This window comes from Biomphalaria glabrata, chromosome 12 (genome assembly GCF_947242115.1).
Source record: "Biomphalaria glabrata chromosome 12, xgBioGlab47.1, whole genome shotgun sequence".
In the NCBI taxonomy this organism is placed as follows: Eukaryota; Metazoa; Mollusca; class Gastropoda; family Planorbidae; genus Biomphalaria; species Biomphalaria glabrata.
The window spans coordinates 22,922,652-22,984,822 of NC_074722.1; the positions used below are offsets into that span (position 1 = coordinate 22,922,652).

The 62,171-nt window shown below is 33.9% G+C and overlaps 2 protein-coding genes across 7 annotated transcripts; one reads left to right on the plus strand and one right to left on the minus strand.

The window, feature by feature from the left end:
* Nucleotides 1-7,823: 7,823 nt before the first annotated feature.
* LOC106053555 (uncharacterized) lies at nt 7,824-39,752 on the minus strand. Of its 5 annotated transcripts, none has more exons than XM_013209129.2 (6): nt 39,588-39,752; nt 21,046-21,989; nt 13,967-14,154; nt 13,459-13,565; nt 11,600-11,833; nt 7,824-9,509 (listed from the first exon to the last, which is right to left on the minus strand). In XM_013209129.2, exons 2-6 carry the CDS (start codon nt 21,715-21,717, stop codon nt 9,361-9,363), a joined length of 1,350 nt encoding a protein of 449 aa, XP_013064583.2. In that variant the 5' UTR covers nt 21,718-21,989; nt 39,588-39,752; the 3' UTR covers nt 7,824-9,360. The 5 variants fall into 5 exon arrangements, with proteins under 5 accessions (XP_013064583.2, XP_013064585.2, XP_055862588.1 ...); XM_013209131.2 differs by having other exon boundaries at nt 39,532-39,752; XM_056006613.1 differs by lacking the exon at nt 39,588-39,752 and adding an exon at nt 22,730-22,939.
* Nucleotides 39,753-51,646: 11,894 nt separating this feature from the next.
* On the plus strand, nt 51,647-59,522 carry LOC106053558 (intraflagellar transport protein 20 homolog). 2 transcript variants are annotated; one of them, XM_056007120.1, is made up of 4 exons: nt 51,647-51,807; nt 56,620-56,705; nt 57,783-57,889; nt 59,172-59,522. In XM_056007120.1, the coding sequence occupies exons 1-4, from the start codon at nt 51,681-51,683 to the stop codon at nt 59,251-59,253; spliced, it is 402 nt and encodes a 133-aa protein (XP_055863095.1). In that variant the 5' UTR covers nt 51,647-51,680; the 3' UTR covers nt 59,254-59,522. The 2 variants fall into 2 exon arrangements, with proteins under 2 accessions (XP_055863095.1, XP_055863096.1); XM_056007121.1 differs by having other exon boundaries at nt 57,783-57,886.
* Nucleotides 59,523-62,171: the final 2,649 nt, after the last annotated feature.

Consider the following 62,171-nt stretch of genomic DNA (forward strand, 5'->3'; position numbering starts at 1 on the left):
AATTCTAGTAAATTACTTTTTTTAAAAGCCTTATGCGATTTCAAACAATCATTAGGCATACTTCATGTTTTATAAAACAATATCCGGAACATTTTTACACTTAATGAAATATAAGTCAGTATAGAGATTATGATTTAGCATTAATATGCTATTTACATAAAAAAACGGAACAACATATTATTGATAATGTGTTTTTGCAACGTTTAAGCATGGAAATTGAATGTAATATAAGTTAGAAGAGCAAACAAACATTTGTTGGCGTTGATTAGTTTTGCACAAAAAAATCCGGAACAATCAATTTTAGATACTTACAACTATTGAGATGTAATGGGAGGAAAATCAGATTTTCAATATCTTTTAGAGTTCTAGTTTTTTAAATCTAATCGTGACGGACAGACCGACCAACAGACAAAACGCACAAAAATAAGCTTCTTTTATTCGGATGGGGGCACTAAACAAAAAATAAATAAAATCTGATTTTTTAAAAAAGTTTAAGGAATTGGTTTAGCGCCTGATCATATTGCGACGTTACGCTACTGCACGAAAATCGCTGCATAAAAAGTCCATTTAAAAAAATGTGCGTGATATTTACATACAAAGTGCATTATTAGCCTTTATAAACAAACAGAAATGTTTTCTTTTAATTTTAGCAGCTAGTTGACCAGAAAAAACATCGTTAACTATTATTTTTATTTTTTGTAAACATTTCCTGTACATTTTAAAAATATATTTGACTTAGTGATACTGAAAATACACAAAAATTGTCCATCTTTGTTAGCATATTGTAACATTGCCTCCCTTACATTTACGTAATTGTTTTAGAATTGGTGTATTTTTATGAAAAAATCGCTTGCATAATTAATTTTATAAATTAAACGGTTTGCTTTTAGAAAACCAAAAGTAGCCGTTGCACCTAAACTTTTCAAGCCGGATTTAATGATGAAATAATATTTTTCATATCTCTTCTAGTTTTCGAGATCTGAGTGTGACAGACGGACAGACGGACAGACGGACAGACGGACATTTTGCACAAACCTAATAGCGGCTTTTTCCCCTTACGGGGGCCGCTAAAAATAATGCAAAAGACATATACCAAGAGCATAGCTAATGAAGATTTTGAATTTAAAAACCCCTCCGAAATTAATGATAAAACCCCTCTTCAATATAAGACTTATCATAAAACAGATTCTATGAGCGTAGACAAGACACTCTATGCAGTTCAAAGGAGAAGTAACTCAGCAGTAGTATTTGTTTAAAAACTCATGTATAGGCACACACACAAATAATATGCCATTAAGTAGCCAATGGTGCTCTTGTATTAAAAATAAAATTAGTAACTGGACTAGGAAATATAGCTACAGTTCATATACTTCTGGCTCATAAGACTGTTGAAGCCTGATCTCCACTAACATAGTATCAATATTATTTAAGTAATAACTTCCGAACTCGCTAACAAAAAGGATGGGGGGGGGGGGAGAGTTAACGTCATAATTAAAAAGTTTGAGAGTCATTGACTTAATTTGTTATGTTTCATTCGTTTGGACACTATATGATGACCAGTAATATAAGGAGTCCTTTTTCTTCTGACAGTTACATCCCTTACCAAACAACTACGACCTGGAGTGTTTGCCTAGACGATGTGTGTGACGGAGCATAACAACGGAAAACGGAAAAAGACCCCCCCCCCCCCTTTTCCCAAGTGTTTTATAACTAAAAGCATTCAATCAACAACTTTTCCTTCCATTCATGTAGAGAACTTCAGACCTACCCACACAGCTGCACCTTCCATCTTTTGAGCTGCTGACGACATCATGCAGAACCTGTTTGTAGCTCTCGTCTAGTTTTCAAATCTACATCAGTGAAAGGAACATTGATACCAGAAGTGGTTCAGTTTTGTAGACATGTGATGATCTGTTATCACTGTGAACTGGTTTTACAACTTGTAAATGTTACATGGTACACACACATGGAACAATATTGTATTGAATAGCTTATAACTAATTGACATGGAGATCTTGAACGCTTTTATTTGTTAGTGAAAAGATTTTTTTAAATGTAACATTTCATATCCGTTCTAATGTAAATATTTGGTGTCTATTTGTGATAATATTGTTACGTATTTCTGTATCTTCTGGCTAAATGTACTAGTAGGCACACAAATAAAAACACTGCAAAGAACTTGACGACTAAACTTTCAGTTTCATATAACTTTATTGACTATTAACTCTAACAATTTGTTACTGTAATATGTAGCGTAGAAGACCGTACAATATCTGTCAGTTTACAGTTAGCTATACTTCGTTGCAATACATCTCTTCACTTCGTTGCTATTCATCTCTTCTCAACTTGCGTCGAGCCGTATTCCACAGAACAGACCAACGACACACTTCCCAGTGTCGCTCCAGGTCTCCCAAAACTGAACCAAGTCGTACTCAAGTCTACCGAATCAGAGCCGCACACGTCTTACATCGACTGTATCGACTGTAACGGCTCAAGTCCACTGTAGTTCGCTGTATAGACTTTGACGACAGTAGTCCACTCCAGTTAACTCTACCCTAGTTAACTTGCATCGAGTCGTACACATTTCACTTCCACTAGAGCCGCACACGTCTTACATTGTCTGTATCGACTGTCACGACTCACTCATACGTTGACCTCTACCTATCACTGTTCATTTGTAACACTATTTTTAAAAATAAATACCAAAAATAAAATAATAATACTAGCCATGCTATTAGCTTACAATCGTTTTTTTTTTACAAACACAGACATTGTTTTCTCATGATTGTTAGTAGACACTAACATACTAGACACTGGCCTTATTTATGTTACTCAATGCTTTAAATCCTTTTATGTAATAAAAGACAAATCTCTAACACATCGATGAACTTACTACGTATTTTACTAGTTAGTATATATCGCCAAGTTGGACAATTGACTAAAGAAAAACAAATGCATAAACTGTAAGACAGAGTTTTGCACTCTGAAGTGTTTTCATATAAACACAATTATCATTTAGAACAAACAAAAAAGGGGGAGGTGAAGTGAGAGAGATTCGTTTTTTCAAGCTACTGTGTTTTGATGAAATGAAAATAAATCTTTAGTAGCAATCTGTTTGGTGTAACCGGTGTCCAGGATTGACTAAGTAAACATTTTGTTTAAACCGTCTTATTTCAACTCTGTCTATCTGGTGTGTACACGTTATTTCTCCCACAACCAATCTCGAAACAAATTGAACATTTACACAATTTCTTACTTACTAACGAAACAAAAAATCATTTTAAAAAGTAAACAATTAGTTACTTAACAAATGGTATTTAATTATTTTTTTGGTATCGAACAGGAGAAAGAAATAGTAGTTTACAGATAAGATTGTATAAGTTGAATTATTTCCATTTATACTTGTGTACAGAACTAGATAGTCTCTTAAACGTTTGAAACTAACAATAGATAAAAAAAAACACTTCTATTTTCATAAGCACTTCACTGGTACAGTGGTTAGTGTTAGTTTCAATTTAAGTCGTACAATTTTTAAAAAATAAAATGCGTTTAAAAGCTACCACGGTAACATTAACGCAGATACCCCCCTTTTCTCCATCCCATTTTCCAATTGGTTCAGAGGGTAGGATTAAAGAGCATCAAGAAAGCTAAAAGCAATAATTTATGTTACACAAAACACAGTTGGTAAATATTTGTAATCGCACAGATTTATTATTGCTAGTCTAGATCTATTACAAATCAAATGATTTGACAGTTTCAAACTAATTAAATTAAAACTGAGTTAAAGCTCTGTTCTTTTTTTTTTAAATATTTTTCTTCTTTTTAGCTCTGCAGAACCAAATGTGTAGTCAAAGAGCAGTCCTTTAGCTCTGAAGAACCAAATGTGTAGTCAAAGAGCAGTCCTTTAGCTCTGAAGAACCAAATGTGTAGTCAAAGAGCAGTCCTTTAGCATCTCGAATAGACTGAGAATGTTTTATCGGTATGTAAAAACGTGTATTGACCCCAAAAATCAACCTAAGACCAAGACTGCTTTATTAATCCTTATGGAAATTTGTTGTGATTACAAAGACTCTTTTCTCATATAAAGACAACACAACAGAAAATTACACATAAATACAACAGACGCAACATAGAAAGTTCCTTCAGTGACTACACACAGGTATCTTGGTCCTTTTCATGTTTCCTGATCAACGAGTGGCGTTGATATAGTCTGACCGAGTGAGGTACGAACGAGTTTTTGTATCACTCTGTTCTTGTTTTGATTTACAGTAGTCGCCCACTTCGCGACGACCTGACATAGTTCCGATGGAGCGGGTGGCCGTTGTCTTCCAAGATTGTTTCGATTTTCTTTAGACACTTTTGTTCAAAAAGTTCCTTTAAATGTGGTAATGTTGTGAGTGTTTTTTTTATGCCCTTTTTATGATGGTTTCTAGACGGCGCAACAGTTTTGATGAAGCGTTGCCTTGCCAACAAGTTCTTCCGTATGTTAGCAGATTTTGTATAGTCGCGCCGTAAAAAGTATTTAGGATCTTCTTATTTAGTTTAAAGCTATTGAGTTTGTATAGAAAAAAAAAAGTCGCTGGGCTGTTTTCTTTGTCAGAGTTCCAAGATGGTCTTCCCATGAGAGATTGTTATTAATGATAACGCCTAGATATTTATATGCCTTCACTTGTTCTATAGATGTAGTGTTTATTAGCAGTTAATGTATAGTTTGTTTTTTCTTTCTGAAATCTATTATAAGTTCTTTAGTTTTTGTGACATTCAGTTCTAGAAAGTTGTCAGTGAACCAGTTTGTAAAATCTTCTATCGAGCTTCGATACTGAGTTTCGTCTTCTGAAATAAGACCGCCTATGGCAGGGGTCGGCAACCTTATGAGTCGGAAGAGCCAAAAAATACAATTTACAAAATTTAAAAGTTTCTAAAGAGCCACAACAGTTTTTTCTCGCCTGCCAACTATAAATAGTACTCACACAATCTATTTATTCTTCAATAACAAACAATTGAGCAAATAAATGCAATGGGAGCGATGGCTTTGCAAGGTTTTAGAAAGTTTGGATAAATTTAGATCATAACTTGTTTTTAGTTTGAAACACGACTCTAAATTTTCATTTATTATTTGGCTTCATACTTTTCTTTTAATTATATTCCTGCAAGAGAACGTTTGCTCGCACTAATATTTCGATCCAAAGATAGTCAGCATTCCAAACGCCAACTTCTTCACCACACTTTATAGAAATCTGGAAGATTATTCCATGCACAGAATCAACTCGCGGCATTCCTTTTAAAGCTGTCCACTTTTGTTGCGTTACGTACATACATTTCTGGACCTCCAACACTTCCAACTTGCTTTTTAACTCTGCTTTTTAACTCTGCTTTTAACTCTGTAAATTTTCTACCCCACAAAGCTTTACTTTTTAAATCGAGCAATTGCATTTGATCCAGCATCAATTCCATACACCTTTGTGTAGATTTCGTGACTATTTGTGTTGAGATGCTGTACCAGGAATGCTAGAATAGTTTTGTTGGTTTTGAACTGCTCAAGTCTGTCAAGAAATTCATCTTTGATTATTTTATAACTGTGCTAAAGTAATTCGTGTCAAAAGTTGCACTGATTTTTATAGCGATACTGCTTTAGACATTGAACGTGAAGTAACTTACCGCTCTGAATATCTTCTGTAAAAAGAATACATTTTTCTTCAAAACAAACCAATTCTACTACCAAAACATAGGCTATGTTTTAGATTCAGCTTATTGAACTTCTCTGTTATATCCACCATAAAGTAAACTTTTTGCCACTATTTCCCGTTCTCTAATTTAGGGGGATTTATGTCTTTACCATTTAGTAAGGTATTTATTTCATTCAAGCACAAAGCGAAACGTTTCAACCTTTGGAAAGCCATCGCACTTTATTTTTTTTTAAAAAAAGGTCTCCATTTCATTTAAAAAGTCTTTAAACTGACGATGATAGGATGCTTTTGACAAGATGCTGTTAACAATCTTGATTACCAAATTTATGACCTTAACTATTTCGGTTGGAATTGTTTTGGGCACAAAGCGCTTCTTGGTGTATTATGTAGTGAAATGTAAGAATTCCATGGTTTAGTTTGCTTCGAAGAATCATTGTTGTCCCTTTTTTTTTTCTTGTCCTATTTCTGGCTCCATAAGTTGCTTTTGAAATGATTTTATTTAAATCGATCTTATTGTCTTCAAGGTATTCTTGCACGGCGTTCGCTCTATCTTTCCCTTTAGTTTGTCATGAGAATGGTAGTAATCCTAGAAGTAATTCTTTTGGAGCTTGGGAAGACATAATCCTGACAAAAAGGGCACCTAGCACCTTGTGTATATTCCGCAAGACTCATCCACAACAAGTGATAAGATAGAAGAAAGCTGAATATCTTCCACCTGCAAATATGATACATTTGAAAACATTTTAGCTTTTCTATCTCTCACTGTTTTAGCGAATAGTGGCAAATCTTTTTTTTTTTTTAAAGATTTATAGTTTGTTTTTAAAATCACGAAGCAGTTCTTCAGATGCATGCAGGAAGCAGTCTTGACATACCATCTGTAAATGGGTTGCCTTTTGTGCTATTTCTAGTGGTACCGCAAAGTCTACCAGATTAGCGTTACTCGTAGATTGCTTCTAACTTTGAGAAGATAATCGCTTCTAACTCATTTACTTAAACCACCACACTATACGTCACAGCCAAAGCGTGTGGTGAAAATGCCAATTTGTCTTGCGTCGAAAGAGAATTAAAACCTACATAAAAACATCCAACGACTAAGTCAGTCGAGAGCTTCCAACGGACTGACGACAGTGGCGACTCGTGTCACGGGGAAGGGGTGTGGTGAAAAGCGAGTACAAGAGGCTGAGAAATAGAATCGGTGCCTAATACTAGTTAAACATATCAGAACTATTTTTTAAAATGTTTCGTTAAAATAATTAATATTTGCGTATGGAACTAAAGAGCCGCAGCTTCACAGCCAAAGAGCCGCATGTGGCTCGCGAGCCGCAGGTTGCCGACCCCGGGCCTATGGCAGTATTATCAGCCAACTTAATGACTTGAACTGAGTCAACGAAACGAAACAAATACAGATTAAACAACTAAATAAACAAAAAAATTCGGAACTGTTCTTAGAAATCCCAAAAACGATTTAATTCAAAGATGCGTTACCTAAATAGTGGAGCTGTAGACTATAAGATCTGTTAGAATAAGCTCAGATTGTTGTACAATGAAACATTCTTAAGTAAACAAAAACATTAAACCAAAAAAATTAAACCAAGTGTTCACAGACATAATAACAAAACAAATAGAAAATTAAAAAAAAAAAAATAATAATAATTCCTTTATTTCAAAGCATTTTTATTTGTGAATAAATTTACATTTCAAAATAAAAAAAAAATGTTATAAGTATGAATATACACTTTTTAAAACAGCTCATACAGGCCAGGTGTAATACTCTGAAGAAACCAAGATATATCTTATCTTATAAATTTATAAATTACAGACGTTACATCAAAAGAGAAGATAATTACGTCCTACTGAGTCAATTACTTATGTCTCAGAGAATTGGCCACAAATAAACAAGAGAATGTTCATGTTTTCAGTTTGACAGAAACAAAGTTGTATGAGATGGTAGAGATGCTGTACTGAAGAGAATAAATGAGAATACAGTTCTGTTATTGTTTTGTTTCTCCAGTTCTAGCACTAAGCACAAGACATTAGGTATACTAACAGTAAGTATATAAATAACACATACACATGTTAAAAGACTGGCATTTCAGTGGGGAAACTAGCACCGCAGATAAAATATACATAGTTAAATGAAATCAGTACATAGGTCTGTTAGGATGTTAAATGAAATCAGTACATAGGTCTGTTAGGATGTTAAATGAAATCAGTACATAGGTCTGTTAGGATGTTAAATGAAATAAGTACATAGGTCTGTTAGGATGTTAAATGAAATAAGTACATAGGTCTGTTAGGATGTTAAATGAAATAAGTACATAGGTCTGTTAGGATGTTAAATGAAATAAGTACATAGGTCTGTTAGGATGTTAAATGAAATAAGTACATAGGTCTGTTAGGATGTTAAATGAAATAAGTACATAGGTCTGTTAGGATGTGAAATGAAATAAGTACATAGGTCTGTTAGGATGTTAAATGAAATAAGTACATAGGTCTGTTAGGATGTGAAATGAAATAAGTACATAGGTCTGTTAGGATGTTAAATGAAATAAGTACATAGGTCTGTTAGGATGTTAAATGGAACTAATATATAACGAATCTTGAGACAGTGGCGCCATCCAATAGAGAGGAAATAAACCCTGACCCTATAGGTTCTACATATATGAATCACTCATTTGTTTCTGCCTTAGCCAGTACAGTATAAAACCATTCATACAGACTTTTAGCGGCTAATTAAATAGCAAACTTTTTCTTCCACATATGACACACATTGCTAGACTCATAACCACTGCTGGAGAAAGTGCATGTTATGTGCCGCTGTTGTGACTTCATACAAATAGAAATGAAACAAAAGTTCCAGGAAAGGCCGTAGCCTCTATCCAAGAAGACAGAATTTTATAAATATTTTGTAAGACTTCTATCATATTATACACCTCTATCGTATTTTAAATCTTTGATAGTTGAGATATAAGACCTGAGAGAGAAAAGTCAAAGCAAAACTGTACACAAAAAGCCACTTTAAGGAGAACAGATGTTCAAGTTTTGTGTCTGCCAAGTGAGCAAGAGGATTGGATGAGAAAGTAACGTCTGCTATGTCTCTATATTCACTCATTCGACATTGCTACGTACTTTGTAACTTATGACTCAAAACCACAGATGTAAACCAAGGTATGCTAATTCAAACCGTCTTTAGATTATTACCTTTAAAAATATTTTGAAAATTATAACATTCTACAACTTCTCATATGTTTATATAATGAGGTTTTTTTTGTTTTTTTTTTTATATAGACAACTTCAGCAAAACGTGTGTCTTTACTTGTCTAATTAGAATCAAACATTGAAAAAAACAACTGAAAGAAATATTTGACAAGGACTGACTTTGAAGAGAAGTTTCTAGGAATCTTTGAAAATATTTGTGTAAGTTGAAGAAGGGAAATGGATGATACATTTGTATAAGCAATAATATTTCACCGGAGATAATTACTTTGAGACGATTAGGTCACATTACAGACAAACCTTTCTCAAGTCTTTACATGTAGAGTTTTGAAAATAGTCGTTTCTTAAAAAGACATTCTTACCATGTCAAATTATAAGACCAGAGACATTTTTTTGTTGTAAAGAAAGACACTGAACATTGAAATGAAGGTTTGAGTTAACTAAATTTGTTTTCTCACTACAGAATTGTTTTGGGGGAAGCGATGACGATTCTTCTTTTTTGGCTGCCTGATCTGTGGTGATAAACTTCCTCAATGGGACGATTGACTGTTGTTCTTCCGGTACTCATGGTCCTAAGCAGAGGTTTGCCATGTGGAATTTTAACAACTGAAATACGAATTCAAGGGTTTGGTTACAAACTAAATTAAGGTTTCAGAATTAGCATAAATATTGTTTGCTATGCAAATAGTGACCTAAATTTGGGCGCATGTAGAACATGAGCTCGTGTCACTATTAATGTATTCATGCTTGAATTAGGAAATATAATAGCAACGTTAAGCTCTACATGTCACACTGTGTTGAGAAGTAACAAATCGTCTCTCTATAATAAAGATTCACAATATAACAACACACAATCTTATACTCTAGATTATTTCCATTTATTATTAGTTATTTATGTAGGCTGTGTGCATCAAAGATGTTTATATTGGGTAGTACGTTTCTGAGAATGTTTCTAATTCTAATGAACTCAACATTTTATATTGGGTAGTACGTTTCTGAGAATGTTTCTAATTCTAATGAACTCAACATTTTATATTGGGTAGTACGTTTCTGAGAATGTTTCTAATTCTAATGAACTCAACATTTTATATTGGGTAGTACGTTTCTGAGAATGTTTCTAATTCTAATGAACTCAACATTTTATATTGGGTAGTACGTTTCTGAGAATGTTTCTAATTCTAATGAACTCAACATTTTATGAAAGTTCATTTGTCACCAAAGTTTCAGTTCAGCTCCTGATGTTCAGTAAAGACGAGCTAGAAAGATACAAATCTTAGGTCGGTGTAATGACCACACAATACCTTAGAATGTTTTGGCTAAGAAGATCTACTACCTAGTCTTGGCTAAGTGGTTGAACATTACATTCAAAATCTCAACTAACTGTGTAAAGAAGAATGTTAGAAGCAGGGTTTCAATCAACCAGATAGACTTGGATATCTGAATAAAGTTCAGGTAGGGAAAGTAACGACTATTACTGATTGTATTGCAAAGTAAACTATGTGTTCCCCTTTCAGACAATGTGGTCTATAGTGCAGATGATGTAAAGGTCATCAGTTTATGTGGCTTTCCGTTAACGAGGGTGGTATGTGGACAGCACAACGACCAACCGCCTTTACTTTTCCCAAACTAACGTCAGGTACCCATTAGAGCTGGGGAGACTCAGAAGCCAAGCACTTTAGCGCTCAGCCACCGCGCCTCCAAAGTAAAGTTTCTCCTTCAGACCTTGCGATCTATGAAGCAGATGATGTTTCTATGGCCAACGGTTAACGAGCAGGGTGTTATGTGGTTAGCACAACAACCAACCGCCTTTACTTTCCCCAAGTAAAGTCAGGTACCCATTAGAGTTGGGTGGACTCAACCCTACATTCAAAATCCCAGCCTTCACCGAAATTCGAACCCAGGACCGCAGGTTCAGAAGCCGAGCGCTTAACCACTTAACCACCGCGCCCCCTTTGTGTTTAGAAATTCTTTGTTAAAGTCTTTGTATACTGCTAGGGAAAGTAATGGCGGCCAGTCATTGTACTAACAAGGTTTTTCGCACACCGCAGGCTACGCACATACTTGGAGAAAAGAAATAATTTCTTTTGAGCCAAATACATTAGACCGCTGTAGATATTTGGAGAAGTTTAGATTAATCATGAACAAAGTGAATATTATAAAACACATTTTATACTTAATATAATTTATTTCATTATTTGTAAGTAATTATAGATGATGTGACTTAGCCACAAAGCCTGAGTCTCAATGTGATACGCTAGCTAGGAACAAACAACGAACACACAACTTCTCTACAACTTCTATGAAGTCTCGCTGTGCTACGCTAGCTAGGAACAAACAACGAACAACTTCTCTACAACTTCTATGAAGTCTCGCTGTGCTACGCTAGCTAGGAACAAACAACGAACACACAACTCTACAACTTCTATGAAGTCTCGCTGTGCTACGCTAGCTAGGAACAAACAACGAACACACAACTCTACAACTTCTATGAAGTCTCGCTGTGCTACGCTAGCTAGGAACAAACAACGAACACACAACTCTACAACTTCTATGAAGTCTCACTGTGCTACGCTAGCTAGGAACAAACAACGAACACACAACTCTACAACTTCTATGAAGTCTCGCTGTGCTACGCTAGCTAGGAACAAACAACGAACACACAACTCTACAACTTCTAAGAGTACAACAACGTTTACCCAGAGGTCTTGTTGCAGGGGTCAAACTTTGTCCATCTGTTGTCAACCCCGTTCCACTCTCAGAGCCCGAGGCGCCGCCTCTTTTTTTCAGGGCTGCCACTTTCTCTTTGTAGGCATTGGAAACCGATGGTGACACTGGATTTTTGGCGTAGCGATTTTTTAGTGCGATCTGACTTTTGTTGGTCTGAACACTGATACTTCTCCGGTCGTAGTCATCCGCACCAGCAAGTAGTCCTTCAATAAAATCAAACTGTGTTACTAATATATCAGTTACATTACCAACAAAATAAGTAAGTCTTCTTTAGTAGCGGCTGTAACTTTACATAGACGTACTATGCGACAAATGTCCGTTAAACCACTAAGTAATCTAGGTGACTATTTACAACAACATAAGACATACGAACGATCTAAGGCCCAGGTTCAGAGATATTAAACAAAGACATTTGGATTCAAAAATGATTATGAAAAAAAGAAAAGCTTTGCTTCATGCTTCCATCTCTCCCAATGATTTCCGAATAGATTAAATAAACATAGCCATTCATTCATACAAATAGCTCAATGGATCTCATTCAACAGACGTAAACAAACAACATAAAGGATGTCACGTGATACGTATTTTTCATTGTTTAATCAATATTATGACGTGGCTAAATGTGTTTACTAACGATTGGTGAATGAGGTCCATTGGCACTAGAAAAATCGCTGCGACGTTTTTAATTAGTAAAAAAAAAAACAACATGGGGGTGGGGGGGGGGTAGAAAAGGGTTTATGATGAAAGAAATTAAAAAGGTATTTAAAGGCTTGACAAAATTTTACTTTGCCTTTTTTTCATGACTTGTGAAGGAAGCGATGTAGGCTATGAACTGTAGATTTAAAGTTGTATTCCTTTATTCAATTCAATTGAAAGAAAATCTTTTTGTTTTTCAAGTAAACGGTAAAGTTTTTGAATTCCAATTTCTACTGATGTCTACATTGGCTAACACTGAACTCTGTTTCTACTGATGTCTACATTGGCTAACACTGAACTCTGTTTCTGCTGATGTCTACACTGACTAACACTGAACTCTGTTTCTACTGATGTCTACACTGACTAACACTGATCTCTGTTTCTACTGATGTTTACATTGGCTAACACTGAACTCTGTTTCTACTAATGTCTACACTGGCTAACACTGAACTCTGTTTCTACTGATGTCTACATTGGCTAACACTGAACTCTGTTTCTACTAATGTCTACACTGGCTAACACTGAACTCTGTTTCTACTGATGTCTACACTAGCTAACACTGAACTCTGTTTCTACTGATGTTTACATTGGCTAACACTGAACTCTGTTTCTACTGATGTCTACATTGGCTAACACTGAACTCTGTTTCTACTAATGTCTACATTGGCTAACACTGAACTCTGTTTCTACTAATGTCTACATTGGCTAACACTGAACTCTGTTTCTACTAATGTCTACATTGGCTAACACTGAACTCTGTTTCTACTAATGTCTACATTGGCTAACACTGAACTCTGTTTCTACTAATGTCTACATTGGCTAACACTGAACTCTGTTTCTACTGATGTTTACATTGGCTAACAATGAACTCTGTTTCTACTGATGTTTACATTGGCTAACACTGAACTCTGTTTCTACTGATGTCTACACTAGCTAACACTGAACTCTGTTTCTACTAATGTCTACATTGGCTAACACTGAACTCTGTTTCTACTAATGTCTACATTGGCTAACACTGAACTCTGTTTCTACTGATGTCTACATTGGCTAACACTGAACTCTGTTTAGAATCTATCAGTGTTTTATGGACAACAGATAGTGAAATTAAATGTTTAAACATTAACACAAATACCATGTGATGTGCTTGATTCGTCCACTATGGCACCACTAGCGCCGTTCTCCTGGGTTAGACTAGGATTGCGATGACCTTGAGAATTTTCTTCAAAGGCAACAATTTTTCTAAAGAAAGAGATAAGCAACTAATATCAATGAATGAGAACAAGTCTAATGAATAGGATGTTTAGAGTGTCCGTGTTATTGGAGAAGACATGTGTACGTCTTAGGGAAGAAAACTAAATAGTTAAATCGAGGTGAACATGTCCTGGAGATAATAATGATATCTAATCAATAATCATAATACAAATCAATGTTTAAAGCATTTTTTATAAGCCCGTTGAGATATTGATTTTTTAATTACTTTTTAATTTACAACCATGAGTGTTGACAAAGTAAAAATAATTACACTGCAATGTTTATAGCTAGCAGAGTTGTTTCTTATGTTTGCATTTATCATAGTGTTCCAATAATACAACTAGCAATCAAATCTTTAATCCTTTTTAAGACATCATGAAGATTCGAACCTGTTTCGAGGCTGAGGCAGATCTCCACGTCTGTAGTACTCCTCAGCACTAATGCCCGTGGTTTTCTCCAGGAGAATCTTTAAAGCTTTCATTTCTTCATTCAGAGCATTGTAATCATCTTTCAAAGTCTGCATGGAAGTCTCAGACATAATGGAAGCGGAGTCTACATCATTGTCTACTTGAATAGTCTGAAATCGTAACGAGAACACAATTTTTGTTTCATAGACACTGAACTTCTAGAAAAAAACAACTTTCATTCTATTAGTTTGGAGCCCGTTATTTTAACTGTTGTTTTTATATGCAACCGAAATGTAACAATATTGTTTTTGTTGTTTTGATTGTTTTATTTGATTTCTACAAATCTGAATACAATTTCAACAGGTAGAAAACAGATTTTAAAGCGATATTTTGCGGAAAATAAATACGCCGAGAAAAAGTAGAAAGTAATGTTGATTGTTTGTAGAGGCGAAAACAAACAAAATTACAAACACGATTGCAAAACAAAGTTTGTGTGGACCCACCCCCCAATCAAAATCGGCCCCGCAGGCAGTAAAAAGGCAGCATTCAACATGAACATAAGAAACTATGAACAAAAACAAACCAATCTCCGCCAAGACACAAAGACGTGTGAGTTTTGAAAAGGTTAACGATACCATTGTAGTGTTGAACATCTAACGATACTATTGTAGTGCTGAACATCTAACGATACTATTGTTGTGTTGAACATCTAACGATACTATTGTTGTGTTGAACATCTAACGATACTATTGTTGTGTTGAACATCTAACGATACTATTGTAGTGTTGAACATCTAACGATACTATTGTAGTGTTGAACATCTAACGATACTATTGTTGTGTTAAACATCTAACGATACTATTGTTGTGTTGAACATCTAACGATACTATTGTTGTGTTGAACATCTAACGATACTATTATAGTGTTGAACATCTAACGATTCTATTGTAATGTTGAACCGCTAACGTCAAAATACCACAGGAAAGGGAGGTTCAGATGTATTCAATGAAGTGATGGTTAGGAAGATATGGTGTAATGTGAACCTGGTCTAACTGATGTTTTTGAATAATTATCTGATTTGTGTAGCGTACATCTTCAAGCTAAATATGTCATTCAAACTATGAAGTACAGAATTATGTTACTTTTCTCAACTTTTCAATGCACCCTGTGAATTATATAATATGCTCCACTAGTAAAATATAAAAAGCTGCATATTCATTGTTTTTAATTATATATGGCTTTTACACATACTACATTTTTTTATATTGCCAGAAATTATATAAAAGAAATACTTAATTTAGTAATACATTTTGTAACATTATTTTAGAAAAAAAAATATTTTCATACATGTTTTAAGAAAAATACTGAAGAGTCACCTCCTGGTCCTTGTAGTCTCATTTGATTTTTTAAAATACTATTAATAGTGAAGTACTAGACAACTGAGCCTCACTCGGTTGATTAATTTGTCAAGTAAGAATATTTACCCAAATTCATTTCGGAAATATTTTAGTAATGACGAAAACGAACGTTCGGGTAAAGACTAAACCAATCTGAAGTGTTGCTTTTGTGTTCTGTTGGTTCTCAATGTAATTGTACATGGGAATGAAATAGAAAGTCTCTGAGGTCCCCCCCAACAGTGTAGTAAAACCACAGCTCACGTCGTGTCGTTGTACATCTTTAGCGTTGAACTATTGACCTATTATTGACTTAGAAGAAAGTCTTCACAGTTTAACTCCTCCAATTGTTTACGCTGACTCATTTCATAATGCAATTAGTATATTCATTATGGCTTTAGTACGAAACATCGAGTGATACAAAATCTCTACTATAAATGGTAAAACATGCACTTTGTAACAAAGTAGAATAGCGCATTTTTTCCTAAGAAACTGATAAACATTGCGTTAGTATCTTAAAGAAGCGTTTCCGTGGTGAATCTCCGTTACGACGACCACCTTTTAGCTCAGTAAAAAAGATTGCCTTCGGCCTATGTTTGTCCCCCATATAGAATATGTGCCCAGCGTGGTTGTAGGACTATAAGAAGTTCATACCGTCATTCGCAGGAACATCGCTGTTTGTATGCTGTCTTGCCACCATGTGGGAGCGTTCAAGACGTATTAGTTCTTGTCTGTCTCGAACCCACGTCTCAGATTCACATTGAGGAGTTGAGGGAAAAACTGCTTGGTAGACACTGATTTTTGTAGGCAGGCAGAGCGATTTATTTCGCTACACTCTCGCTTGAAGGCGTCCAAAAGTACTACTAGCCCTGATCAGACGCTTATCAACTTCCCTTAAAAACAATTTGTTTTTTAATACTATGCTTCCCATTGTTAGGCGCTTCCGCGGTGTCGAATGCAAACAAACCAAATGGAGGCAACACTTAACAAAATGTAGAATCCACTGACATCGGCGAAAGGTCGAACAATCAATACAAGTTAGTCGACGCTGATGTTGAGTATTAAACAAGTTCAATAACAATGTAGGAGAGGGGGTTTAAACTCAAAACCTCCAATTGGCTTGGCTACGCTCAAATAATTTTAGTGTGTAATTTGCTTTTTTTATATTGAAGAAGTATTTTTTAGCATCAAACCCCTCTGAAGGGGGATTAAACTCAAAACCCCTTTTGGCTACGCTCATAGCATTTTGAGTGCGTAATTTAATTCAAAACCCCCTTGGCTGTGCTGAGGCAAGTGATGGTTTAGTATTAAAATCTCACCTAAAATAAACAAAATCAAGGCAAAAAATCAGTCACTAAATTCCGATCCCGATTTTAACCCCCAACCCCCCCCCTCCCCTGGTTACGCCCATGATACAGTGTGTGATGTGTGGCTGAGTGACATGAATCGCTTGGTTACTTATCAAACAGGCTCGAGTTTTAATCCCGACTTTGCGTTTACAGCCATATCTCTCTCTCAATACTGTAAGATGAATTCCCCTTTTCAATATCAAACAAAATTATTTAATTACCATTAATTCATTAATTAATTTGTTAACTTTGTATTGATTCATATTTTGTTAGGAACATTGAAGAATTATGCAAAGTTTCAACTAGATCCGAGACAGGGTTTGTAGGAGAAAACAACGCGTAACGAAATGTGTACCAGACGGACGGAATGAGTGGATTTGTAAGAATATAGAGGTAAATGAAGCGCTAGATCTAACGTGTCTCACTACCAGGTCGCAATCAGACATTTGGGAAACATTTCTCCAGACAATTCTATTGGTGCTAGAAAGAGAATACAGTACAGGCCAATCGAAAATTGTACCTGAACGGGACAAACACTTTAATAGTCAGAATGGAACGGAACAAAAGTTGTTTTTTGTGTATATCTAGTAGATTGATTCGTAGAAGGCTTCTATTATAAAGATAAGCAGTCCTAACACACACTAGTCTAGACACAGTGATCTTGGGGTATTTATTTGCATTGCGTCAAAACTTGTCGGGGTGACAATAGGGGAGGAGTGTAAACTAAAGACACTCACACAAATAAAATTTCTCTAAATATAATTCTGTGGACTAGGCTGGAAAATATAATAGGCATTTATTTTGATACTGAAAGATACACATTTAGATCTTTAAGTAGATGATTTCATTGATTACAATCAATATTTCACAGACTATATAGAGTCAAGTATGATCTTATCGATTCTTTAAGGGATGACAGATACCAAATGGGTAATTAGACATGGAGGGAAAGTTGGCCCATGTGGTGAATAAAATATCACCTGCATTATGGACCACTAGGTCTTGAGAAGGTCAATTTCTTGAGGTCATTTAAAAAGTCTGATTTAGTTGAATATGAATAGAAGATGACGTTAAGGTCAAGGTTCTCAGGTATAAAAAAAGTGAAAGTGTAGTTCTGATTGATAGGGCTATGTGTAAAGAACAAGATTAAAGATTATCATTATTAGTAGTAGCAGAAGCATGTCAATAATGTTTGAAATAAAATTAGAGAAAGAGTGGACAAAAATGATGAACACGACAATTAAGTGGACAAGATGTATATATATATATATATATATATATATATATATATATATATATATATATATATATATATATATACATACATACTACTTGTTATATATATATATATATATATATATATATATATATATATATATATATATATATATATATATATATATATATACTAGCTTAAAAATAGGGCATATATGCATAAGCACCAAACATCTTTTATTATAAATACAAGGCGTATTAATATAAATACAAATGAAATTTTACATTATAAATGCGCTTTACATACAGAGCAACAATGAACTTTGAGTTAATAAGTTAGCATGTTAAAATGTTATATTCCTTGACTATGTCCAGACATCTGTCAAGCTGTGCGTGTATATCTCCCACACCCTTTTTTATTTGTTTTATCCATCACATTGAGTTTATTGATAGACAGGTGACCACAAGTCAAATACGATGGACGTTGGTTTAATGTCAGCATATTGACCCACTCTTGAGGTCACACCTTACCAGGGAACTGAGTTTGTTTATTTGGTAGTAAATCTTTATGGGGGCTGGACTTCAAGCCACACCTCTACACAGGTAACAAGGATGTGAACAAATCCCACCCCCTTTTATTTGTTTAGTCCATCACATTGAGCTCATTGATAGAAAGGGGACCACAAGTCAAATACAATGGACTTAGGTACTCTCTAGCGGTCACGCGAGGGAACTGAGTTCGTTTACTTGTTAGCTAATATTAATTAGGGGCTGGACTTCAAGCTAGGGTTAGGGTTAGGGTTAAACGGACAATGAGTTTGCTTATTTGGAGAAAATCTCAATCACGTGGCTGGACTACAGGCCACACCTCTTCACGAATGTCGAGTTTGTTTACTTGGATATAAATCTCAATTGGTTAACTGGATTAAAGATCACACACCTAAACGAGTGACCTTTTGCTATACAGAACACAAACCGATTTCATAGCCCAGTAAACAAGTAACTAATTATTTTGTAGAAAAAAAGTATTAGGCTCAGATTTGTTTATATAAGCCTAAAAGACACAACCAGACCTATCTTTAAAGGGATGGCTGCCTGGTCGTGCGGTTTGCGCGCTGGACTGTCGTTCGGATTTATCGACGGTCGAGGGTTCAAACCCTGCCCGCTCCCATCCCCCGTCGTCCTGCGGGAGGTTTGGACTAGGAAGTAAACTATCTTCAACTCTGAAGGAACATCCGAAAACATGTAAAACAAGGGAGAGCTAAACATCCCCTACTCCTTACTTTATTTATTTAGTCCTTGACACCCAATTTATCGATAGAGATTGACCATTTTTAAGTCAGATAGGATAAACACAACACGCTAAGATAGCATAGTACACTATGAATATATAAAACAGTTGAATTACTTTTCCTAACGTGTTAACAACAATATTGCTTCTGCGTAAAGTGCCTTGATTTGATAACGATAGTCTTAATAATTCGAGACTGTCTAGTAACTCCTCGTTATTACTGTTTGTTTTGTTTTTTTACTTATGATGCGTACTTAGCCATTGTGTATCAGGCCTGGACGACTTTTTACACTCCTGACACCCATAGGCTTAATACCATGCCGCATGCCCTTTTATAAAATGAGTAGGTCTAATAACTAAGGAAGATGTTTCTTACATACTTTGAAAATAAAATAAAACAAAGATGTGCATGTATGTGTGTGTGTATTTTTTTTTTGCCTTGTATTAAAATCTTTAGAAAGAAAGCTAATTGCATTGTTTAATTCCATTGACTTATTATATAACGGAAAAACAATAGTAAAGTTTAAAATCACATAAAAGACATTGATCCGTAGCATTAAAATTAGATCTAGAAAACAAAGAAAAAATATGCTGGAGTGTTAAGAAACACTTGACCTCTGTAACTAGTGCACTGGTATAATAGATCTATATGCTTAACTGACCATGCCAATCTGACCATTCAACACTATTGCGTCTGCCCAAAGAAAAAAAAAATGCGCGATGATCAACACCATCAACTATACACACTACACTAGGACTACATTTGTAGGCTCACAACGTCTATCTGACCAGGTTTGCTAAATCTGTCGTATGTGTAGTCTATGTATTTTTCTTTTGTGTAAGAAGGGTGTGGATGAGTTTTTTCTTCTTCTATATTAGGTTTTCCTAATGCTCTTAGATCTATAGAACTGTAGATTTAAACATAGAACTCAATAATACTACAATTTAATCTATGTTTGGCACCATCTAAGGTTCAAGCTATAAATAGGTATAATTGATGTTCCCGCTGTTAATAAAATATCGTTTACCGCAAATGAATTAATCTAAAACAATAAATATTGACCTACAACGCTTCAGATTTCAACTATTAACTAACAGTCACCCTTAAAGCCAGAACCAGACGCGGTCCTTGAAGTTAAATTACAAGCCTAGTGATCAGTTGTTGGTCTGAAATTTATGAATACATTTTTCAATACATACATCCACCCACTATACAAGCCAGATTGCACTTTATTTTTGAGAGATTTACATTTACACAAACTAGTTTAATATATATTTCCATTTATACATATATACGTTGACTATTCCACACATATCCTTTACATTTGGTGGACAGATTAGTTTGTGATAGGCCTATCTGTTTATAAATATTGTTAAGCTTTAATTAATCAATCATTAACAGCGTTTAAAGCAATAAGGTAAATAAAAGGAACAAATTATTTCGAATAAAGGTCCATGTTATTCAACAGTTTTACAAAATGCTCTGCAACACAAGCTATTTACAAAACTTGTAGGTATCGCTCCCTGACGAATATCATATTTTATGCCAGATCCGGCTAGGCCGAATATCAAAAATTACTATTCGGTGCACCCCTAATATATATATATATATATATATATATATATATATATATATATATATATATCGAGAGAGAGAGAGAGAGAGAGAGAGAGAGAGAGAAGGAGAGACAGAGAGAGGAGTAAATGAAAAAAGATGAAAAATAAAACAGACAAAGAGTGCTGAAATACGATCATTATCAATACTTCAATGCCACATATGCATCGTAAACTGCTAGTTAAACGCACATTTACCTGAATCCCAACATGATACGCTTCTGGAAGACCGTCATTATTGAGATCGATGGGTTCTCTATCCACTTTGATCTCGTCTCGTTGTACCAATAATCCTTCCTCGTTAAGAAATACATTCTCATCACCGGCGTCACTCTCGCTGTAGCTTCTGTAGGAAGATCCTTTGGCTGCAGAGGTCAGGTTAGATCGCTGTAAAAGTCTTGCACCTAGGGCGTTGTTGTGGGGCAAGGGGCTCCCGTTGGGAACGACGACCCTCTGCTGTAAAGTCCAGTTGGCGTGGCCGTCCTGCTGACGGCGGTACCTCTCTTTCAGAAAAGCCTTATGTATGGACATCATGTCCTCCGGACGTTCACTGGAGCAGGCCAGAACGCTTAGCGTGCTGTTTGGGTCAACATATATCACAAGTAAACAGGTTAGGTCCTGCTGACTGTACACAATGTCTCTGATGTTCTGAAAGCTGATCTCGTTCATTTTCCCACCTTTTTTCCCGTCTGCCGTCGGGTGAAGCTCCAGATGCAGCCCAGAGGAGGTCAGCTGGAATCTACAAGAGCGCGATGGCTTGCTGGAGTATTCTGAAAAAATTAATTTGATCCGTTTCTCTGTCACTCTCTCACCAGCACACCAAACGCCTCGAAAGTTCACATTTTTGTCCACGAGAACTTCAAACGACATTTTGTCCTCTAATTTACCTTGCACTCGTGTAGATTAAATAGATTCATTGGTTGTTGTATTTCAGGCTGTATTATTAAAACACCTGAATGAGCAAAGTTTGACCACAAATATCTTGCAACAAGAATGTCATCTGAGGCGATTAAAAATGATTCTACTTTCTTGATTTCTCTACAACTTTTAATTGATTAATCCTCATAGTAAGACTTGTATTCTTTGTCTCTGTTAAGTACAAACTGAATCAATAGACTATAAAGACGTCCTCTTAAAGAGATCTGAAAAGAAAAGATAAAATGCTATGTACTATATGTAAAAAGTTCAAGATATAATGTGTTGCTTTATTAGCTTCTCTTATTTATTTTATCTTATACGTTACAGTGTTTCTTTCAACTATTATGTTTGTGCGTAAAATAATATTCTCTTTATGTCAGGATACTTAATTGCTGAACACAAAGGTATATTTTCATTTTAACTTTAAAATAGTATAAGGTGCTGGATTATTGAATTCAAAATTTAAAAAAATATCAAAGCACTAATAACATTAACAAAAATATTTTAAAAGAGTAAAAACATAAAGGATCCAATTAGTTAAGAAATTGCGAGAAATCTAGCCACTCTCGGTACTAAGTCATGTCCTAATGTGAGCACAAAGTTTGTTACTTTCATTTACCAGAACAATCAGGTCCGTTCTGCAGAGTTGACGGGCACACGGGGCTAGATTTCTACTAAATATAAAAAGAATAACAAAGTAATAATAAATTCCATTGTTTTTATGTTGACACTGGCCCTCAGTCCTATTGGAGCTTAACTCTAAGAACAGATAATTTATGTTAGCTTCAAGCTACTTTTGAAAAGCGAAGTAAAAAAACAACTACAGGCTGATGGAAGAAACTTACGTAGACCAAAATATAAAAAAAGATATCTTAAATTACTTGCTTCTCTAAACAATCAGCCTATTACGTCATCGCGACCCATGTACAGATGTAAGCAATATTGATATCCTTTTGATACGTACATTGAAAGGCGAGTATTGCGGATACTAAGGATTAGGTCATGGATGTCTGAATTTCCCCACTTCTAATTGAAGTAAAGTCTATTTATAAATGAGCCGATTTCTAGCTCCATTAAGCAGCACAGACAAACACATATACAGCACAGGCACACTTCTCCATCCAACCAACGCTGTGAATACTCTACACGAACACACCTACATTTATTATACACTCTCTAACAGACACACTCACACTTGTATACACATACTCTAGCTCTGATGATTTAAAAACTTGTTTTTCTGGCTCTCATTCTACTAAGTAAACTGTGTGGAAGGAGTCAGTGAAGTTTGATCACTCTACCATAATAATGTTACACATACACAAGGAAAAGGGGTGGGTTGGTTAACAATGGGGAAAGGGATCTATTTCTTTATTCTCTGAACAAAGCTGAGAGGTGCCAGGAGGGGGGGGGGTGCCATTAGGATCGGCAAACAGCTATGGTTGTAATTAGAGATCTTTTGGTCAAACACAATTAGCGGCGCTTGTAATAGAGTCTAAAAGTATCAAATTTAACATTTTTTAAAAAGTAATTACCCCACCCCCTCCTGAAGAGTATTATAGAGAAATGCTTTTAGTAAATAAATTAATTAATTGACGCTCATTTTGCACTCGGAGAATTTTGTCAAGTTTTACTTCCAGATCTAGAATACAAGTTGATCTACACCTTGTCTAATAAATGTTTACTTTAAATGCTAAATTTTTCAAACTTCGAAAAAAAAAAAAAAAAAACAACAAAGCTTCTATTAAATTTAAATGTATCCATTAGCTTGAATCAGTCATGTAATTATATAATTATATGTACGATTGACCTAGACATGTGTGCGATAGCAATATCTTTACCAATTGTTTTTTTTTTAGCTTTTAGTGTTCTCAGTACGCTATGATCCTATCACTTGTCTGGAAATAGAAACAAATAGAAATAATTGTGCAAAATTTCAGCTTGATCCGAGATTGGGTGTTGTAGAAATAACGTGTAAAAACTTTTCATCAGACAGACAGATTGACAGACCGGTAGAGTGATTCGATATAAGCTTTGTAAAAAGAAAATATTAATTTTAATTAATTAATTATTTTGAAGTTTTTTCTTCTAACGCCTAAATCTCTAGCGTCAAAAGGGCGTCGCATACCGTTAGCAGAACAATCGTAAGTCAATCCGAAGATATTTCACCATTTTGACTTGAAAAACAAAAGACTTAAGAATCACACTGGCATGGAAATATCTTGTTTGAAATAGTTTTTTTAAAATGGATCTTATTGCAGATGCCTCTCACAAAATGTTTGTCAAATTTTTTACATGTTTTGGATGTTCCTTCAGAGTTAAAGATAATCTACTTCCTAGTACAAACCTCCCGCAGGACGACGGGGGATGGCAGCGGGCAGGGTAAGAACCAGGGACCAACGAGTTCCCCGAACAACAGTCCAGCGCGCATACCTCAATCCTGGCAGCCATCAATTAATTGGTAAGGCCCTACTTAGACAATAAAACGATATCACTTAATTAAATAAATGAATTTGTGAAACATGTGGTATAACATAATGTTAGTTTTACTTGACTACAATACAATTATTATTTGAAAAAAACGAGTTCCCCCCCCCCCCCATCCCTCTTTATCAGCACGTCGTTACCCCTCTGTCCGAGAAACACAATGACAAAATAATGTCTTTTATTTTTGATTTGACTACTTTGAAAACACCGTAAATGTATATAATAGGAAATGGATATCGTATTGAATGGTAACAGAATTACATCTAAATCTAAAGATAGTAAAATGTAAAGTTCCCCTTTGTGGTCTGTAGGGCAGATGATGTAAAGGTCATCTGTTTCTGTGGTCTACGGTTAACGAGGGTGCCATGTGGCCAGAACAACGACCAACCACCTTTACTTTTCCCAACTAATGTCAGGTATCCATTAGAGCTGGGTAGACTCAGAGGCACACAAAGATTCTGAAATTAAAAATCCATGTCTTCATCAGGATACGAACCCGGGATCCCCGGTTCGGAAAGCGAAGCACTTTACCGATAAAGCGCCGCGCATCTTACATCTATATCTTAGTCAATGTTTAATAGTTTTTACATACTTTCGAGAGAGTGGAAGAGAGTTTAAAAATGAAAAGAGAGGGTAAGAGAGAGTGGGAGAGAGTTTAAAAATGATAAGAAAGGGTAAGAGAGAGCGGAAGAGAGTTTAAAAATGATAAGAAAGGGTAAGAGAGAGCGGAAGAGAGTTTAAAAATGATAAGAAAGGGTAAGAGAGAGCGGAAGAGAGTTTAAAAATGATAAGAGAGGGTAAGAGAGAGTGGGAGAGAGTTTAAAAATGATAAGAAAGGGTAAGAGAGAGAGGAAGAGAGTTTAAAAATGATAAGAAAGGGTAAGAGAGAGCGGAAGAGAGTTTAAAAATGATAAGAGAGAGTAAGAGAGAGTGGAAGAGAGTTTAAAAATGATAAGAGAGGGTAAGAGAGAGCGAAAGAGAGTTTAAAAATGATGAGAGAGAGTGGAAGAGAGTTTTAAAATGATAAGAGAGGGTAAGAGAGAGCGGAAGAGAGTTTAAAAATGATGAGAGAGAGTGGAAGAGAGTTTTAAAATGATAAGAGAGGGTAAGAGAGAGTGGGAGAGAGTTTAAAAATGATAAGAGTGGGTAAGAGAGAGTGGAAGAGTTTTAAAATGATAAGAGAGGGTAAGAGAGAGCGAAAGAGAGTTTAAAAATGATGAGAGAGAGTGGAAGAGAGTTTTAAAATGATAAGAGAGGGTAAGAGAGAGCGGAAGAGAGTTTAAAAATGATGAGAGAGAGTGGAAGAGAGTTTTAAAATGATAAGAGAGGGTAAGAGAGAGCGGAAGAGAGTTTAAAAATGATAAGAGAGGGTAAGAGAGAGTGGAAGAGAGTTTTAAAATGATAAGAGAGGGTAAGAGAGAGCGGAAGAGAGTTTAAAAATGATAAGAGAGGTAAGAGAGAGAGTGGAAGAGAGTTTAAAAATGATGAGAGAGAGTAAGAGAGAGTGGAAGAGAGTTTAAAAATGATAAGAGAGAGTAAGAGAGAGTGGGAGAGAGTTTAAAAATGATAAGAGAGGGTAAGAGAGAGTGGAAGAGAGTTTAAAAATGATTAGATAGGTAAGAGAGAATGGAAGAGAGTTTAAAAATGATAAGAGAGGTAAGAGAGAGTGGAAGAGAGTTTAAAAATGATAAGAGTGGGTAAGAGAGAGTGGAAGAGAGTTTAAAAATGATGAGAGAGAGTAAAAGAGAGTGGAAGAGAGTTTTAAAATGATAAGAGAGGGTAAGAGAGAGTGGAAGAGAGTTTTAAAATGATAAGAGAGGGTAAGAGAGAGCGGAAGAGAGTTTAAAAATGATAAGAGAGGGTAAGAGAGAGTGGGAGAGAGTTTAAAAATGATAAGAAAGGGTAAGAGAGAGCGGAAGAGAGTTTAAAAATGATAAGAAAGGGTAAGAGAGAGCGGAAGTGAGTTTAAAAATGATAAGAGAGAGCAAGAGAGAGTGGAAGAGAGTTTACAAATGATAAGAAATGGTAAGAGAGAGCGGAAGAGAGTTTAAAAATGATAAGAAAGGGTAAGAGAGAGCGGAAGAGAGTTTAAAAATGATAAGAGAGGGTAAGAGAGAGTGGGAGAGAGTTTAAAAATGATAAGAAAGGGTAAGAGAGAGCGGAAGAGAGTTTAAAAATGATAAGAAAGGGTAAGAGAGAGCGGAAGAGAGTTTAAAAATGATAAGAGAGAGTAAGAGAGAGTGGAAGAGAGTTTAAAAATGATAAGAGAGGGTAAGAGAGAGCGAAAGAGAGTTTAAAAATGATGAGAGAGAGTGGAAGAGAGTTTTAAAATGATAAGAGAGGGTAAGAGAGAGCGGAAGAGAGTTTAAAAATGATGAGAGAGAGTGGAAGAGAGTTTTAAAATGATAAGAGAGGGTAAGAGAGAGTGGGAGAGAGTTTAAAAATGACAAGAAAGGGTAAGAGAGAGCGGAAGAGAGTTTAAAAATGATAAGAGAGAGTAAGAGAGAGTGGAAGAGAGTTTAAAAATGATAAGATAGGTAAGAGAGAATGGAAGAGAGTTTAAAAATGATAAGAGAGGTAAGAGAGAGTGGAAGAGAGTTTAAAAATAATAAGAGTGGGTAAGAGAGAGTGGAAGAGTTTTAAAATGATAAGAGAGGGTAAGAGAGAGCGGAAGAGAGTTTAAAAATGATGAGAGAGAGTAAGAGAGAGTGGAAGAGAGTTTAAAAATGATGAGAGTAAGAGAGAGTGGAAGAGAGTTTTAAAATGATAAGAGAGGGTAAGAGAGAGCGGAAGAGAGTTTAAAAATGATAAGAGAGGGTAAGAGAGAGTGGAAGAGAGTTTTAAAATGATAAGAGAGGATAAGAGAGAGTGGAAGAGAGTTTAAAAATGATCAGAGAGGTAAGAGAGAGTGGAAGAGAGTTTAAAAATGATGAGAGAGAGGAAGAGAGAGTGGAAGAGAGTTTAAAAATGATAAGAGAGAGTAGGAGAGAGTGGAAGAGAGTTTAAAAATGATGAGAGAGAGTAAGAGAGAGTGGAAGAGAGTTTAAAAATGATAAGAGAGGGTAAGAGAGAGTGGAAGAGAGTTTAAAAATGATAAGAGTGGGTAAGAGAGAGTGAAAGAGTTTTAAAATGATAAGAGAGGGTAAGAGAGAGTGGAAGAGAGTTTTAAAATGATAAGAGAGGGTAAGAGAGAGTGGAAGAGAGTTTAAAAATGATAAGAGAGGGTAAGAGAGGGTAAGAGAGAGTGGAAGAGAGTTTAAAAATGATAAGAGAGGGTAAGAGAGAGTGGAAGAGAGTTTAAAAATGATAAGAGATAGTAAGAGAGAGTGGAAGAGAGTTTAAAAATGATAAGAGAGAGTAAGAGAGAGTGGAAGAGAGTTTAAAAATGATAAGAGAGGGTAAGAGAGGGTAAGAGAGAGTGGAAGAGAGTTTAAAAATGATAAGAGAGGGTAAGAGAGAGTGGAAGAGAGTTTAAAAATGATAAGAGATAGTAAGAGAGAGTGGAAGAGAGTTTAAAAATGATAAGAGAGAGTAAGAGAGAGTGGAAGAGAGTTTAAAAATGATAAGAGAGGGTAAGAGAGAGAGAGAGAGTGGAAGAGAGTTTAAAAATGATAAGAGAGGGTAAGAGAGAGTGGAAGAGAGTTTAAAAATGATAAGAGAGAGTAAGAGAGAGTGGAAGAGAGTTTAAAAATGATAAGAGAGGGTAAGAGAGAGAGAGAGAGAGTGGAAGTGATTTCTTCTCGTCTGTTAGCTCTACGTGACTAAATAAAGGCGAATGTTTACAGTTTACAATTTGTTTATTCCATACAAGAAACTTCAGCGTCCACATGTTGACAACTAATGGCCCAAACACAGAAGCATTACATTGCGCAAGAGTTATCTGAATACACACCCAGTGTCCTTGCTTTAGGGATGTACTTTGAAAGAGTAGTTTCTTTCTTTGGTTCACTGCCGGTCTTTTCATAGTTTCCTATCTTGTTGGTTTAATAAGAGGACAATACTATTGTCCTGGGGTGCTGGCTTGTTCAAATTGGCGTACATGTACTAGCATATGTCAAGGTGACATCGGTAAAGGTGGGAGAACTGGATAGAAAGTATCAAACTGTGCATGGGAATAAATTAGCTTTTCAAAAGTAGCTGTAGTATATTTTGTTTAAAGACATATATATATGTAGGCTGAATAGCATAAGTTATATGCTATTACTAAATCCCAAAGAAATTATATACATTTTAATAGTTCTTACTATAACTTAAAACTGATAGATTTTTTTTTATTAAATAACGAAGTCTGATCTTCTACTTTTTAATTACCTGCAAACTAATAGATATTCATAGAATTCCATAGATTATACTTTAATAGCTATTGGGTCATAACTACTTTGAAAGTGCATAGAATGTCTTATAAAAAATTGAATGTAGCTTCTCAGTACTCTCCACTATTTCATGAAGAGATCAAGTGTAAGATTTGGGACCACAAGAGTTTGTCTTATGGGCACTCATAGCAAATCAAAGGTTCTAAATCTTTACAGCGAAACGTCCTGTACTTCATCTGCGTTAGATCTACACATTAGTTTGAGCACACAGCACTATCCCCTAGGACGTAGTATTCAGTTCTATAAATGCAGCTTTCTGCTTTTTTTTTTTTTTTTTGGTATGTTACACAGCAAACGAAATTGATCAAACCACCCACGCCATATTCTTGTATAGAAGTAGACCTAGATTATTAACCCTATACCAGGAGGCCCCAAGACTGTTTGATCCACTTTGGACAAGATAATCATTTTGTACATGTATTTTTACTCTTGGTGTGTACATAGAGCCAGTGTGCGCACATAGCGAGAGGGTGTGGTGATAACAGAGTTAGTCCAATTAGAAGGGAAACAAAAATACAGATAACGATCGCGTTGAGCTGAGAATGTTATTTGTATGTTCGACTCGTAATGGCGCAGCTTTTAAGTTATATACGAAACAGTGGATGATAGAAACATTTTAGTGGTGAAATAGAAAATATTTACTGAAGAAATACAAGATGAGAAACAGGCTAAGTTGTTACTGACCGACATTATCAATTGACTATTTTCTTAGGGAAAGTCCATTTCTTAAATCTTGGTAAGAGTTCACCTCTGTGATAGATGTGAAGTAAAAAAAAAACAGGTGAAGAAAAAAAAAACACTCTTTGATAATTCCTTCCCCCCCCCCCCCCAATTCTACTTACTTACGTTTAACTATAACTTAATATCAAATCAAACTTGACAACATAGAAACGATGGTGTCTGCACCATACCATTAACTTTATACAATAATGGATTTGTATGAGTAAAGGAAAGCAATTATCCCAGTCTCAGACACATACATCTACAGGGCAGATGATGTAAAGGTCATCAGTTTCTGTGGCCCACTGTTAACGAGGGTGTCATTTAGACAGCACAACCAACCTCTATTACTTTCTCCAACTAATGTCAGGTGCTCAAAGATCCCTAATTAAAAATACCAGTCTTCTCCAGGATTCGAAACCGGGACCTTGGTTCGGAAGCCAAGCGCTTTACCGTTCAGCCATCGCGCTTCCTTTTGCATGACTAATGGAAGAAAATAATTCTGTTTTCCATCATTTATCTCAGAAAGTATCAATAGTACATCTCAGTCAATCAGATAGTACTACTCAGTCAATGAGATTTAGTTGGAATGTTCACGGGAATGACATTGCAGGTACCAACGAATGCTTAAGACTTTATTTAAAACAAAACAATTTTCTTCATGTTGGTGTGAGAACATAACTCTGCAATACAACTAAATAACTGTAGAGGTGATGTATAGGAACAACATAGAACAAATCAATCTTAGCTCTAAGAACAACATTGAACAAATCCATTTTAGCTCTAAGAACACCATTGAACAAATCAATCTTAGGTCTAAGAACAACATTGAACAAATCAATCTTTGCTCTAAGAACAACTAAGTATAAGAACTACTGAAAGCTAGCTTTGAATATCCCCTCCCGCCCCCCTCCTGTGAGCTTAACGACTGCATCAATCCACAGGTTGAAGAGGAACAGTGAATATCTTAAAAGCTGGTTTAAGAGCTGCTATTTTTGCAAGTTTGCGGCAAAGAAAAGCTTGTTGGACAACATAAAAAATGGGCCGACATCTCTCTTAATAGCCTGCTAAGAAGAGACGCTGACTGGAAACAGTGGAGGTATTTGTTTACGCAAACTGTCACAGTACCTCTACGACAAACGTCAAGGGACAGATGATGATGATGGTATAGACCAGTGGTCGCCAAATGCGGCTTGAGTGCAGCATGCAGCTCTTTGACTTTTTGGCTGCTGTTCTTCCACGAAATGTTTAGTGCAGGCACGGAATACTAGTTATTAATTTCCCTTATTAAAGTAAACATTTTTGAAAAGCAAGCTAACTGAAAAGAGACATTTTCAGAAAGCACCAAAAGCACTGAGTGTCGTTCTCAAAGATATGTAGGACTGCGCGAAGAAATGTAGTGTGACTATTTTTGTGCATTCACAGTGGAGTGGACAGATAACTTTGAATACCACGGTAACAGAAATAAATTGTAAGCACTGTGATATTGAAATTAGGAGCTTTAAAAGGCGGAAGTTGGATTTAAAGAAACAACAAAGGATTGCAAGGCTCATTATTCAAACGTCTTTTGATAACTTCGAGATAATATGGGAAAACAAAGAAAATACGAATCAATTTCCTTTTGCATAATGAAGATTAATATTAATATTTAGATTGACATATTTATGTGAACAATCAAATTCAAGCATGAACATCACCAGGAGGAAATGAAGAAATCAATTTTTCTATGAGAACTTGTAATCGTGCCTTAAATAAAACGACAATATACACACTTTACACATCTATAAAACAGATGACCTGTACATTATATGCCAAACAGATCGCAAGGTCTGAAACGGAAACTTTACTTCTTTTGTTACGAACCCCTAAAGGCAATCCGAGGCTATTGTTGTTAGTAGAGTACTTGTATTTTGTTTCAAGAATACCTTTTACATTGTTAGACTTCTTATATTTTTTAAATCAATATTATGTTTACATGAGTGTGATACTATATTTTATTTAATGTTCCATTAAATTTACATATTAATGTTTTATTAAATTTACATATTAATGTTTTATTAAATGTAGCAGTATTGGAGATCAGCGCCCATCCTCCATAAAGGAGCGACTTGAATAAAGGTTTTGTAAAAATAAAATTCAACGAATAAAACACTTTCTCAATCTAACAAGATTTTATAATTTAAATGTAATTGACTGAAACTTTTTTCATGGAACCTGGGTGGGCGGACAGCTGATCTCAAACAGGGCTCTAACGATTTTCCTGGAAATTAAAAAATTGATGTATATCGCTGAGAAAAGAATTACTAGCTCGTTAGCCACACGGGGAAAAATCTAGTTTAACCGTTATAATTTCTCAAAGTAAAAAATAAATACATGTAAATTTGGATGGAGACTATATCTAGCTCTAGAGCCAACATGGCGTAGTCAGTCGTATTACCGGAAATGCGATAACAGAGTCAATGTAAAGTTGGTTTATAAGCGTTGCTTAGGTTTTGTTACGTAAATGTAATAGAGATTCCAGATCTAGAAGGAAATCTTGACTAGATCTTAAGAGTTCTATATCAGGACTTTGGGTCTAGCATTGGATCTAGATGTCCATATAATATACATTCCAATAAATAATCGCATCAATAGACCTTCCTCGCTGGCCGAATCAGAAAATATTTCCTATCAGTTTACGGTGTCCAGGGTTCGATAGAAGAACGGGGTCTCTTTGTGATCGCTTTTTTTTTGGTATGTATTATTTAAAAAAAAAGAAGTAATCGATCAGAATTCAAACCCGTTAATTTAATTCAGAGAACACACTAAGCCTTTTCAGGAGTCTTAGGCCAACATGGTAACCACTCTGCTAGCGAAGACCTTCTGAACTTGGAAGATTGTTTAGTTATCAATTGTTTCTATTTTTCATGTTGTTTCATATTTTTTAAGCCTCAAACGACGACCTTTAAAGGGGACTAATTCAGCTCATACCATCACTTCAGTCAAGTACAATTTCTTTCTCTTGTTCGATGTACCAGCAAAATAAAATAATTACCAATAGTTAATCAACTAATTGGTTAATTGTTTTATTGATTCTCGTGTTGTCAGGTAAAAAATTATTGTGCAAACTTTCAGCTTGATCCGAGAATGGGTGTTGTAGAAATAACTTGTAGGCCTACAAACTTTTGACCATACAGAGTGAGTTGATATAAGCTTTATAAAACGCAATGAACAAACACACAATATTGACGAGGGAAATGTCCGGACCTCTAGAACTTTCCAGGAATCACTTATATGTTTGTCGTGTGTTATAATTTTAAGCAGTTACAGAATTTAAAAAACAAATTCTGGCATATAACAACAACAACCTCAACAACAAAACAACGCAGCTATTGATACTTCTAAACAAAATTAAAGAACTATGTTATGATCAGGAAGAGTAGGCCTTTTGGTATGGGGTAATGGTGTAAGCCTACTATGCTGTCCGTATCCGATTCACTTCTTAATGTGACACTAATGTTTACATAATAAATAAATCTGCACCCCTTAGCTGTCAGAAGATAAGTTTTTGAATTGATAAATAAACATTTTGGTCAAATTATTAATACATTTATAATATATAAATATTATATAAATATATCTAGATCTGGGATCTATTTAGTCTTATTTAGACTGGTAAGTGTATAATGAGGAGGAAAAAAAGTAGTTCAATTTTTTACAACTTATTATTAAAACGAAGTTTGTATCAAAAATATTTTAAAAAAACAACACTTAAATCAGTATTCTATTCAATGAGCTAGTTAAAAAATGGAAAATATATTTTATAATGATCCGTTCACAATTTTCTTTTGTGACCTTAGATGCACATTGTTTTTACCAATGCGCGAATCTATGAATGAAGCTTGAGTTATTAATGAAGAAGTCTGTGACCTTTTCAAAAAACTTACCTTCCCTGAAGTTTTTCATTTAAAAGTGGTGTATTTTTTTTTTTGGGGGGGGGGGGGAATTCTGCTTGCATATGTAATTAAAAAAAATAGATGTTTCACTTTCGGAAAAGAAAAAGTAGCCGTTGCATCAGAATTTTGAATGATCTAAAATATCATGATGTCCATTCATTTTCTCATCTAGTTTCTAAGATCTAAACGGGAGGGACGGACGGACGGACAGACAAACCAGACAAAACAAATAGCGTCTATTCCCCTTTCGAGGGCCGCTAAAAAAAAACAACAAGATTCTGAAATTTTTATTTAACTTATTTAATTAACAAAACACAGTATTTTTTATCTTAGAAAGATCAAAGATCAACCAATGTTCCGATGTACAGCATTTATCATTTATTGATTGTTCATCTCTGCAGACTATACATCTGCATATAAGTTTGTACGGTTACAGTCAAACAATATTCATTTGTTGAAGGGGTTATTTTCTCATTCTTCGAGACGATTTAACGTAAGTTTAAATCTACAAATCCAGTTTCGAAGAAAATTACTTTACAAAAATAAAAATATAAACATTACAGGTAACGGTTAAATTGTAATATTCTGGAACATTTATTGATCATATTTTGAAAGACCTGCTTTATAATGCCACCCCCGCGCATTTGAATTAAATCTGTGAACTCTAGTTTCACTTTTACCCGCCCACAACAAAAAAAAAAAGCTAATTCTACGTAAAATACTTTGCTTCTTAATTCCATATTTAATAAATCCTAAGTAGTTTTACGTTAGATCCCCCCCCCCCCATATTTATCTTATATGTAATTTGTAATTAATTTGTATGACAGAAAATACTAAATTTAGAAAAAACAATTTTTTTTACATTATTTTGAAAAACAAAAACGTTTGCGTAAATGTTTTAAACACACACAGAACTCTCTCCTTCCCTTATTACTAGAGTCTTTCCTGTTTTTTTTTAACTTTTAATAGTGTATGGTTGTAAAAAGGATATTTTTTTTCTGAAAAATCTGCTTTCATAATTAATTATATAAATTAAGCTTTTCGCTTTCAGTAATAAAAAGGTATTCAAATTTGAAAGATCTAGATAATCATAATTTGGATTTTCAATACCTTTTCTAGTTTTTGAGATCTAAATTAGACGGACGAACGGACAGACCACACAAACACACTAAGCTAGTAGCTGCTATTCCCATTTCGGGGTTGCTAAAAATGGATAGTTTTGACCAGGGCTCAAATAGACAGTAGAGTATCGAATAAACGCTCAACCATCCATTCCCAAAAAAAAAATTAAAAAGGTGGGGGTCAACGGTCACATGACTTACCCAGTCACACTTATCAAGCGATACCCATTTTCGTTAAAAATCACAATAGAGCTGACACAGATTGTCGTTGTCGTTTTTTTCGATAAACAATATATTTATTAATTATATGTTTCTCAATACATTAATAGGACAACCAAAATGCATACTGATAGTGACTATCTTAATGTTGTGTTGGGCGGCTTTTAGAACTGTCTTTTAATCACGTGATCCAGTCTAGTGGCCCAACTGATTTAGAAGGCTCTGAATGGTCATGTCAGATGTTACCTTGGTACCCGTGTCGTTGGTAGGTGGTGTCGGATGTCCTTGGTTTGATTTCTAGTAGAAGCTAATTTAAGTGTAGACATATATTCTTGTATCGTACTCTAGTGTGACTATTTATATGTTAAAATTTTTCGGCGAAATATGGTGTGTTAAAAATTCAGGGAACGTAACTTGCTCTTGAAAGATTTTAATTCCCAAGTTCTGATTTCCAGCAGCCTCTAAGTATTCCCCTCCCCCAACTTAAACCTATTCTATGAAAAAAAAAGTTAAATCCTAAAAGCTAATCTTTGTATTTAAAAAGAAAACAGAACCTAGTGTCAAAGCGTAAACCATTTCTTGTTGCAGAATGGCTGTCATTTAGCAAGATAGTGCTTAAACAAACAATGGTGGCATATCATACGTACTATTATTGAAAGTTGATAAGGATGCTAATAAGAATGAATTCATCATTACTTAGTTGAGTAACACATAGAAATAAACAATACAAAATCTATCACAGAATGACGATATTATATGGTAAAAAGTATCCTTCTGGCATACATGCTTTATATCTACAATGTTTGAGCCATCTCTCTTTCTCTATCTATCTGTCTGCCTGTCTGTTTATCTGTCTGACTATCTATCTATCTATCTATCTATCTATCTATCTATCTATCTATCTATCTATCTATCTATCTATCTATCTATCTATCTATATCACAAATTCTAAGAAAATCATATTATATTATATAGTTTATTTAGAATCTTTAGATTCTTCACTTTAAAGGATAACTCTATAAATAGCTAAAACATCGCAGAAACGGAATAAGAGGCGTGACAAATAAGAATGTCTTCTAAACACCTGCTTCTATTACTCAGAACAAATTACAGACGCCTGTTTCTAGTCGCTTACGGCCACAAGCGCCAGCACAATACTACCCTCGATACTCCAGGTGTGCTACTTCCCTCCCCCCCCCCCCCAACATCTGCCCGCTTTGAGGCTCATCCTAGACAAATGGATGAAATATATGAAAAGTGAAAAGTCCCGACATGTTAGTTCTATTAGTTTAGATACAAATATTCTTTTGAATAAGGCTTATACAAAGTATAGAGTGACATGTTAAGTGAATGTGAACAGAAATAATAAAGAAAGAAAAATGTAGAAGAAATGTGACACATAACAAAAGTGTAAAGAAACCAAGGGAGATAAACGACAAGAAAGAAAGATGAAACAAAACATATGAATAATATTCAAGACCTCATACAGTAACAGGGTAAATATTGCATACATGTAGTGATTGTACAAACGTTGTATAAATGTATAGATTTAGGGCTGAATAGACTCTGAAACATTGTTGAAATAAAAAGTTCTGAAATAGAAGAAAGTGTATTCTCCTCACATGTTACTCTTCACACTTCACACCACTTATAAGCACCACTTTAGACCATATACATTTTACTTCATATGTTACTAAAATGTCGCAGACATGGAATGTCTACATACTTAGATTGCTAAGGAAAAGTACCATAATGTGTGTATGCTGCTAGAAAACCATATTTAACTTTCAATATTTCATTTATTATTATTTCAAGACATTTATATTTTATCCTGTATCATATCCGTCTGATACAATTGAAGACAATTGATTATTGTCTTAAGCATATACTACCGTTAATACTTCGTAACCTTTGTTTCATAATGTAAGATTTTGTGAGACCCTTAACATATACACTGTTCAAATCAAAGAGCTTTACTTTCATTCAACAAAAGTAGCTGGTGGCCGAGTTGTCTACGACTGTCAATATTTACCCAAACTTATTTTGGAAACAATTTTGAAATAACAAAAATGAGTGATGGGGAAACTAGACTCTACTCCAATATGAAAAATTGTTTCTATGTTCTGTTAGTTCTAAATGTCAAAGTACAAGACAATCTGAATAGAGAATCAAATGGTCATACAGTCTAGAAGAACTGTTGCTCACGTCAAGTTGTTTTCCATTGCAGCTTTTGCTTAAAACAATTGGCCTATTATTGGCTTGGAGGAACTCCTCAATATAGGAAGAGACGAAAAGTGAGCTGGTTTGGTCATAGAGTAAGACATGACTCACTATCAAAAGTTATTCTTCAATGTACAGTGGAGGGAGTACGAAGAAAGGGTCGTCCAAAGAGAAGCTGGCTAATAAAAAATGGACCGGCCTATCTCCTGTTAAGAACAGCTGTTGACCGGGAAAAGTGGAAGGATTTGGTTACGCGAACTGTCCCAGCACCCTTACGACAAAAGTCAAGAGACAGAAGATGATGGCCTGGAAGCAAGTCTTTGCAGTGCAACTCTTCATATGGTTACGTTCAGACGTTTAATGTTGCAGTTAGTGCATGAAATCTCGGACTATTCAAGCCAAACTTTAGTTATGCTCCATATTCATTGTGGCTTTTCTTTTAAGAAACTTCTTAGCTTCATCTAGCATCAAACGATACATCATCTCTTAAGTTACAGGGTAAAGCATGGACTTTGTAGTAATGTAAAATACTTCACTTTTCCCTGATCGACATAAAATCATTATTTAGTGTTCTAAAGAAGTTTTCATCTAATCCATTTTCGGACATAAAAGTCGGAGCATTAATCACTAGGTATACATGTAAAAATGATGACAAAGCTTCTATCAACTCACTCTGTCTAGAACAAACTGTTGTACACGTCATTTCTCCTACACCCAATCTCGGATTAAGCTGAAAATGTGCACAATTATTTCTTTTACAAGCCAACAAAAGAGTCAATAAAAAAATTAGTTAATAAATTATTGGTAATTTATTATTTTGTTTGGTATCTTGAACAAGGAAAAGAAATTATACTTGACTGATTATGTGGTTTAAGTTGAATTAGTCCCCTTTATTGTTTGTAGAAAGATAAGTATGTAAATAACTATAAAACCTAATTTCATAAGTAGCTCCCTGCACAGTGGTTACCGTATTGGCTTAAGGAGGCTGAGGAGGTCTTAGTCATCGAGTTCGAATTCAGGTCGCTCACTTTTTTTTTTAAATGTATTTAAAAAGTGATCACCCAGATAGCCCGTTCTTTCTCCCACCCCGCACCCTTTTTTAACTGGTCCAGACAAGTAATAGGATAATTGAGAAAGCTAAAAGCATGAAATTGCGCTAAACAAAACAATTGGTAAATATATTTCTAGTCGCACAGATTTATTATTGTTAGTCTAGATCTATTACAAATGTAATTAAATGACTGATCCAAACTAATTGATACATTTACACTTAAGATAAGCATTGTTTTTTTTTAAAGAGTATATTTTTGTATGGAATATGTGTAATTTGTTTTAATAGAGTGATTAAAACTGCGGGATGTTTCACAGGAGTAATGAAAAAAAAGAGTTTAAAGTTAAGAGAGAAACTTCATTTAAAATAGATTTTTTAGGGGGTCATGTGGCCAGCACAACGACCAACCGCTTTTACTTTCCCCAACTAAAGTCAGGTACCCAATAGAGTTGGATGGACACAGGAACGCCTTAAAAATCCCCAAATTCAAATCTAAGTCTTCACCGAGATTCGAACTCAGGACCTCAGGTTCGTCAGCGAAAAGACGGCGGTGTCAATTTTTTTCCTTTGACGTCATTCGAAACACTTTCATTCATAAAAAGAGATAAGTAGCTAAGATAGATTGTACGAGAATGGAAGATTGTAAGAACGATCGAACTCGAGTAGTCCCTCTAGGGCCAATAAGCTGAGAAGTTTCTTCTTACTGAGACACATATACCTTGAAATTTTAAAGAAAATCGTTGGACTGGTTTTTGAAATAAAATTTATATATAAATATATATGCATACATAAAAAAAAATTGCTCGTTTAAGAGTATAGGATTTTCGAAATATAATTTTTATATAAATATGTATGCATTCATAGAAGAATTGCTCATTAATTGCAAGCATACGACCACAAATAGCGATGGCCTTGCGAATAAATAGTCGAACAATTACTCTGGGCATGGCACGTATCTCGTTTGGAGTGCCAGTATGCCAAAGGCACATTTTTTTGATGAGATGAGAGGTGATCAGTGTAACAGAGGTCCCCCACGGGAACGCTTTAAACACCAGCTTGGGCGTTAAATGGCTTTAACTGACATCGAAAAGAGCACTTGACAGCAGGCGGCTTCCGAACGAGGCAGATGGAGATCACTTACGAGGGCCACGGGATACATACCAAGAGAAAATCCACTGCCAAGGACAGACGTAGACGGCGAAAAGAGAATCTAAATTGACCACCGCCGCAGAACAACAATTATGTCTGTGATGGGGGTGGCAAAATATGTAGATCGCAGCCGGGACTGCCTAGTCAAGTGAAATACTGTACTCTTCATTGATCTTCGGACTCGAAAAAAAAAAGCCTTATTATTATTATATTCAGCAGCTAAAGAATATGGTGAGATTTGGTAGGGCCTTTAGTTTTTGAGTGGACGATGGTGTGACTATACAAAACTAACATCGGCATTTCGGGATAACTTATAACAAATACATGGTAACAGAAAAGAAACTGCAACGAAAATATAACTTTGAATTTATAATTTATTTGAAATAGTAACCAAAGTAGTGCACATCTGACGTTTAACGGACAAAATGATTATTTAAATAGATAGATAGACAGATAGACAGAAATAGATACATACATACATAGATACATACATAGATTTGAACTATGTGGATGTAGAACTAGTAAAAACAATCCAGTCTGAACTAACCTTTGCCAGAAAGATAAATCTCCAATGTTAAAAACGAGAAATGCAATGACAACTTTTAAATACAGCAATCACTTCCACCTGTTTAGTGGTGGCATTGAGTTAAGGCCCTTCACAATTCACCGCACAGAGAAGTCTATTCACTAGCGTGTCCTAAACGAGACATTAGAGTGTAGTCTGTGACCGAGTAAATAGCCCAGACCTTTTTTTTCTAACCAGTAAATCAATATGAAGTAATGCAAAAAGTGATATTAAAATTACTATCATTGTGTGTGTGGTTTGTAGCTCTGTGTCTGTGTCTACGGTTTAAAAAAAAGGAAACTGTATGGAGAAACTCTATAGTCATAAAAGGGGAGGGGGAGTGGAGAAGTGATCTACATTGGAAGTAACTTTGTTTTCATTACTTGTCAAGGTTCTATTGGTTGTTGTTTTTTTCCTTACAATATGAAAAACTTTGCCATAAGACAATAAAAGTTATGTCATACTTGTTTAAAAAAAAATTAAAGTATTTTGGCATTCAGTATTTGGTCTCTTAACAACAAACAAAAGTTACTAAATAACATTGGCAAGCACCTTATTAGTTCTTACAATTTTATTACAATATATTATTAACATGAAAGTAGTCTAGATTTATTTATACTAGGTAAGCCAAAGTTTATGTATAAATCTTATCTTATCTTATAAACTACAGACGTTACTTCAAAAAAGAAGATGATTACGCGTATCCCTAGGTCAATCTAGTCCTGCTTGTTAGTCAATGACCTAAACTCTGCCAAGTCATTGTTTTTTTCTGGCTGACTGAGGCAACCTTTCCAGGAGTATTTGTACAAATTAGTCCTAGAATATGGAACAAGGAATGTGCTTTTATGTACAGTTATTTATTTTCTAGAAATATATCCTTTTGAGAGTTTCCCTATCTTCACAGGTTTAGAATGTCTCCGTCTTTACAGGTTTAGAATGTTTCTGTCTTTACAGGTTTAGAATGTCTCTGTATTCACAGGTTTAGAATGTCTCTGTTTTTACAGGTTTAGAATGTCTCTGTCTTCACAGGTTTAGAACTTGGCTTCAAAATGAATGAACCAATCCAAGAATTGAAATTTGGACACCTCGAATCACCCACACAAATATTTTTTTACGCCAAGCTATTAATACCGTACTAATTAAACAAACTTATTCCTTGACTCAAGTCTATAGTTATTTATTATGATGCCACAGTGTGTCACAGATCATGACAAATCAAAGGGGCTTCACCTACTTTTGAACTTATGACGTCATGTGAAAAAAAATGACGTTAAAAAATGAGCTCGTCTAGATGAATTTAAATCGAAAGGTTTTATTTTAAGACTTGTCTCTATGGTACTAGAGCTAGTAGGCTAAATATTATAAAAGTAAAATCAAACTTTTACTCTATAGGCCAGGACTTGTTTTGTTTAAATTGTATTACTATCTTTTGTTGCACGAAATTTCAGCAGGAGAGAGACCTTGGTAAACTCAATTTTCAAATGTGTCGGACATACAGATGGACGGAAAGTGAACAGCATAAAAATAATATCTGCTAAAAATGTTAATTTTAACTGGAAAGGTGTCAACTACGAAAAAGAGAAAACAAACTGTCTACTTGTACTACTCAAGCCTGCGTTACTGAACTCAAGTTGAAAGAATTCTTTTAAGCACACTGAAGAAAAGATTGCTACGTGCGCTGTTGATGACAATGATACCAAAATTTAACTATTGTATTCATACAGTGATAGCACAATGTAACTATTGTATTCATACAGTGATAGCACAATGTAACTATTGTATTCATACAGTGATAGCAAATGTGTAGCTATTGTTTTCATAAAATGATGCCAAATTTAACCAATGTTGTACCTTGAGCTGCGGTATTATGTGCCTATGATAGACGTTCATTGTTACTTACAGCTTGACTTGGAAGTATTTTAGTAAAGTACTTTGGTAACAAAACCAAAAAATCAATCTCGAATTCTTTTCAAAGGATCAAACTGTATCATAGGCATTGAATCTTGTTTGTTTGAGACATTCATGACTTATCTTTATATGTTCTTACTTGTTGTGAGCGTGTAATATATATATATATATAATATTGTTATGTAAGTAGCTCTTTTTCATGCTGTAAGGGAAGTCGCCCCGAATCTAGGAAAATCGATCCTTTCTGTCATAGAAAAGTAAAGATCTTTAGTCTTCAAAGTTTAGAAATAATGCAATACTATTTTGCGGATTTTTAATCGAATGGGCTATAAATCACAGAACTATATATTTACGAAAGGTAAAGCCATTTCCTGTTAGTTACCATTGAGATAATGTTTCGAAAATCCTAGATCGAATTAATTAACGTCTGTTGATTTTAATCATCTTACGTACATTTAGGGTTTGTTGGACTAGTCCGTTTCGTTTCTTTTAATAAAAAGTATTGGGCCGGAAGTGGCTTTTTTCCTTATATATCTTTGCATTTTTCAGTTCTCTTTTTAAATTAAACTGACATTATTATGCTATAATTTTAAGTGTGCCTGAAAAAAACAAATCTGCATAAAAATACGGGTAGTTGGGATCAAACCCGAAAGAGGCTATAAAAAGAAAAGACCTGAATTTAGCGCGTTAAACTACACATTTACAGTACTTTATTTGATGAGTATTTTACCCAAGATCTGTGTTGTTTTTTATAGGACTAGCTTATTTCAAGTACCCGGCATTTTCCGATACACAATTTCATACACAAAATAATTGTTGAAAAAAATTGTAGTGATTTTAAACTTTAAATGATTACTTAAAATTGTTTTATTCTAATCAATTTTGAATATTAGTTTGTTATGAATGTCACTGTCTGTTCTAGTTTCTTAAATTTTTCTTGAGAAAAGGGTTATTCTCCTAATGGGTATACCTGATTTCTAAAAGCAGCCTTTATCTTCTTATCTTATAAATACAGACGTTACTTCAAAAAAGAAGATGATTACGTCATGCATTTAGTCATGCATATAAACCAATGACTTAAATTCTGCCAAGTCACTGTTTTTTCTGGCTAGCTCAGGCAACCCATTCCATGCTCTAATAGCACTAGGGAAGAAGGAGTACTTGTACTAATTTGTCTTAGCATATGGGACGAGGAATGTGCCTTTATCTTTGTGTCTTTCTGGGTACTTTATTAGATTTTGTTTTTGTATTTGAAGATTATGGTTCAGTGTTTTATGTATAATTGCTACTTTACTTTTGAGTCTTTCTAAAGTATTGGTCCTAAATAATGCTATGTTCATAAAAGAAAAATCGCATGGCTGCATTATGATAAATGTACGTGTTAGTTCAATATATTTTATATTACTAGGTAACTAAAAATAACTGTATACATAGAAGTAAGTTTCATTTTTTTCTGTTAGACAAAGTCACATAGCAAATTTTTTTTTATATCCTTATTCTAAAAAGGAATTATAAATAGAATTATACAGTAAAAATAATCACTAAGTATTTTTTTTATAGTTTTAATAGTTTTGAAAGTCTGATAAGATTACAAAGAGAGTTTGTGTTTTTGCAAATGTCTGTCCGTCTGTCCGTCCGTCCCGTTTAGATCTCGTAAACTAGAAAAGATATTGAAAATCCGACATCACAATATTTTAGACCATTCAAAGTTCTGATGCAACGGCTACTTTTTTTTCTGAAAGCGAAAAATCTAATTTTTAAAATCAGTTATGCAAGCAGTTTTTTAAAGAGAAAAAGCTAATTAGTATGCATTATAAGTTAGACCTAATTTAAAACAAATAGTAATCTTGTAAACTTAATTTTTCTAAATTTTTATAGTACTTCCATCATCCATTCTAGAATTCGAATAAGAGATTGAGCTTTTTCAAAACAATTAGATCAATTATAAGACATCAGTTAGGCCAGGGGAGTTGCGGTAGCTGAGTGATAAAGCGCTTGGCTTCCGAACCGGGGGTCCTGGGTTCGAATCCTGGTGAAGACTGGGATTTTCAACTTTGGAATCTTTGGGCGCCTCCGAGTCCACTCAGCTCTAATGGGTACCTGACATTAGTTGGGGAAAAGTAACGGCGGTTGGTCGTTGTGCTGGCTACATGACACCCTCGTTAACCGTAGGCCACAAAAACATCTGCCCTATAGACCACAAGGTCTGAAAGGGGAACTAGTTACGCCAGGTTCACATCTAACTTTGCATTCACTTTCACCTATCCTTTGATCTGCGGGACCGTTGGGGCACTACACAAGATCTGTTAACCTTCTTTCTCCATTCTTATCTCTTATTAGTCTTTGATATAATTTCATTCGTATGTTCTTTCTGAAAATATTGAAGCCTGCCTGGGTGGACCACTTCGGGGGCCGATTTTGAGTTTGTGTTTCCACACAAACTGTCTTTGTAACCTTGTTATATATAGATCTAGACTAGAGTTTTATTATAGATTTAAATATACTAATGGAGATATGATATGTGGTGTTAGCTAATAGAAACGAACCTGGGTTTTTCTAAACTCTAATACTTGGTATGTAGTAGTAAATCAGCACCTACCTAAATAAATCGTAACTAGAAATCAAAAATCTATATTTATCGTAGTATATATAGGTCTGTGTTTGTAAATTATATAGCCTTCGTAACTTGTTCTATAGAGAAATGACTTTTGTAATTTCTTTTACAGAAAAATTGGGCTATTCGCGTCTGACACATATATAATTTTTATGTTCAGCAACAAACCCTATTAGATTGTATACCCAGATCATAGACATAAATAAATATAAATGAGCAGTATAAAAGTTAAGTATTCATATCTATTTCAGCCACACACCTATATATATATATTGTAAATAAGGAGGCAGTGTAGTTTTGTTTAATCTCTATGAATGAAGATCATGCAATTTTTCATAATTCGGAAATCCGAATACAATAGATATACAAGTTTTCAAGTTACATGAAGTTACTTCCTTCGGCCAGTCTAGGCCTATATTTATTTATGTCTATGACCCAGATCTTTCTTGATTCTGTATCTTATAATTGCAAAATAATAATTATGAGACGAGAGTTCTCTTATTTTCATTTTTCAATTACTAGAACTACTTCTAAACCATAGACATATATACTACTAGACTGGAAACCGGAAATAAATTCTTATCCGTAACTGAAGTAAAGTTGTTGGTTTTTTCAACCCTAACCTATGTAACATATAATTTTATTTTTTAGATTTAGATTTAGTAATTGATTATCAAAAATACATAAAAAATCACAATTTATTGTTGCATTCAGTCTTTTGATAAAGAAGATTATGTATCTAAAAATTGCAAAATAACAATTGTGAGACGAGAGTACTCTTATTTTTGATGCTCATTTACTAGATCTAGATCTAAAAATTAAATTATATGTTACATAGGTTAGGGTTGAAAAAAATATCCTTTACTTCTTTTAACTACTTTACAAGACAACGCCTTGGTTCAACTTTCTAAAAAATTTTCACGACATTTTTTGTAGTGTTAAAAAGTCTCCATGTCCAGTCTAGATATATTATACACAAGTCTATGTTCTAAACATTAAATTATAGGTTATATAGTTAGAGTATATATATATATATATATATATATATATATATATATATATATATATATATATATATATATATATATATATATATATATATAGGTCATTGCATAAGACATAAAAAAAATAATTCTCAGATATATCTAGGTGAAAAATAAATGGGTGTTACACTAAAGAACGATATATCAACTTTTCAGGCCATCAACTATTCACATAGAGTTAATCCCAACCTTCTATTTCATTCTACAAGCTTTCATTGTGACGACAAGACGAAAAAAACAGTTTAAAAGACCGCCAGCGGACAATCTATTTATCTCCTACACTATCCTACTGATGATGATTAGTTATAAAAGAAGACACATCAGTGTTTTATGTTTTGAAATGATAAATGTTAGTCTATTTGAACCATTTTTAATGATAAAAAGCCTGTTAGAGTTAGCAGTGAGCTACTTAGCAGTTAATTAAAATTTGCAGTGAGTTAAGTTAACAATGAGTTAAAGTTATCAGTGAGCTAAAGTTAGCAGTGAGCTAACGTTAGCAGTGAGTTAAAGTTATAATTGAGTTTTAAATTTAGCAGTGAGTTGAAGTTATCAGTGAGCTAAAGTTAGCAGTGAATTAAGGTTATACGTGAGTTAAAGTAAGTAGTGAGTTAAAGCTAGCTGTGTGTTAAAGTTATCAGTGAGTTTAAGTTTTAAGTGAGTTAAAGTTAGCAGTGAGTCAAAGTTGTAACTGAGTTGAATTTAGCAGTGAGCTAAAGTTAGCAGGGAGCTAAAGTTAGCAGTGAGCTTGTTTATTATTGCAATTATATTCTGGCACCAATTCATTCTCTAACCAAAAACAAAAGTGTCCCTATTAAAGTTTCCTGTAAAGTATCTAGCACCATGCGAAACTCTTATGTCAGTCTTGTTTACAATGTTAAACATCATTTCTCATGTTTCTCATTTTTGTACAATTTTTTTTTATCGTAGACTTGAACTAAAATAAAATGGGGCGGGCAGGGGGAGGTAGGTGAAAGTGTTGGGAAGAAAATAAAAACTGTAGGGAAAGTTAAACGTATTTTGAGGCGGGCAGGGGTAGGTAGGTGAAAGTGCTGGGAAGAAAATAAAAAAACTGTAGGGAAAGTTAAACGTATTTTGAGGCGGGCAGGGGTAGGTAGGTGAAAGTGCTGGGAAGAAAATAAAAAAACTGTAGGGAAAGTTAAACGTATTTTGAGGCGGGCAAATGGTCGAGGAGCGGGGAAGTGCTGAATGTTACTTTTATTTTCTGAGGGGAATAAAAAAGAAAGGGAAATCTAAAAAGAATAGTTCTCAACTCCAACCAAGTGGATGATCAGGGACTGTGATGAACATCACACCCTCTGAATGTGAGCCTTCGTTTCGGTATTCAAATAATTTTACCTCTTACATTTACTTGAGTATCTTGTATCATAAGTATCTCTCACCAATACATTTCCATTCATTTATTTACACATTTTAATTCATGAAATGTAGATAGAAAACTTCCATTTTCTCGCTACCAGAAATAAAATCTTTATTTCCTAATGCAGAAAAATCAAGCACCGCCCCTTTTCTTAAAGAAGTGAAATCACTTCGTAGAGTTCTATAAATAGATCTGCACCCACTTCAACACACCGCCCCCCTCCCTTTACATTCCTTTGTGCTACTTTATTTACTAACATGTCCACGTGACTGCACAGAAAGAAAGATAAAAGAAAAACTCCAGTTTTTAGAAATGCAGCAACGTGCTTCTGTCTTCACCAACCTAAACATTCAGTTAGCCCCCATATGTTTCTGACGAGTTAGGCGGGGAAACCGGTTCCGATCAAGACACTCAATAGTAGATCTAGTCATGATAAGATACTCAATAGTAGATCTAGTCATGATAAGATAAGAACATATCAAAGGTGTGAACTGAACATTTTATGTGGTAGGGTTACAAAACAAACTCATTGATTTGACTATCTACTATTTTTTGTCTTAATTTTTCATGTTATTGTTTAATTAAGCTGTGTATCTTCTTGAAATCGCATAAAATGTCTGCACTATTCTGTTGCCGGTTCCAAAAAGTCAAGTATGTTTTTTTTTACCCGAGAGCCATTACCAGCTCCCACCTTGGAGTGATGCCCATGTGAAACGGTCAAGCTTCATTCGGCAGGCGAGACTACTAGCAATCTTAGAATGTGCGACGTGTGCACGTGTATCGTGGATGGAGGGAGCGCATGATTTTTGAAATGCGTTTCTGCAACTTAAAATACAGGAAATCATTGAGCGGCAGCAGCCTAACCCTAACTGGATCGTCGTAACGATACAGTCTCCTTGACCTTTACCAACTTTCACATGGCCCAAAAATCGAAAGTCCAGGCCTGTAAATAGAAACGCTAAGTCTTCTTTTGAACAGTGAGTTGACAAGCAAATATTCTAAAGCCCCTGGAGTTTCTGCTTTTAATAAGGGTGCCGGACAAGGAGTAGAGTAGCAGTGATTACAAAAAAGCCCAACAAGTGTTTATACATATATATAGCCTATGTATATATGTACAAATACTTGACAAAACGTCAACCCTATGGTGTCACGTGATCCTAATTTGTGCTATTTGCAATAAATGACACACCGACATTTTTTTCCTATGTATAACTACTAGAAATACCCATACTTAAATTCATAATTGCAAGAAGCACTACGGAATTATTATTGTGAAAAGAACGCTTTAATTCAAACGAATCTTGTCTATTTATTTTTCAATAGAATAAAATAACAACTTGTATTTTCATTGTAGCCATGTTAGACATTATTACCAATATTTCTGAAATAAATATACGTTAATCAACAGACGCCTTTTTATCTTCAGAGTAAGACCTTTTAAAATGTGACCTAGAGACCTAGACCTTCTAAAATATCAACTATAAAAAGCCAACAATAAAAGGTCAGCAATAAAAGGTCAACAATTAAAGGTCAGCAATAAAAGGTCAGCAATTAAAGGTCAACAATAAAAGGTCAGCAATTAAAGGTCAACAATAAAAGGTCAGCAATAAGATTTCTTATTTAGTTCGAAGATGTTCTTATGACGACTACGCTCATTCCAGACGTACTATTAAGCGCTATTTTCACTTTAAATATCTTCAGTATAGTAATTGTATTGGTCAGCGTTGCTTCCATCTTTATTAAGATTAAATTGATCTTTTTTTTTTATTTCCACACCTTTTCAATTTCATCTTTTGGACATACGCTTTTGTTATTGCAAGAAAAAGTGCGTTTTAGACAAATGAAGTTCTGAAGCTCATAACGCAGAAACTCTTGGCTCCTGATCCTGCTGGGAAAGGGTTAAATAGCGCTCCCAAGACTGCTTCTTCTACGATACTATATCGAAAAAGAACCTTTTCTATTTTACAAAACACTTAAAAATGTATCAATGAAATACTCTCTGAGAAACAAAAAAATAGCAGGCAAACTTTAACGTAAATTCATTACGTAAATTAAGATTTCAAACATGTAAATATCTATGTAAAGAAAAAAAAAATAAATTGCAGTTATGTCTTTGAGTTTCTATTCATTCCATCACATTCTTAAAATCTACCTGACCACACTGTGCTCTTCAGGCCTTTATTTATTTACAATTTAAACACTAGCATGTCCTCGCTCAAATTTAATCTCGTCAAGTCAAGGAAACAGATAATTTGTCAAACATAGATTAGCCCCCCTCCTCTCTCTCTCTCTCTGAATATATCAAATTGATAAATAAAGAATCAAACGCATTTACTATTTTTATTAATTCAATGCCTTAAGTGATATCACCCCTAGGACCCAGCGTCCTGTTAAATTTTAGCGCCCCTGATTTACTGTAACACACGGTAGATAACTCCATTCATAACTAAGCAGTTTGTTGGTATCTCCTGTGGAGCACAGTAAAACTGTATGAAGTTCAATCCAGCGCTAAACTTGCTACCTAGTGTATACACTTTTGTTTTTCTGAAGTGTCTAAAGAAAATAAAATGTCTTATGATTTTCTCTGTTTAATTCTGCATTTGAATGCATCGACCTAATTTGAATGATTCTAAAGAAAAAACAAGACCATAAAATGAACTCGTAGACGACCAATATGGTGCGCAGTACTAGTAGGCCATCACGATAGACGCATATGGAGAGTTATGGGCCATACATAGCTGCAGATTAATATGAACTTAAAATGATTTTTAAAAAAAATATGTTTACATATGTTTACATACAATATATAATCTCGTGACAAGTTTTTAAGTACAAAAGTGTACGCAGTATGGTAATCTAAGAACCTATGGGCTATTTAACATTTGTAATTATGTATATATTTATTTTGTTAATAAATTTTTTTGGACGAATGCAATAAATATCTATACATCTCGATAGGCCTACATACAAGTCAAAGCTCACTTCTATATTCATGACTGATTCTCCCACTTACGGTCAGTATTTCAATCTCAGAAGTTGAGTTCTAGAGCCCCTGACAGAATACTTTCATTCCGCCATTACAATACGAAATGACTAAACAATAAGATCAATGCTAGAAGAGTTGAATGACACAACAGGAATATAGACAATGGATACAAGACGAAATACGACTTAGACATGTTACTAATAATAAACAGAATTGTACTGAAGTAATATTATCTTTCTTATCGTATAAACTACATACATTCCTTTCAAACAAAATAATGACGTCACCATGACAACGTGTATGTAACTGTGCAATACCTATAACTCACAATAAACATCTTTTTTTAAAATAATATTGTTCGAAAACATTTTGTTTTGGCGAGACTCTTAATGCCTAAAGCCTTAACCTAAATTTGTGGGGTATCTTTTCTTTTCAAGGAGCAAATCTGTGATATTTGAAATGTAGATAGGGCCAATAAATTCATATTAAAATTTTTAAAGTAAAAATATTATTCAAAAGATTATTTAAAATAAGACATTATGCGCTAGTCAAAACGATCTAATATCCAAAAGAGCGCTTAAATATCATTCTGTTGGCGTCTTATTTTGACCAAAACTACAAGTGGTCTTGCTTAATAAAATATTACAGTAAATACGTCTTTTAAATATGTTTACTTTATTACTTTATTTTACTTAATTTAATCTGCCTTTTTTGAAAGGATGAATAACAAGTTTTAGATGTCAGGAGAATGCATTTCAGTAGTGTAAAATGCAAGAAAACGCTTACAGCGCTCCCTCAGACGTCAAGGGCTACAAATGCAACTGATTTTCTTGCCGAAGGTTAAAAAACATTGCACTAATAATACAATAACTAATGAGCTAGATTTCTGTTGTACGTTTTACATTACAATGATTACACCTATTCAAGTCACTCCTTTATGGCGGAGCTTGGACGCTGATCTCGAATACTGCTCTAATGATTTTCCTTGGGAAAACTCTAGTTTGAATGTTATTGTTTTTCAAAGTAACAACAAAAAAAAAAGTTAATTTGGATTACATCTACATTGTAGAACTAGAGATGTCCGTATAATAAGCCTACCAATAAATAATCACATTATCACTGTTGGCTGATTCAGAAAATTCGGTCGTTCAGAATGGTGTCACGGTTTCGATATTCGAATGGAATCAAATATTTTAAAAATTATTTTTTTAATTACTTTATTATATTTGAAGTTTAATGATGGAGAATTGTCTTTTTTATTTAGAAAAAAATATTTGTGTTTGTTTGTTATAATCTGGAGATGGAGGCGCGGTGGCTGAGCGGTAAATCGCTTGGCTTCTGAACCGAGAGTCCCGGGTTCGAATCCTGGTAAAGACTGGGATTTTTATTTTCGGGATCCTCTGAGTCCACCCAAAGTAAAGGCGGATTGTCGTTGTGCTGGCTACATGACACCCTCGTTAACCGTAGACCACAAAATCAGATGACCTTTACATCATCTGCCTTATAGACCACAAGGTCTGAAAGGGGAACTTTACTTTTTTAAAAATATATTCTGGTTATAATCATTTATTTTTGATCAGCCATGCATTTTCTTGATATTTTTTTCTAGAGGTAAATGTAACGCCACGTATAGTTTGGCCACCCCTATCTTAAAGCATTGATAATAAATAATATAAATAGATAGATATGTGGTCTAATAGTTATAATAATAATATACAAGGCTTGACTTCAGGTCTGAAGAATATGAGGAATGCAGCCCCAGCTGTGACCTACATATTTTGGCACTTTGCAAGCATAACCATTGTCCACCGGTGGTCGATTAAGATTTTCTATTCGCCGTCTACGTCTGGACTCCACAGCGGATTTTCTTTTGGTTTCAAATGTTTTTCGTATACAGGTTTGTGGCTTTATATATATTTATAGTTCAGTGCTTTGACTAGTTTAAAAAATACTTTCGAATATATTATTAACAATGCTGTTTTTATTTGCAAATTAATCTAGTTTCATTTTTTATAAGTTCGATGATATTTAATTAATATTCTAAGATTTTGCTATTTAAAAACATTGTTTTCAGACCTCGATCTCTAGATCTATTTGTACGTAACTGAATTATAAAAGGTATCAATTTGTGCATACCAACGTAAACATGGCTGACGAAGCTTTAGCTAGAGCTGGTCTACACTTTGATGAGTTCAATAAAATCAGAGTCCTAGAGCCAGAAGTGGCTCAGCAGACAAAAGAGCTAAAAGAAGAATGCAAAGAGTTTGTTGAGAGTTTGTAGCCATACCTTTTATCAATTATATTAGATCTAGGTCTAGAATCTTGATTATACTTTTTATAGATTATAGATCAGAGTCAGATGATAAGATTAAAGATGATAAAGTTCATAAAGATCTCGATTTTGTTAATTTTTTGTTGAGTGAGTCTATCTCTCTATGACACTAATTCCAATGACAGTCTATAATATTAGTATGTAGTATGATGACTCTAACTCCAGAAAAAAATATTATCTATCATATATGAACTTAATATTTCATACTAACTATGAGACTCAGACTGTCAGTGTAACTAGTGTCAGTGAGTGATCTGTTCCCGTGACAGTTTTTTTGACAGTCTATTTCATTCTGTCATTCACTACTTAAGACTACTTATTAAAGTGATTATTGTCAGTATTGAGACAATTGGTATTATTCACTGTTAGATATAGGTCTAGTGACAATCTAGTCTAGATCGATTATTTAGTACTATTATCTAGGGAATTTTTTAGTCTGTGTTTTTGTTTTTAAATTCATGTATGATTTATCTCTGAACTTGTAATCTAGATTTTACATAGAATAAATAAAAGCCTAGCCCTAGGCTAGCCTTTCTCTCTGACTCCTACCCAGACTCATTCACTCAGTACACTTCAGACAAATCTAGATCTAGAGTAAAAAGTGAAGTTTGAGCAGCCCTGATTTGTAGAGGGGCTCAATGGGCTCACATTTTAGTACTAAAACTTCTTATTTGACTGCTATATTGTTACTGCGCATGCACCTTTTTTCTTCACTTCCGACACATATTATTTCCTTTTCCTTGCAAAGGCAAGTTCATGGTGAGGTCAAACTTCTGGAAGTAAAGGTTGTTAGACTAGAAATTGCTTGAAATTTCAAAATGAAAAATAACTTCTAGAAAAAGATTTCCATCCACACCAGATTTTGTTGAGAAGTTACCTTCTAAAAATTCTACCTAATAATCTGTGGCTGCTATGTCAACCAAGCACATTAACGGAAATTATATCAAGTTATTCTGATTAGCACTTTGTAAGTCTCCTAAATTCAATATGGACATATAGAGTGAGCTTGGTTATAATTGATGTTACCATCACATGCACAATCAATATAACCAACATCAATGTTTCATTTTGAAGAGGAGGCCTTTTCATTTGAATGGTGTTTTCATATTCTTTTGTGTAGATATTTTGCATCTAGAGTGTATGCTAAATAAATATAATATTAGAAAGCAGTGACTTATAGCATCCATGGCACAAAGGGGTTCAATGAACCTGGGCCACTACCATTAATCAATCTTTTCCATATCATCCCATTCTTTTTTTTTTACAGGTATGGGGAGGGGATGGAATGGGATGGGGAGAGTTTGGTTAAGAAATAGGGATAGTCCTGATAAGTGTTTTTGTTGTAAAGAAATAGGTGCCAGTACTCATTGATGGATTGATTCAATTTTAACAAATTAACAATATAATAAATTAATAATAAACGTTAAAATGCAAGAAAAGTAATAATTTATTTCCCACATTGAAAAAGGTGCCGGTATGCCATACCTGTGCATACCGTCACAAAAAAAGCACTGTATATATATATATATATGTCACGTATCATTGTCAATATTTTTATTAATAATATATTTAATTATTTCAAATGGACTTAGGTTGGGGTAAAAGGTCGCTGGTTTTCCCAGTGACGTTGTGACACGCGTCACTTAAACAAAAGGCATGCTTGTTAGGTGTCAGTAAGCTATAATTTGATTGGAGGCAGGACAGGAAGTAGGAGGAGAGACGTTATGCTGTGAACATAGTAACAAAAGTTAATTTATTAATTCCTCAGTCGTAGGTTGATTTTGATAAGAGCAAGATGTTTATTGTTCTCCAGTCTTGGAGAAATATTCTTATAGTGTAGCTGAGCTAGAATCTAGTAGTTATTCTGAATGTTTTATCTAGTTACATTTTACTATTATAAATACTGTATATATAGTGATTCCTAGTTGTTAATTAAAGTTTCTGTATTGAATCAAAAGATCTTCATTGAATCTATTAGTATATATTTAGATCGTCTTATCAGCTGACATCTTCTAAATCCTCGGCGTCATGGTTGTGAGATCGTAGCACCATCCGACTTAGAGGCAAAACTTATTCAAGATCCCTCCTCATCAAGATCTTAATGACCGTGACAATATATATATATATATATATATATATATATATATATATATATATATATATATATATATATATATATATATATATATATATATATATATATATATATATATATATATATATATACAGTGCTTATTTTGTAAAATAATAGGTGCAGGTACTCAATGATGGATTGCCTAACTTTTATTTAACTACTAATAAATTAATAATAAAGGTTAAAATACTAGAAAAGTAATTTTTTTCCCCCACATTGGTGCGTACCTGACAAAAAAACACTGGTCCTGATTGTCATAAAATAAAATCTTAATACAGCTGCTAATTATTCAATTTTCTCAAAGATTAATCTGTTGTTTATTTTGTTTTGTATTTAAAATATAAAAAATCAACACCTTTCCATTCTGTATCTGTTGTTTCGATAACTATTGAATCCAGTGAAGTTGATATTGTAAAATAGTGTAAAACATTCAATCAGGATGATACGTCCTCGAAAGTCTTCATCACATTTTTTTTTGTCTTCTGTACCGGTATTTTATAAAAAATGTTAATTTAATCATTAGACCCATATCAGAATAAAAAGGAGATGAAATTTAAACAAAAAAAATATAAAAAACATTAAATATTTAGCAAACCAAAATAACATCAGGGTGTTAACATAGATATTGTTAAAGTTGAATATGTTTGTGCTATTGCAATTATTGAGGAAAGTGAGCAGGTTTATAACAAAGATCTAGAAGATAGAGAGATAACTAAATTGATCATGGAATAGTGTCTTTCACTGACCAATGTATAGTATATGGTTGAAACTTGGTTCATAGCTCTTAAAGAAATTTAACACCATATGTTTATACAAAAACCTCAAAAATTACTACGGATATTCAAATTTGATAGGAAATCAAAGCCCACCAGATTTGAGATAATAGACCTGTTGAGCAAGGCAGTGCTGGCAAAAATACTGGTACTATAAGATATCCATTCTGAACCATCAGCAGAAATGGTTGAACAAATGCTCCAAATTATTTAAAAATCCCCATTTATCCTTAAATAAACTATTAGGATCAAACTATGATGATATGACTTGATTCTAGAATGGCTGGCACATTTAGAAATAGAAGCACTGGCTTCATACTTTGCTACTTAGAAGTCCAGAAAAATATTAGTAAATAAATATTCCATGTATTTACTGTTAAATAATGGACGTAGAACTAGATACTAGTTTGTATCACTGTTTCAAAGTTTTAAACCTAGAAGTGTTTTAGGAATGTAAATATAAAGAATGAGAACTAGAATTCATAAAACATTTCTTTATATATTTGAAACACTGTTAACTCCTTTAATTCTGTTAAAAATTTTACAAACATTGACTTTTAATTTGTGTTGGAGTTTGAAATCAAATGTAATAAGATTATTAAAAAGCTACTCTACTTACATTGGAATGTTTTTTAGTAAATATACCGATACACTCAGATTACTTAATTGTTTTGTCATACATTGTATTCGTCTTATTGGGGGAGGGAGGCCCACCAATATATTCTTGAACCAGGGCCCACTGGTACCTTGCTATGCTACTGTTAGAAGGGCACTTTGATTTCGGCCAGTGTTACAGGGAGAAATTGTATCATTTTCTCCCAAAGACAATCTCTTCCACTTTTGCATTTATCCTAGATTGTTATATTTTGCATTAGTTAACACATTAAGAGACTTAATGTTTTGTTTAATAATTGAGTTCAATCCAATTAAGAATTATTATTTCTTCAGCTGGTATGTCTTAATTATTACAGTCTTGGTTTGTTTTAATGGTTTTAAGATGTAATGGCTATGTATTTTGTTGTAATCTTTGACCTTTAATAAAACTACTAATAATACCAAGATTCGCAAGTTTATACATGCTAAAATGTGTACACTATTGATACATTTGTATGCTGTTGCAGGATCAACTAACCAAGATCATTCATTTAATGTCCAATACTCCATGGGTAAAGGAACTAATAAAAACAGCTGACCTGATTTCTCCTAGAAGTCCAGTGATATCAACTTTTTTAACAGAAAACTTTTCTTCCTTTGTTAAGTTAATATATATGCTTCTTATGATTAAAGACATAAAACTTAGATAAATATGAATTTTTGTTTTAATACCAAAAACACTAATAAGTAGACTGAGAAAGTTTTATGTTCAAAAGTTTAGATAAATAAAAATACTTAAAAAAAAATAAATCTTATACCAAGAGTAATTTTATCAATTAGTTTGGATCAGTCATGTACTTAAATTTGTAATAGATCTAGATCAACAACAATAAATCTGTTCAATTATTAATATTTTCACCAATTGTTTTTGTTTAGTGGTATTTCATGCTTTAAGCTTTCTCAATACGCTATGATCCTATCACTTATCTGGACCAGTTGGGACAATGGAGAGGGGGGGGTTAAAGAAATAAAAGAATATGTGGGTGGATTGTAGGCCTACTGTAATTAATTTTTAAAAGCATTTACAAAAAGAAAAAAAGGGGAATGACCTGAATTCGAACTTGTGGCTCATCCTCCATGGGCCAATGTGATATATATTATAAGATAAGAATGTCAATATATACAATTGCTATGCTTTTGTAATGACAAAGTTGTATTCAGCTAGTGTTTTTAACTTTTCATCTTTTCACAGAGATTGGGGATTTCCAAAAAATTGTTGGAACTTTTATAGATATGGTCGACAGTGTTGCAAAGGAAGTGGAAAAAGAAAAAATCAAGGTAAGTCAATAGAAACATATTTTTAAGCCACTATACCAGGATTATATTAAATATACATCACATATTGACTTCATAGAGCAAGTCAGTTTTAGTAGCGAAATGCTTGCCACATTTTTTATTTAGAAATCTTAATTGTGATCACTTGGTTTATCTTGCTGACAACAAAGACTCCATATACATGCAAGGAATCAAGAAACACTACTGTTATGTAATAAAATCTTTTAAATGAAACTTATTTCAATAATGCTCATAAATTCTTTGCATTTTTTTTTAATAAATAAGAGCTTGGTCTAGATATATTATTTTAAACAAAGAATTATCTAACAGTGCTTGTGGCTTTAAGAATTTGAAATAACTAGATTTGAACATAATCTTAATTTGTACATCATACAAACCTAAAACAAAAATTTTTGTTTGTTGTTAATAATAAATAATTATAACATTCAATTTGAGGTTGCTATCAAGTATTGCACTAAATATGAATCTAACTTTTTGATATCTAACAACAGATGTTCTGTTTGGCAATGAAAATTTGATGTTACATTGAAAGATTAAAAAAAAAAACTATTGGCAAAATATATTAAGATGTTTGTATCCAATGTAAATTTTGGAAATCTTTAAAAACAAAAGAAATAAAAATCAAATCTTTTGTCCCTTTCTCCTCCTCCAATAAATTGCTACCCCCCCTCCCCACTTATTTTCCACTTCTCCATGCATCATCCCACTTCACCTATTTGGCTAATCATTCACAGACCAATGGCTCACAACATTTGGTTCACCCGAAAACTGGTTCACTGACAATTGGTTTATGACAAATGGTTTACACAACAAATTGCTCACTGACAATTTGTTCACAGGCAATTGGTTCACAGACAGATAAATCAATGGATAATTTATAATTCTTTCTGCCTCGTCTTCTTTTTCCTGGTTATGTTCCCCAAAAGATAATATTTGTGGTACATTTCATTGTGATTGAGAAATTGAGAAACATTATTTTTATTATTACTATAGTTATGCATTTTATGATTGAAATGTAAGAATTCAAAGCTTAATTTCAAAATGATCTTCATTCTGTAGGCTCTTGGTGCTAGAAACTTGTTGAAGTCTATAACAAAGCAACGAGAGGCTCAGCAACAACAACTCCAGGCTTTGATCACAGAGAAAAAGATGCAGTTAGAAAGGTTGTAAGTTTAAATATCTAAAACCTAAGTTTTTATTTATATTTTTATTCATAGCAATAAACTATTTAATTTCATTGTGGTGCAATCAAATCTTTGTTTAACCTATTCAGTCTCATAACTTTCAATCTTGACACTGCCTCTTCAACTTCATTAGGGCCAAAATCATCTGCACAACACTTGGTCTAGAAATAGCAACTCAGCAAAATATCAAGTCATTAAAAGCAAAATCTACTTCTGGCAAGGCAAAGTACCTCCAGCTAAACAGAAACATTCTATTTTGTTTGCATAGTCATATTTTACAATATCTGAAGTGTTTACTGCAAAATGAAATAGAAAATAATGATAAACTGAAAAGTACAAAATATTGGCGCTATTTTGTTGGGTCACCATTTTGTCCAACACAAGGGTACTTTCAGATGCCCATTAAAGTTGTTTGAACCAGGTATATCTTATAAAATGAAAAAATATAAAAGCCCAGCATACATTAGGATTGAAACTTGTGATACATTGGTACTGAAGTCATGTCACATCCCTAATTCCTATTTGAGACTGTAATATATAGTGAGATTTTCTAAAATTATTTTCATTAAATAGTTTTAGTAATAGAATGTTAAGAACTATCTGACCACCATCTACATTGTAGACTTTTAAAGTAGGAGTGCTCTTCCAGGCAGTAGTCTGACTTACTATCTTAATGTTTTACCCCAGCTCCTTTCACTCCTCTGACATTGAAAGACAAAAACATAATTGAATAATACTAAAAATGTTTAAATACATTTTTAAATATGCAAGAATATTTTTTTTTATTGATACAAATCATTTATAATTGTAGTATTTTTATTCACATGAAATGGTATTTAAGATTTTTAAGGTAACACATAATGCACTATTTAGTTCTTATGTTATTATATATGTTTGCATCTATTATAATCACCTCAGGCCAAGGATTTCTTTTTTAATGTCACAATTATCACAGCTAGTCTACTAGTCATCTGTTAGCATGATGGGAATCTTTACTTATTATTTCTTTGTAATAATGCTTGGTTATCATTAATTCCTTGCTTTCATTTTAAAATACATCAACCCTTTTCATTTATTCCTCATTTTTGCTTTTCAACATTATAGCAGTTATTGTACAATTTTTCCTTGGTCCTTCTTTGTCAAATTCACAGGCTGTCTACATGAAATTTCACAAAGAGTTATATAAATAGAAAGATTTTTTTTTTTTCGTTTAGTCTTTTAATATAATGTTAAAATACATTTCTTTTCTTTTTAAATTGTATAGGTTACGAATCCAACAAGATGCATTACTGAAAGAGGAGGCCAGCCAAAATGAGTTCATTGATCAACTAATTTTACAGAAATAGTTTGTACATTATCACATTTATGTTGTATTTAAATATGAGTTTTTCCATGCATATCATCACTAATCTGATCCACATTTTTCAAACTGGATATCTGCAGTGTACATAATCATACATTATATATATATATGTATTTAAAATTGTATATATTTTGGCTTAGCTGTTGTTGTTGTTGTTTTTTTGCTAAGCTAAAAATAAAACAAACTTTATGTTTGCTGCAGCTGTGATACAACATTTTATTTCATGTTGAATTAAATGTTTTAATAAGGAAAGCAAGACTTTTTTTTCTATTTGCATTCATTGTTATTACATATATTAAAAAATGAATTGTAGAAAATGTTGAAATTAAAATTTTGTTTCATGAAAAAAGATGTTTTACACAGACCTATAAATAATATTTATTATACCTAAACTGGAAAAGGGAAACAAATGCTTATCCAATCGTTATGTAAGTAACTCTTGTTCAAGCTGTAAGGAAGTCTCCTTGAATCTCAGAAAATCGCTCTGTATGTCTTAGAAAAGTATTAATCTTTAGTTTTCAATGTTTAGAAATAATGCAATCCCATTTTGTGGGTTTTAAATAGAAGGGCTATTAATCACGTAACTATATATTCACGCAATCCATGATATAAAGCCATTTCCTGTTAGTTTCCATTGAAAATCCTGATCAAAATAATTCAAGCCTGTTGATTTTAATCATCTTATGATTTTTAAGGGTACATTTAAATAGACCTAGATCTCACCCACACAGCGATCCCCCCTCTCCATGCATGTAGTTTGGAATCAGCTGCGAAGGTCAGGGCCAGGAGTTGGACTGGTTGTCGGATGCTGTTTGAGACTTTACCATTTACCACCTCTGGCATCCTTTTTAAATGTTTGTGTTATTAGCATAAAAATATTAAAACTTGGTTTCACAAATAAAATAACATAATTCCAAAGTCCACAAATAAAGGATATTTTAAAAAAAATATTCATTTGACAAATATCTAAATACTAGTAATGGTGAGTTTCATACATGGAGGTAAATCCATAAATAGCTAGCTTTCTTTGGTGTATCTGGTGTATAGACTACACAGCTGTTTTGATCAATGAAATATCACGTTTCTAAACTTTTTCGCCTGCAGTACAAAGTAATGTACTTGATTGACCAGCCAAAAGTAATCGTTTGATATGAAGTCCTTGATAGTGCTTATTGTATTTCTCACTCTCTCAATCTTCTATTCATTTTCTGACCTGTTTAGATTTCATGTTCTCCCCCCAGCACTTGGTGTTGCCTTCTCTTCTGACTGAATTGGATGTCTTCAAGAACGTTAAAACAAATCTTACAAATCAATGTAGACAATGGACAGTAGTGAGATGATCACACTTACTAGCTCCAACTGAACAGGAGCATACATTTCATTGGTCTCAACCTAACCTAAGATAAAAGGCATAGGCCAGAAATCTCTTCATCAACCCCAATCAACACTTTCTTATCACTTTGGGCAGCAAGATATCTATTGATGCATCTGTGTTTATATAAATAGGTGTCACCACTTTTTGCTGTATTGAAACCACCAAACGAATTTGCATTAAATTTCGTAGAGAGGTTCCTTTTACCCCTCGGATGCTCACTAAGAGACGGTTTTGATAGATTCACAATCTAAGCGTGGAATTTCGCGAGATATTGCAAACCTTCTATTAAGCCTTATTATTTATTTTTTTGTATTTTCCAAAAATGCAGAATTATTTTTTTTTTTAAATCTATATCTAAAGCATAAATACAAATTTTTAATAGCATAAAATATACTTCCGCCTTGCAATCAATAACCCTTTGGATCGTAGAACGCCAAGATAAGACACTTTAAAAAATTAATTCATTAAACCAAATTGATATTTCATTTAGATTTCTTAGTGAACACGCAATATCTTTATAAAGTTGCTTGCGCACAAGTGTGAGTATGTATTGTAGTTGGAATATAAAATGTAAAGTATTTAGCATGAAATCATGTGAAGATCTGTTATTAACAGTTGTTCTAAATCTGCATAATTTCTTCATCCAAGGGCCTATTTAAAGTGTTTGGGAGAATATTTTGTACAAGAAAGTGTGTGGGATTGGTCTTTTTCTCTATTATATAATAAAGTTAAACTAACAACGTGAAAAAAAAGTTTAAGTGTGCTTTTCTTCTTACAGATTACAGATTTTGCTTAAAAAAAAAAGAATTATGTCCTATGCATTTTATGTGTCAATCTAGTCATGCATGTGAATCAATTAGGCTACTTTAACTATGCTACGTCGTTGGTTTGCATGGCTGATTCAGGCAGCCCATTTCATTCTTTAATTCTTTAGGGAAGAAGGAGCACTTGTATGAATTTTGGCTAGCTTATGGAATAAGAAATGTGCTTCATTAGGTTTTGTTTTTCTATTTGTAAAATATAGTTAAGTGTTTTATGTATTTTAGCTACTTTACTTTTTATTCTTCTGTCCTAAAGTGTCTCTAAGTTTAGTGATTTTACTACAGATTATTATTATTATCAAATGGGAATATTTGTTTGTTATACATCTCACTGCTCTATTTTGTATTTGTTTTAGTTTCTTTATTGTCTCTAGATAAAGGCTGGATTTCCAAGGTAAAACTGCATGTATTTCGATGTTGAATTGAAAAGCCGAAGAGAAGTGACTTTTTTATGGAAGGAGGGACAAAGTTGGTGTGTGTGTGTTTGTGGGGGGGGGGGATTTGGATTGGATTTTGGGCACATCGGCACAATTTAGGCCATGTCGTGCCCATAATCCCTGAAGGGCTACTTCCCCTATATAGGTAAAGTGCTATGAGCTACATAACAGAGGTATTAAAAATAAGGTCCACTCACAACTCAAATAGTTAATAAGCGACTTTTTTTTTTAATTGAAAGTGCAAAAATATTCCAGCCAAAATGAAAAA

Coding starts and splice junctions, on each gene's coding strand:
- LOC106053555 (XM_013209129.2), bottom strand. CDS start 21,717: ATGTCGTTTGAAGTTCTCGTGGACAAAAATGTGAACTTTCGAGGCGTT. Junction 14,155..21,045: donor CGTATCATGTTGGGATTCAG/GTAAATGTGCGT, acceptor TTACGATTTCAG/ACTATTCAAGTAGACAATGA. Junction 13,566..13,966: donor CTGCCTCAGCCTCGAAACAG/GTTCGAATCTTC, acceptor CTCTTTCTTTAG/AAAAATTGTTGCCTTTGAAG.
- LOC106053558 (XM_056007120.1), top strand. CDS start 51,681: ATGGCTGACGAAGCTTTAGCTAGAGCTGGTCTACACTTTGATGAGTTC. Junction 51,808..56,619: donor ATGCAAAGAGTTTGTTGAGA/GTTTGTAGCCAT, acceptor ATCTTTTCACAG/AGATTGGGGATTTCCAAAAA. Junction 57,890..59,171: donor AAGATGCAGTTAGAAAGGTT/GTAAGTTTAAAT, acceptor TAAATTGTATAG/GTTACGAATCCAACAAGATG.